The sequence below is a fragment of the Podarcis muralis genome, chromosome 17 (assembly GCF_964188315.1).
Source record: "Podarcis muralis chromosome 17, rPodMur119.hap1.1, whole genome shotgun sequence".
NCBI lineage: Eukaryota > Metazoa > Chordata > Lepidosauria > Squamata > Lacertidae > Podarcis > Podarcis muralis.
The window spans coordinates 204,435-276,029 of record NC_135671.1 but is presented as its reverse complement, the minus strand read 5'-3'; the positions used below and the strand labels follow the sequence as shown (position 1 = coordinate 276,029).

At 44.7% G+C, this 71,595-nt stretch overlaps 2 protein-coding genes across 6 annotated transcripts in view; both read right to left on the bottom strand.

The window, feature by feature from the left end:
* Positions 1–13,398, bottom strand: part of MAB21L3 (mab-21 like 3) — a 15,202-nt gene extending 1,804 nt beyond the window's left edge. Inside the window, exons 1-8 of one of the 4 annotated variants that reach the window (XM_077921093.1) lie at positions 13,278–13,398; positions 12,833–13,036; positions 12,128–12,314; positions 9,864–10,004; positions 6,469–6,540; positions 4,911–5,202; positions 3,979–4,160; positions 1,287–1,481 (exon numbers count right to left, since the gene is read on the bottom strand). In XM_077921093.1, coding sequence (XP_077777219.1) covers positions 1,287–1,481; positions 3,979–4,160; positions 4,911–5,202; positions 6,469–6,540; positions 9,864–10,004; positions 12,128–12,175 — 930 coding nt within the window. In that variant the 5' untranslated portion in view covers positions 12,176–12,314; positions 12,833–13,036; positions 13,278–13,398. Of the gene's footprint in view, positions 1–1,286; positions 1,482–3,978; positions 4,161–4,910; positions 5,203–6,468; positions 6,541–9,863; positions 10,005–12,127; positions 12,698–12,726; positions 12,747–12,832; positions 13,037–13,277 lie in introns of those variants that run through there. The other 3 variants (XM_077921094.1, XM_077921091.1, XM_077921095.1) reach the window with 3 other exon arrangements.
* Positions 13,399–22,175: 8,777 nt separating this feature from the next.
* On the bottom strand, positions 22,176–47,832 carry SLC22A15 (solute carrier family 22 member 15). Of its 2 annotated transcripts, XM_028711943.2 has the most exons (12): positions 47,603–47,831; positions 44,523–44,735; positions 42,354–42,486; positions 40,827–40,991; positions 39,972–40,101; positions 36,249–36,464; positions 34,561–34,701; positions 33,552–33,637; positions 32,598–32,718; positions 30,290–30,362; positions 28,629–28,817; positions 22,176–27,561 (listed from the first exon to the last, which is right to left on the bottom strand). In XM_028711943.2, exons 1-12 carry the CDS (start codon positions 47,687–47,689, stop codon positions 27,478–27,480), a joined length of 1,638 nt encoding a protein of 545 aa, XP_028567776.2. In that variant the 5' UTR covers positions 47,690–47,831; the 3' UTR covers positions 22,176–27,477. The 2 variants fall into 2 exon arrangements, with proteins under 2 accessions (XP_028567776.2, XP_028567777.2); XM_028711944.2 differs by lacking the exon at positions 40,827–40,991 and having other exon boundaries at positions 47,603–47,832.
* Positions 47,833–71,595: the final 23,763 nt, after the last annotated feature.

The following is a 71,595-nucleotide window of genomic DNA, read 5'->3' as shown; positions in this document are numbered from 1 at the left end:
CGAGTTCTGTCTGTTTTTGCTATTTATTTTGCGGTTTTGATTTTGCGGCTCTTTATGTTTTGTTTTTGTGACTATATGGAACCCAGTTCAGCTACTGATTGACTGACTGTGTGGCTGCAGTACATTGTTTATTGTTTTCATTTTATGGGTCAATGGTCTCGTTAGATAGTAAAATTCATGTTAAATTGCTGTTTTAGGGGTTGTTTTTTAAAGTCTGGAACGGATTAATCCGTTCTGCATTACTTTCTAAGGGAAAGCGCACCTTGGTTTCGGAACGCTTTGGTTTTGGAATGGACTTCTGGAATGGATTAAGTTTGGGAACCAAGGTGCCACTGTAGTTTAGAAATGCTCCAGCTTTCTCAGTGCAGCTCCCTGTTGCTCTGGAATGAAAAGTAAGTTGCCAGCTGCATCTTCTTCTGCCGGCTGCACTTGTTGCTGAAGTTGGACCCCTGATACCCAGGAGAATTTGGGGTTTCTAGTATACCGGGGGGGGGACACAACAACAGCCTGGGGGGGTTGACTTGGGCCTGGTTGCCAGAAAAACAAAGGGCAAGACCAGGCTTCCTCAACCTCGGCCCTCCAGATGTTTTTGGCCGACACCTCCCATGATCCCTAGCTAGCAGGACCAGTGGTCAGGGATGATGGGAATTGTAGTCTCAAAACATCTGGAGGGCCGAGATTGAGGAAGCCTGGGCAAGACCATTTCCCACCCCCCAAATATCACAAACACAACATCTTGGCCAAAAATGATTTCCCTGAAACTCACTAGCAGGTCTCTGGCAAGTGCTAGTGTCTGGCCTACATAGTAAATCTTCGTTTATATGGAGTTGTTTCCATAACTGAAAGCCTAGAAACATACCAGAACGTTTAGAAGCACCACACCTGGTGTCTCCATCACACAAGCCTATCGTGTAATGTCAGGCCCTGTGTGCGTCTGCAGAAAGTGTCCCATCTAGGAGAGAGAAGATGGGGGCTTGCTAGCACAAGTGAATTAGACGGCCTTCTTAATAATGGCATCCAGTCAGAGTAATGACCCGGCTCAAGGGTGGAAACCCCTTTTTCTGTCAAGTGTCAGATTCCGTTGGGACTACTCTGTCAGAGGTCGACGGTGGATGGAGCCAGAGGTGTGGGGAAGAGAGGGTCAGCTGCCTTCTGCTCTGTCCATCCCTTAGCAAACCACAGGCAATGAAGAAGCGTTAAGTAGCCAGTCTTCCAAAACATCTCCTCTTGTTTTGGGGTACAGATCTCTCCCCCCTTCCCAATGCCTCACTGGCTGGCGCACACACCTGCAGGTGGAAGGCGGTGAGGACTGGCTTGTTTCCTGCACACCAGACATCTTCCTTCATCTGCCTCATAACCCGGAAGCACATCATGCGGCAACCGCCGTCCTCGTCGAGTCCCTGCATCAGGATGTGCTCAGCTCTCGCGAAGCTCAGGTACCAGTGGTAGTTGGAAGAGGCCAAGAGGTCAAAGCCAAAAGACTGCAGAAAAGAAGCAGAGCAAGTTGGGGAAGGAAAAGACGGGGGGGGGGGGGAAGAAGGCAGAGGGCGCCCCCCCCAGCTGAGAGATTCATTGAGCAGCTCCATAGGAGCAGCCTTTGCACTCTTTCAATCCATCAACTTATCCCAAGGGTCCAGGATGCTTACTAATACTCTGAAACAGATTGAAAGGCACAGAATTATGCAAATAAAACATATTAAAATGTGCTAAATTAAAAGCAAGTAGGACGCGGGTGGTGCTGTGGGTAAAACCTCAGTGCCTAGGACTTGCCGATCATATGGTCGGCAGTTCGAATCCCCGTGGTGGGGTGAGCTCCCGTTGTTTGGTCCCAGCTCCTGCCCACCTAGCAGTTCGAAAGCACACCAAAGTGCAAGTAGACAAATAGGGACCGCTTACTAGCGGGAAGGTAAACGGCGTTTCCGTGTGCGGCTCTGGCTCGCCAGAGCAGCGATGTCACACTGGCCACGTGACCCGGAAGTGTCTCCGGACAGCGCTGGCCCCCGGCCTCTTAAGCAAGATGGGCGTGCAACCCCAGAGTCGGTCACGACTGGCCCGTACGGGCAGGGGTACCTTTACCTTTACCTTTAAATTAAAAGCAACGTTTACATGCTTATCCCATTGCCTTCAATGGGATACCTACCTACGGGACCGCCTCTCCTGGTATGCCCCGCAGAGGACCTTAAGGCCCACAAATGACAACACTTTTGAGGTCCCAAGTTGCAAGGTGGTTAGATTGGTCTCAACTAGGGCCAGGGCCTTTTCAGTACTGGCCCCGACTTGGTGGAACGCTCTGTCACAAGAGACCAGGGCCCTGCGGGACTTGACATCTTTCCGCAGGGCCTGAAAGACAGAGCTGTTCCACCTGGCCTTTGGTGTGGACTCATTCTGACCCTTGTTTCCCTCCCCTTATGGTTTTGATTTATGGGCTACTTTTAAAATGAGGCTGCATTTTAAACTGCTTTTTAACCTGTATTTTAAATTGGTCCCCCCCCCCCCCCATTATGCTTTTATTGTAATTTTACTGAGCCTGGCTCTGGCTGGGGTATAAATAAATTTTATTTTTATTATTATTAACAGGCTATCTAGAAGCTGTGTTAAGGCTTGTGCTTTGGGGACTCTCCAGCGAGAGGAGGCTGGATGCATATCTGGAGAAGAGAACGTAAACGGCCTTTCACGTGCCACCACAGTTTTTAACTGGTCCAGATTAACAAAACATGAGGCATCTTTTAGCAGTCGAAAGGGAAAATATGGGAGAAGACACTGTCTAGACTGGTGTTTCCCAAACTTGGGTCTCCAGCTGTTTTTGGACTACAATTCCCACCATCCCTGACCACTGGTCCTGCCAGCTAGGGATGATGGGAGGGTCTTAAAAGCAACTGGTCAAGAGGGACCTGGAAGTTACACTCTTCCCCCAGCCTAGTGGCATTAAATAGAAATGGTGCCCTCTTCATACTTTTGTGGGTTGTTTTACATTGGCCACCGCTCCCTAGTAAGCAGAGGATTGGCAAATGACTCCTGTTTTTCTTCCCTTGCTTACAGGGATGTGCTGCAAGTCTCCACTGCCAGTTGGCACCAGCCTCCTGTCTCCAGGCCTGGCACACAGAAAGAGGACAGAGAAAAGTCTGTCTCCCCATCTTAACACGAGAGCTTGTGGGAATCCAATGAAGTGAGAAGTTCGAAGGTTCGGGACAAATAAGAGAAAACACTTCTTCACACAGCGCACAGTTAAAGTATGGAACTCACTCCATAGTAGTGATGGCCACCAACCCATACCCTCCAACCTTTCTCCGATGAAAATAGGGATGTCCCATTCCAGAAGGATAATTTTACTATTTATACCCCACACATCTTGTTGTGTTGCCCCAGCCACTCTGGGCAGCTTCCAAAATATATAAAAACATAAGAAAACATTAAAAAAAAATTAACCCTTCCCTATATAGGATTACCTTCAGACACCTTGGGGGCTGGATAACGCCATACCCTCCAACATTTCTCCAATGAAAATAGGGCCATCCTAAGGAAAAGCGGGACATTCTGGGATCAAATCAGAAACCAGGAGGGCTTCTCTAAATCCAGAATGGCCCTGGGAAATAGGGACCCTTGATGGGTCTGCCCACCTAGATATATTTCATGAAGGAGGGGGCTATAGAAGGCTACTGGCCATAGTGGCTATGCTCCGTCTCCATGGCTGGGGCAGCATTACTTCCGAACCCCAGAGCAGAATATTAGTTTTAACTGTTCAAATCATTATGGCCTAAATCATTGGTTCTCATTTATTTTATTTTACTGTGGGCCACACTTTCAGAACAAAAATTTCCTCGTGCCACACCGACTATTTTAGTGATGAGAAATACACCCTCTCCTGTCACACCAGGGTGGCGCACCGCACTCTGGGATCACCCCTGGCCTAACTCCTGCTCTCTTTACCCCTCCACATGCCCCTCTTTGCAAGATCACGGTCGCATCCTGGCCTGGTACCTTGACGCATTGCACTTTCTCCTGGCTAGGCCAGCGCTTGAAACATCGGGGCCACTTGATTTTCCGAGGCCAACAAGTTGGGATCTCAATCGCTGGAACCAGCTCAACCTCAACCTGGACGTCGGATGTCTCCACAGCAACATGGACCACCGAGCTGAAGCCTTCCAAAATGCTGACTCGCTCTGGGGGGGGCATCCAAAGGGGATTAGTCAGCAGAAACCGGACTGCAGCAGATTCCTCCCCTGGCACAATTCTGCAGCTGGCATTTCCTCTTCCTATGCCCAATATTAGCTGGATTCTGACATTCATTAATTTCTTGGGTTTAGCAGCGCTCACCCCCCCAAAAAAAAATCCCTTAGGACAGTATGCTTCTGCCAGTCTGTATCTATAGTCACAAAGGCAGTTCAATTTCATTTCGCTTTTAATTTCTATACCGCCTTTTTATATTTACTTGCACAAAGTGGTTTACAGCAACAAAATAAACAATCAAGAACACGCCCCTTACAATAATCTGGGCCAATACAGAAAGGCAAAACAAAATATAACTTTTAAACAGAATGGCTTATATAAAAGAAATTAATATTCAACAATCTATTAGAATATAATAGTACGCAATAAAATTAACTCTGAAAACATCAGCAAATAATAATTAAACAGAAATTCACTCTTAATTACAATAAATATGATCTAAACTATGATCATTAAAAATCACTGCAAGTCACAATGCAGATGATGATGATGGTGGTGGTGACGATGATGATGATGATTTGTGGTATGGTCTGTCATTTAGGCCAGGACCACACTGCTGGTGTGGGTGGGTGGGTGTAGACCTGGCAGAAGTACCTGTTAGAGGTTTGGGGAGGCCACGAGTGGGAAAGTGCTACCAAAAACCCCTGAGCCACTTCCTCTTGCACCTGCCCCAGTGAACTCACCTGTGAGATTGAGAGATACGACCGCTTTCTCCACAAGTTCTCGGAAGACGGCCAGGACCTTGGCAGGCACGAGGTCGCCCTCGATGTTCACATCTGCCTCGTGCCACTGCTGGAGGCTCTTGGAGAACTGCTCCACTTCCAACCACTGCTGCAGCTCCTCCGGGTCCCTGACAGGGGACAGGAGCTTGGCTCCATGCGTCGTGTAGTAGCGCCAATGCCGTACTTGGCCTTCTTTGTACCCAGACAGGCCAAGCAAGGGGACGGTGATGAGGAACTGGCCGGGTGTTAAGACCTAGACAGATTCAGAAAGGTTGGAACAGGAAATGGCTAGGATGGCCAGGAAACTAGAACAGACTTTGGGCTTGTCCACACTTCCATGGGTCAGATCTGAATTAGAGGCTTCCTGATTCACAGCTGAATGCAACCCTAAGCATGCTTACTCAGAAGTATATATGTTTAGTACTGGAGCCTTGGTTACTTCACTACATCTGCTAACAGTGAGGAAATGATCTCTCTCTCTCTATAATAATAATGTAAGAATGCCATCAAGCAATCCTCACTGGAAAATTGGTAGTGCCGTATCACTATCCTGGATTTGCATGACGTCAGGTTGGGATACGGAAGCAAAAGTGAAGGCAGGTTGCACAACAGCAATGGCCCCGGCGGAGGAGTGAGGAGCAGGCAACACTGAGAGGGGAAAAGAGGCAGTCTAAAACAACAGAAGAGTTTTAATTAAAGCAGGGATTGAGTGAACTGAGAGGGAAATTGTTAAGTTGTGGGTGAACATATCAGACGACACAGCGATTCTTCAAACAGCTCTTGCTTATTCACAGGCCAGAACAGGACTGAACTGAAGGGTTCAGCCAGCCTGCTTATACAGAGCTCCACTACAACACAACTGTAACCACTTTCTGTAACTACCCAATCACTGAACGTCACTTTCAGTCCCTTATTTGCATATGTGGACCTGAGTGAAAACTATCGACAGTATCCCCCTGCTGGCCCAGGGTGAGAACTTCAGTACATAACAGAAATGGTGGTTTGAAACAACAGAAGGTGTTTGAGTAAAGTACTATGGAATATTTGAGGGCTTAACATCCTTGGGGAAGTCTGAGCACAGTGAAAAGGGAGGGACACTGAAAAGGAAGAAAAGCGGCCATTTTAAACAACAGCAGAGGTCTGAATAAAACAAGGATGGGGTTCCTCAGAAAGGAATTACAAGGCATAAGTACAGATGGAATGTATTGTTCATGTGCCATTGCAAAGAAGTCCCACGTGGCTTTAGTGGGGATGACAAATTCTGTGGTACGTAAAGCCCAGGGACTATAACATGTCAAGCAAAATGTGCAGGCCCACAAAATGTGAAGCCCCCTTCTTCAGGTGAGACTTCTCAGGCAGCAGGTGACTTAAAAGCATGACTTTGTGCTTTCATACATTTTGGGAGGGCTTGGCTAGGGAAGAGGTGAGTTAGGGTAGTTGGTGGAGTGAGCGTGGTGGTGATCAAGGGAGGAAGCAGACATGAGGGGACCTGGAGGGAACCTCTGCAAGGTGTTTGTACCTGGATAGACGGGTGGAAAGGGCTCTTCCCCTGAAGCAGAGCTGACCACTTGGCCAGTAAGGCTGGCTGATCCTGAGAGGCAGCAAGGAAAGAAGTAGACAGAAGAAAGGCAGTAAAAGGCGGTTAGTTGGCTAACTAAAAACGCAGCTGGTGTTAATGCAAATCACTAGGCAGGGTGAAATCCAAAGAGATGCCCACTTTGCAGCCTGGAGATGGAACTTCTTCAAAACACTCTGAAGCACACCTTGTCCAATCCTTCGGGAAACAAGGGAAACACGGCATTGAGCTACTTTCTTCCCTTGTGTGGTCTCTGCTTGCTATGTCAGTTCGGTCTCTTTCTACCTTATCTGCCTGCAAGAGAGGTGAGTGGGAGACCCAGGGCAGAGAGAGCGAGAGAGCAGGAACTGCAGTCATCTCCGCAGGCTTTGCAATGCTGAAAAACAGCTTGTGGTGGCAGCCTCACAACCTTCTCCAGTCTACTAAAATGCGGTGTCCCCTTGCTGAAAGTGCCGTTTCTGAAAACAGGTATCTGCCTCCGAGAACTGGAATGAGGAAAAAGTGAGGGAGAAATGGTGCCACCATTCGTTGGCTTCCCCCTCACCTTGCCACAGGGTCTGGAGACTTGTGGGGACATTTCGTTCCCTCTCTCTCCCCCCGCCCCACAGCTTGCCACCTAGCCAAGACCTGATGAGTTTCCCAATTTCCACAAGTCATCTCAAGGGTGACCCTGCCAGCGACCTCTAAGGCTGCTGGTTAATGTCAAACTAGCCTAGCCCCAAGCCAGGAATGTAGAAAGGGCAGTTCAAAGGAGAACTATGGTCCCTGGGATTTTCGGCTTCCCATATTGATCCCTGGGGCTGGGAATGATGATCATCAGTACTCACATGTTGCTAGGGTTTCAGTAGTCTGAACCAGCCTGCCTGATGTCTAATAAGCCCGAACCCCCACCATTCTGAGTCTGCAGGTTCAGCCCCTTCTCACGGGTGCATGTCAATTAAAGTGTTACCTGGATATCACCATTTGCTGCACCCTCCCGCTAAGCATTCACCTGGAGTTAACTTAGCTGTAAGGTTACTAAGGGACGCGGGTGGCGCTGTGGGTTAAACCACAGAGCCTAGGGCTTGCCGATCAGAAGGTTGGCGGTTCGAATCCCCACGACGGAGTGAGCTCCCGTTGCTCGGTCTCTGCTCCTGCCAACCTAGCAGTTCGAAAGCACATCAAAGTGCAAGTAGATAAGTAGGTACCGCTCCAGCGGGAAGGTAAACGGCGTTTCCGTGCGCTGCTCTGGTTCGCCAGAAGTGGCTTAGTCCTGCTGCCCACATGACCCGGAAGCTGTACGCCGGCTCCCTTGGCCAATAAAGCGAGATGAGCGCCGCAACCCCAGTCGGCCACGACCGGACCTAATGGTGAGAGGTCCCTTTACCTTTACCTAAGGTTACTAATGGTAAGAACTATGTACACCGCTTTGAGCATTTTGGGGGGAAAGTGGGATTCAAATACATTAAATTTTAAAAAATACGAAGGCAAGTTTCTCTCAAAAAAAGTTTAGCTCTTCAGCTATAGCTATTTAGTCAGTTGACAAGAACCATTGCTGATTTGCAGAAATGAAACATTTTCTCCCTACAGCCTGCCTTCCAATCATTAAATATGAAACTGTGCCTTTCTGCGGATGCTTGCAAGAGTTATTAAAAAACTTCCTTTACAAAGGGTTGATGTTTTAGGGGTTTTACTTACTAAATAGAATGAGAACCTTTATCAAATCATGGAATTGCCAAGGTAGAAGGAATATTGAAGACCACCCTCTCCACATCTCCCGACCTTGCACAAAAGCTTGCCATGCTCCACAACATCCCTTAGAAGAAAATGACCAGCCTAGAATCACATCACTGCTATGCAGTGGCAGAAACTGACAAAACACGGATGTTTTTGTGCACTCCCCAGCATCTGGACATGGGAGACGGGGGAGGTCGTATTTTATTACAGCCTCTGAAATAGCGAGACCTGGAAGGGTCTGGACAACAAATAACCAACATGCAAGGAGGCTCCCAGGTAGCATCTGTTGTGAGCAGCAGACTCCTGACCATATCTGCTCCTACTGACCTTATCTGCTCCGTCTTACTGAATTCATACACCCAGCTAAGGAGGACTGCAGCCTCAGACCTAAGTTACCATCACCTGTAGTCTATCTCCTTCACTCTTTTCAGAAGCTCATACTTTCTCACCTGTGTATCACCAGTGGTACCATCCATTCTCTTCAATCAGTTTCCACTGGCATTATGGTACACCCAGGGCAGATCTACGCTCACGGTTTATAACATTAAGGAAGGGTTAAGGAATGATTTTCCTAACGTAGATAGATGGGCATGTTACGTTTTGCTTGTAACGTTAATAATGCGTCGTTGAAATGTGACACCAGAGGGCGCTGCAGAGCAACCAGGAAGTGGCAGCCGGGAAACTGGATTTTGACAGGCAAAAACAAGGGAAGGAATGTTTGAAATTAACAGTCTGCCCTGTGACGTTTTAGAACGATCTATCTAATGCCGTTCTAATAACGTTAAAAAGGTCTGCATAATTTTAATAATTGCAAGGAAGTATGCCTCTGATTGTAACTGATGGCTGAATACGAGTGGTAATAGAAGCCCATTCAGGGGGTATTGAGGTTATGAACCGGAAACAATGAAATCACCCTGAGTTCCAGCCTCTTCCTGCATCTTTTGGTTGTGCATCAGTCCTGCCTTCTGGCTTGCCCTTTGGTTCTGAATTACGCCTTCATTCCACGACTCCTGGTTGCCCACAAACTGCTTCCCACACAACCCAGACCTTACACTGTCCTTTAAAGGTTGCAGAACTGTAGTTCAGAGCAAGGAGCCAGAGGCACCAGCTGTGGCTTTAATCCTGCAGTCTATAATGGACAGATGGTGCTCCCATGAGGAGGAGGGTCCAGAACCGCTTGTGGACTCAGTGCACTACTACTACTACTACTACTAATAATAATAATAATAAATAAATAAATTATTTATTACCCACCCATCTGGCTGCGTTTCCCCAGCCACTCAGGGCAGCTTCCAACAAAATATTAAAAATACATTAAAACAACTACAGATAGGTAGCTGTGTTGGTCTGCCATAGTCAAAACAAAAAAAATTCCTTCCAGTAGCACCTTAAAGACCAACTAAGTTAGTTCTTGGTATGAGCTTTCGTGTGCATGCACACTTCTTCAGATACACACATTAAAACAACTGTCATTAAAAACTTCCCTAAACAGGGCTGCCTTCAGATTTCTTCTAAGTCAGATAGTTGTTTATTTCCTTGGCATCTGATGGGAGGGCTTTCCACAGGGCAGGCGGCACAACAGAGAAGGCCTGGTTCAAGCCAAAGACCCCATGCACGCTTACCTTCATGTTTTCGTTGTGAATCCCAGAGTTAGAAATCGCCTGGAAACGAGAATCCTTGTTGCTAATTTCGTTGGTAAGCCGTTGTATGATTTTTTGCACTTCATCCACAGTTTTGGCCACTGCTCGGTGCCTCAGGTCCACCTGCAGACAAAACCCAACATTCCTACTATATTATTTCGGACTCCAGACTGTATAGAATCAGAGAATTGTAGACCCGGAAGGCAGTGGTGGAGGAAGGGGGTGGGGAGGGCGGTCTGCTCCGGGTGCCAGCCGGGGGGGGGGGGTGACGTCGCTGCGGGCAGGCGCCTCCCCCTTGGGATGCTTGCTCGGGCTGGCGCCACTCCATTGGGATGCCCCCAGGTACCAAAGCCCCTTCCTCCGCGACTGCCGGAAGGGACCCCCAAGGGGCATCTAGTCCACAGCTTAACCAAACAAAGCTCCTGAACCACAGACCTTCTAGAAAGCATATCATTGACATGAACCTTGCTGTGTGTGCAGGTACACATGTATGTGAGTCTGGACGCAAATGGCACGGGAATTCCAGTTCAGAGGAAGGTGTCCAGTTCAGTAGTTCTGCTAGTGGAAGGATTCTGTTTGTAGAACGGAACTTGCCTCCCCTCCCCAAATCTTCTGGGTTGGGGAAATATCTAAAGGGTTGTCCCCCTTTAGGTATTATTTACAGGGTGGAGCTTCCTATGCTTAATTCTGAGTTGTTGTTTAGTCGTGTCCGACTCTTCCTGACCCCTGGACCAGAGCACACCAGGCACTCCTGTCTTCAGTTATGAGTACTTACACCCAAATTTACTGGATCTTACATTTACTTGGCTGGATCTTTGAATTCATTTGTGTTCTTCATTGTACTGTGAAGCATCTAAAGCTATCACTTGAACTGCTTGGCCTTTTGTAAAAAGGAAACCAAAAATTGACACCCCCCCTTTCCCCTCAAGGTTTATACACTTAGGTTACGCTTCATGCACCTGAGAAAGCAGACTTTTGCCCATGAAAGTGTCAGCTGCAATGAGATTATTATTATTATTATTATTATTATTATTATTATTATTATTATTATTATTTTGAATTTGTATACCACCCTTCATCTGTAGATCTCACGGCAGTTCACATCAATTTTTAGGCATTAAGATGCTTCACAACTTTATTGCCCTATATATCAAATTTCTCTTTATTGCCCTATATATCAAATTTTTGGCATCTATGAACTGTAGGATAATCTGTGCTTTTCAGACCTGTTTTTAATATACTCTAGTTGGCTGCTGCCCTCCAATTCAGGGTGGGGATTTTTGTAAAAAACCCAACAAGAACCATGTTCCTTCCTTCTCAAGAGGTGTCTTCTCACTGGGGCGAAGTTTTGTTTGTTGATAATCCCTTATTACATTGTGTTGACTATACTTAATTATATCATGGGTAGGGTCAAAGTCAATTAGATTTATTGTGTGACTATATAAAAAACAAGAAGAACAAGGTGTGCATCAAGAAATCAAGAAATCAGAAGGTGGGGGAAAACACAAACGAAAACATGAGAAAGAATGGGAGGCAGCTGAGTAGTCACTGAAAAAATCAGGGCCAAATTAGACACGACAGCACAATATTTCCCACGTGTTTTGAAAAAGTAAGTGCAGCTGTGGACGGAAGGTGTCTTGGATCTGCAGGGCTTCTGGAAGGGGCCGAACCCTTTTCACTCTGCCTTTTTCCACGTTAAAATCCTGCCTCTGCAGGCAAGTTAATGAAGAAAGGCTTCCCACAGTTAAGAAAATTTGAAGGAACCCCCCACCAAATTATTCTAACCATTCGTATCTCTCCATAGAGAGCATCTGCCCTGTTTGGCTCCAGCAGACAGACTAAAAACTACCACAGATCCTCTTGCATTTGTTCATAATGGTTTTACTGCAGATCCAAGATTGGGTACTTCAGAGCAGGAGACATTCCCAGGTTAGAGTTTGTTGATCCTTCCCAAAATTTCATTCAGTTGGTACTTTACCTGGAGAGTTCTACCCAGTGCCTTTTCTCCCCTATTAAAAAATGTTTAGGGGTCCTCTAATTTTCCTACTCATATTGAAATACTGCCCCTCAATGAGGCCAAACTTAGATTCACAAAATGTTTAGGGGTGTGTGTACCCCTGCATGCCCCCCGCTGAAAAAAACACACTGGTTGTGCCTCATAAACATGAAAACAGAATGCCGAACCTTTCCAAAACAGAAGAGCCACAGGGTGAGAACTTCAATACATCACACACAATGTCCCTTACCTTATTCTGAATGTATTGCTCTACAGCTTCTTCTGCGAGTGGCTTCATGGCAAGGACTTGTCTTCAACGGATCTCCAAGGAAAATCCTCTGTGCCTGCAGGGCTTTCTTGACACTGACGCGGGGCAACAATCCCGGGGTTTTCACATGCGCTTTTCCTTGACTATTTCATTAAAAACCTTGTTTTTCCTGCATATGGAGAAGGAAAGCAAACCTTCTTTTTGTCCCGCATTACAGCACCCATGCGCAGCTTAGCACTTAAGGACATTCCCAATCCGACCCCCTCCAAAAAGAAAACGAGTTCAATTGTTTCCATTTTTAAAAATGCAAACAATCTTAACATGTGCAGAGTTTCAGAAAAGGCTAATCTTTTATGAAAAAGCAGCGCACTTTCTCAGCCATTGCTGGCTGCCACAATACACTTCCTTGCTCAGTCAAGCTCTCTTGCCCATATCCTTTGCCAAATAAATCATCTTCCACCTCCCCCCCCCCTCTCTGCAACGGAGCCGTTGGTTTTATACACTTTGGCGTTGCAGTGCAAGGCCTCTGCTCCTTATCTCTCCTTTCTGCCTCCTGTGAGTATTGACTGTAAATGCCACACCACTTGGGCCTTGCCTGCCAGCGCGCTCGCCTTTCTTGACTGTAAACACAGACTAAGCTGCCTCTCGTTAGCTGCCAGCGGCCCAAACGAACAGAAGCGCACCCACCACAAATTGCTCAGGAAGGGAAAACAATTGATCGGGCTCTTTATCAATCGAAGCGGTTGTTTGTTTTTGCAAAAGCTTGCGTCAGAGGCGTGTGGTGCACAAGGCCAGAGATTCACTCCAAACAGTTGGGCTTGGCTTGGCAGCTTGCAGTATCTTCACTGGATAGTCTTGCAGGGTCACAAGGGATTGGGAAGACCCAAACATCTGCAAATAAAAAAGTATTAGCACACAGGGAGTTCCTGAAGCTTCCATGCCTCAACCACCCAAGACATTTGGACTGGAGTTGGCCGTTCTTGTCCCTAGCTCACTTCTGATGTTTTGGTCACGAGACAGATTGATGTGGGTTGCAAGACTAGAGGAAGAGTGATATGCAGAGAATCCCCCTTAGGGCTGAAAGTCAGATGCCTATCTTTCCAGCCTCTAAGACTAAGTCCTTCTGCCTCACCTGTGGTCTTTTCCTCCCACTGCTGAAAGCCACACACCCAAACCTTTGCCTGTCCGGACAAGATACATTTCTAGAGATACACTGCCAACCAGTGTCGACAATATTGAGCTAGATGGGTCAATTATCTGACTTGGTATAGGGGTGCTTCCTATGGAAAAGGGACGCCGATGGCACTGTGGTCCAAACCACTGAGCCTCTTGGGCTTGCTGATCAGAAGGTTGGTTGTTTGAATCCCTGCAACAGAGTGAGCTCCTGTTGCTCTGTCCCAGCTCCTGCCAACCTAGCAGTACCGCTGCGGTAGGAAGGTAAACGGCGTTTCTGTGTGCTCTGGTTTCCGTCATAGTGTCCCGTTGCGCCAGAAGCGGCTTGGTCATGCTGGCCACATGACCTGGAAAGCTGTCTGTGGACCAACGCCGGCTCCCTCGGCCTGAGAGATGAGCGTTGTGACCCCAGAGTCGCCTTTGACTGGACTTAACCTTCCAGAGGTCCTTTACCTTTGGAAAAGACAGTCTACCTGGCAAAAATGTGCAACAAAGGGGGGAAATGTATGGACTGTTATGGAATACCACGAAAGCCCAGGCAACTCCCAACCATTTCCTGCAACTTTGAAAAGATAACATTTGGATTACTTCCAAGGCACCTTTGATGCCAGAGATCTAGGAACAGGATCACCACGATTTGCTAAACTGTAAAGTGTCAATAGCACCTGTGTATAGAGGGGGGACTTGCATTGGGATCTTAGCATGGGGCGGGGGGGGGTTAATTCTTTCATGCTGTTTTCCTTATTAAAACGCCTTCCTCAAGCTGTCCCCCCCCCCAAAGCTGGACAAGACATTACAGCTATTGTTGCCCTTAACATTTAAAACAAAGCAAAACCCCAGTAGATTCTGTTCACTGATGTTGCGTCTACTTTGGCTTTAAGACATGAGAAAATGTAAGGAAGGGATTTCTGTAAGTCAAGCTCTTAGCATGGTGGTATTTTGCCCTCTCTCCAGCATAGATATAGCATTCTCACAACTTTTCAGGGTAGGCTGGAGACAGAATAGATGTCAAATTTTTTTATTCCCCCCCCCCCCCCGAAAGTGAGACGTGTTCCCGACAACAGAACCATATTGGAACACTTATCACCCCCTTTCTCACCCCCACTGTACTACTTAGCTTCTTTTAATTGTTAGGGGACTGAATTTTAAAGCCTCACAGGCTATTTTAATAACTTGAATTTTGGAGCTCTGCCCACCCCTTACCAAAGACCGAGTTCTGTAAGCGAAGGTCCTGTTCTTCAGTTTTACTACACTGTGGAGTCTTCCGTCACGGAGTATGCACTTCATTCTATAAATAGCAAAGGAGCATGTTTGACCTGGCTATTTTGAGGATGTTCCGCACATCATTTTTTCTTTTTAATGATTGGATGAGTCACGGGATGGAGGCTTGCAAACAGAGAGAGCTTTACAATGTTGTCGCTAATTCGTTGTGACAGCAGCAAAGTCATGTACCAAGGCCTTCTTCATTGCTGCCGACCACGGTAGATCAATATTTGTCAGCTCCATCAACTGGGCCTCCAGTGCTTGCTTGTTTGTTTGTTTGTTTAAACAACACACCTCAATCTGCCCTATAGATTGTTACTGCTATGTCAGTCACAAGCGCCGTAAAAATGTGATTTCTTCTTTGGAGTAAGACTTCTCCTGGGAGCCCTGCAAAGATTTTGGAGGTTGCAAAATTTAACTTCGGGCAGAACGATAAAGCTAAATGGGAAAGCAAGCTTAGATATAAAATAAAATGAGTTCATCCTAAATCTGTATTCAGAGAGAGAGCATGATTTCTTGCCGCCGAGATGTAGACAAATGAAACTAGAACTGGAGTGTTGTTGCTGTTGTTAATAATAATAATAATAATAATAATAATAATAATAATAATAATAATAATTTATTACTTATACCCCACCCATCTGGCTGGGTTTCCCTAGCCACTCTGGGCGGCTTCCAACAGAATATTAAAAACGCGATCAAACATCAAACTTTAAAAGCTTCCCTAAACAGGGCTGCCTTCAGATGTCTTCTATTTCCTTGACATCTGGTGGGAGGGCATTCCACAGGGCGGGAGCCACTACCGAAAAGGCCCTCTGCCTGGTTCCCTGTAACTTTGCTTCTCGCAATGAGGGAACCGCCAGAAGGCCCTCGGAGCTGGACCTCAGTGTCCGGGTAGAACGATGGGGGTGGAGACGCTCCTTCAGGTATACTGGACCGAGGCTGTTTAGGGCTTTCAAGCTCAGCACCAACACTTTGAATTGTGCTCGGAAACGTCCTGGGAGCCACTGTAGGTCTTTCAGGACCAGTGTTATATGGTCTCTTGTTATTTATTACCGTAAATTTGTATATTGCCCTTCATCAGAAGATCTCAGGGCGTTCCACAGCATAAAAGAACAAAATACATAATAAAAACAAGAACAAACCAAAACAAACAAATAACTTCCTCTCAGAAACACCTTGAAAAGGACATAGAATTTGAACATTTGAATGCTGCATGTTCAGAATGCAATTGCAGGGAGAGAACTTCTTTAGAGTTTTGTGACTGATCTCAGGCCACTAAGCAATCCACATCATTAAGGAGAGTTAACTGAGTCCTGCATAGGGCTGCCATAAGTCCGGGAATTGGGAAGGAACATTGCGCCCGGGAAGATTATTGGTTTCTGGTTTGTCCAGGAAAACCATTCTGCTTCTTTTGCTATCCCTCAAAATTTAGAAACATAGGGAACCATATCATGGTTAGATTCATTTTTAAAGATTGTCCTCAGGGCCACCTTAGAGGCTTGGAGGGAAATGGCTTGCCTTCTCCCTTGTGGGCATCATCAGAAGGGCATCTCCCTTGTGGGCATCATCAGAAGGGCATCTCTCAGTGGGCCAACAACTTGGTTTTGGGGGGAGATGTTCCCCCAAAAGTTTTTGGGAATATGGCAACCCTAGATGACCAGCTAGTATTTGGAATCAAAGACAACAGCATCAAGAGAAGTTTGCTAGAAGATTGTGAGCTCACCTTGGAAAAGGTCCTTGGAATTTTCAAAACAGCTGAGTCAACAGAGCGGAGTATGCAAATATTACACAGCAGTATGCAAATATTACCCAATAGAAACCCAAGGAATTCTTTAAGCACCAGCTCACAAAGACAATGCAAAAACCAAACAAAAACTTACCAAGCTCACAAATGCAACAGGGCAAGAGCTGGGAGAAAGCAGAAAATTGTGCAATAAACCCGGCTGCTTTCATGAACTCATGCAATGGCCACACTATGGAAAATGTTTGCAAGAGACCACACTACTTGGCAAGGGTCTGCAAGTGCAACTTGCTGTGCATGAATTACTGCAGCAGAGAGGTTGTTCAGGAATGCCTGAGCGCCAGTTGGATCTAGCCAGGACCCCAACTTTTATTGCCAATGAATCCTCCAGGTACTCTGCCTCCCTGATGGCATATCTAGCTAAACTCGAAGTGCCTAAGCACCAGAGGACTTGGGCTCGATGTCATGCCCTCCCCTCACCCTGTCCTTGAAGGCCGATACAGGAAGATTGCCTATCTGGAGAGGCAATGCCCCTGGGACTCTGGGCAAATAGGAACAAGAGAGCATGTGCTTCCCCCGTGTCTTTTATTATAGAGACATTCATACCTGTGGCTTGTTGTTCGTTTTTTGTTTGTTTGTTTGTTTGTTTGTTTGTTTGATTGACTGTGGAAATGGATACCCCCCCCCCAATGACTATCATCAGTGCAGGTAGGAAATTGTTTTAATTTTTATTTTTATCATATACAATACTGTCTTATTTCATAGTACAGAACATTGTCTATGGCTTTCATTTTATGGATCAACGGTCTTGTTAGATAGTAAAATTCATGTTAAATTGCTGTTTTAGGGGTTGTTTTTAAAAGTCTGGAACGGATTAATCCGTTTTGCATTACTTTCTATGGGAAAGTGCACCTTTGTTTTGGAACACCTTGGTTTTGGAACAGACTTCCGGAATCAATTAAGTTTGAGAACTAAGGTACCACTGTATAATGAGCACTCGTATTAGAGTGCTCTGGAGACTAATAGCTGTGGTCTTATATATACTAGCCTTTTGTGCTCTTCCACTCGTCTGATGTTCCTAACCCTTCTTTTAGACTTAGCTTTTTTTTTTTGGATTCTTATGGACTATATATATATATATATATATATATGCTTTCGTAGATTTTCACGGGTACAGGAATGCAGGTTTTGGTGTCCTCGGGTGTCTTCCCGTGTAAAAGTTGGGGTGTCTAGGCGACGTTTCGACGAGGTCTCACTTGTCATCTTCAGGCTGGTGCTTTCGGCTTCTTGTTACTGGAACAGAGCAGGATCTCAGTGTTTGAGTTCCTATAAATACTGTTGAGGAGGTGTGGTGTATAGCCTCCAATGTTCTGGGCAGAGAGGAAGTTCCCAGGCTAGTGTGCCTTTTCTTCTTTTGTTCCTTAATTACTTGAGGGATATCTTGAGTGATTTCTTGAGTGATATCCTGAGTACCACTTAGGTGGGTCATTAGGTGTGGATTAGTTGCTAAAGCCTTAGTGTCTTGACCTCTTGAACTTTGTGAAGAGTTTTTCTGAGAAGATGGCTGTACTGCACTTAGTTGTGCTCTGGCTTGGCTTCGTGTATAGGGGCGAGTTGTGGTTTTGTGGTCTGTGTCAGTCAGATCTGTGTAGGGATTGCAGGGGGGTGCAGCATCCGGAGGTGCCACCATGGTTTGGCTACTGGATGGTGTCTGTAATTTATCTGTGGAGAGGGTCTGGGTTTGGGTCTGGTGTGGTTGATTGGTGATGGCGTTCTGTGTGCCTCTGGATCTGGTGTCAGTTTTTGTGGGGAGGGCTAATTTCCAGATGTCTGGCAAGCGGGATGTGTCGTCACGCTTGTTCATGTTGTGAGGGTGTTTCTCTATCTCGATGGCTTCCATGATTATTCTCTTGTGGTGATGTTCCATGTTAAAGAGCAATTTGGAATCTGCAAAATTAATTTCGTGTCCTGTTTCTTTCATGTGTTGGAAAAGAGAGGAAGTTTTTTCTTCTTTTTTGACGGCATTCTTGTGTTCTGCGATACGTGCATTTATTCGTCTGTTTGTTTGTCCAATGTACGTGGCTGGGCAGACTTTGCAGGGTATTTCATAGACCCCTTGGTTTTCCAACTGGATTTTATCCTTGGGGTTTCTGAGGATATTGGCTATTTTTTGGTTGGTGCAAAAGGCTGTTTTGATATTGTGTTTATGGAGGACTTTGCTAATTTTATCTGTAGTGCCCTTGATATAAGGAAGGAGGGCCATGCCATTGTTTTCTTCTGTGTCTTGGTTTTTGGGGGGTGTTTCTTTTTGGATTAGCTTCGTAACCCTGTTTTGCTGGTATCCATTGGCAATTAACACATTTGAGAGATTCTGTAACTCAGTTGTCAAGTGGTCTTTGTCAGCCAGGCGTTTGGTTCTGGAGATGAGAGTCTTGGCTACGGAGTTTATTTGTGCAGGGTGGTGGTGTGATTGTGCATGTAAGTAGCGGTTGGTGTGTGTTTTTTTCCGGTAGATAGTGTGTCCTAGGGAGCCATCAGGTTTTTTGTAGATTAGGACGTCAAGGAAGGGAAGTTGGTTGTTGGCTTCTATTTCCATAGTGAATTGTATTTTGGGGTGTAGGCTGTTGAGATGTGTGAGGAAGCTATCCAGTTTTTCCTTCCCGTGTGGCCTAACCAACACGTACTTCATCCACAATGGACAAAGATACAAACAGATAGAAGGAGCACCTATGGGATCACCCCTCTCACCGGTCATCGCAAACCTGTACATGGAACACTTTGAAACCAATGCTTTAGACAAGTCAGAACACAAACCCAAACTTTGGCTCAGATATGTTGACGACACCTTCGTAATTTGGCCACACGGGAAGGAAAAACTGGATAGCTTCCTCACACATCTCAACAGCCTACACCCCAAAATACAATTCACTATGGAAATAGAAGCCAACAACCAACTTCCCTTCCTTGACGTCCTAATCTACAAAAAACCTGATGGCTCCCTAGGACACACTATCTACCGGAAAAAAACACACACCAACCGCTACTTACATGCACAATCACACCACCACCCTGCACAAATAAACTCCGTAGCCAAGACTCTCATCTCCAGAACCAAACGCCTGGCTGACAAAGACCACTTGACAACTGAGTTACAGAATCTCTCAAATGTGTTAATTGCCAATGGATACCAGCAAAACAGGGTTACGAAGCTAATCCAAAAAGAAACACCCCCCAAAAACCAAGACACAGAAGAAAACAATGGCATGGCCCTCCTTCTTTATATCAAGGGCACTACAGATAAAATTAGCAAAGTCCTCCATAAACACAATATCAAAACAGCCTTTTGCACCAACCAAAAAATAGCCAATATCCTCAGAAACCCCAAGGATAAAATCCAGTTGGAAAACCAAGGGGTCTATGAAATACCCTGCAAAGTCTGCCCAGCCACGTACATTGGACAAACAAACAGACGAATAAATGCACGTATCGCAGAACACAAGAATGCCGTCAAAAAAGAAGAAAAAACTTCCTCTCTTTTCCAACACATGAAAGAAACAGGACACGAAATTAATTTTGCAGATTCCAAATTGCTCTTTAACATGGAACATCACCACAAGAGAATAATCATGGAAGCCATCGAGATAGAGAAACACCCTCACAACATGAACAAGCGTGACGACACATCCCGCTTGCCAGACATCTGGAAATTAGCCCTCCCCACAAAAACTGACACCAGATCCAGAGGCACACAGAACGCCATCACCAATCAACCACACCAGACCCAAACCCAGACCCTCTCCACAGATAAATTACAGACACCATCCAGTAGCCAAACCATGGTGGCACCTCCGGATGCTGCACCCCCCTGCAATCCCTACACAGATCTGACTGACACAGACCACAAAACCACAACTCGCCCCTATACACGAAGCCAAGCCAGAGCACAACTAAGTGCAGTACAGCCATCTTCTCAGAAAAACTCTTCACAAAGTTCAAGAGGTCAAGACACTAAGGCTTTAGCAACTAATCCACACCTAATGACCCACCTAAGTGGTACTCAGGATATCACTCAAGAAATCACTCAAGATATCCCTCAAGTAATTAAGGAACAAAAGAAGAAAAGGCACACTAGCCTGGGAACTTCCTCTCTGCCCAGAACATTGGAGGCTATACACCACACCTCCTCAACAGTATTTATAGGAACTCAAACACTGAGATCCTGCTCTGTTCCAGTAACAAGAAGCCGAAAGCACCAGCCTGAAGATGACGAGTGAGACCTCGTCGAAACGTCGCCTAGACACCCCAACTTTTACACGGGAAGACACCCGAGGACACCAAAACCTGCATATATATATATATATATATATATATATTCTGTTTCAATTCCTTTTAGGGTTTTTAAAAACTTTTTTTGGTTAGATTTTAAATGATTTTTAAACTTGTTGCCTTGGAACTAGAAGGGAAAACACACTATAGGTCCTGCCACTTGCCAAGGGACCCCGGACCACTGGGACTGAACACACACATCCTGCCTCCCAGGAATAACTTTAAGACAAGGAGACTCATCTGGTCTCACCCATCTGAGAAATGGGTGTCTAAAACGACAGTCTGCTCCAATTGTCTGCTGTCCTTGGACTCCACAAGCAACGGGAATACCCTGGAACCATCCATTGGCCAAAGGAACAAGAGCTATAAGCTGCCATGTAAACAAGGAAAGGGCAGACTGGCCTGAACCAAATATAAATGCTCTCCTATAACCTAGCGCTTGTGTACTGGCCTTGAAGAACTGATCTCCTTCCTTTCCCATATAAGTATAACTTGCTTTTTGAGAACCATTCTTTCCTTGTGTGTCTTTTGTAAGCCTGATGGCAGGGCTTCTCTTACACTGATGGGAACCGCTTTGGGAGAAAATAATACACACATACATACAATAAAATTGTAAGGATGTTGTCACTGCAGGACACATGGCCGCCAGAGGTGGTCTTGCAAACTACCATGAGACAACCAAGTGGGCTCTCAGAGATTTTGGGTCATCAAAACAGTGTCAGATCCTGAGAAAGACAACGATGGAGATGGGCGAGCACAGCTTCAGTCAGGCTTATTCTTCTATATGCTTAGTTGTTTTATCGTTAACAATACTCTCCACCTGCTTTCCTAGGACAGAAGTTAAACTAACCAGCCTATAATATACAGGATCCTCTCAGGCAGATCCCATCTGAAAAAACTGTGTTACATTGGTGACTCTCCAGTCCACAGGTATGGAGGCTGATCTGACACACAAGCTCAGCAATTTCGCATTTGAGTTCTTTGAGAACTCTCAGGTGGCAATTTATTGGTTTTTATTTTGTCTATTAGTACTGATTCCCCCCCCCCCCCCCTTATCAATCCCTATTCTGCTTATGGCAGAATTTGTGCCTTACCTGACAATCAGTTAACATTAGCCACATTCAGATTCTTACGATTTCAGAGTTTTAGTACATTTTTTAATCCTGCAGTCAAGCTCCATCTTCTCTCTATAATATCTAAATTCTAAAGTATGCCAGCAAGTTCCTAGCTGTAGTTCTAGCCCTGCTCACCCTCACTCCAGCTGTGATGCTAAGCCAATCTTCTCATTTCAGGGGCTCCGGGCTGTTGCTAGCAGCAGTTTGCAGCATGTCGAGGGGAAGGTATTGATTCACACTGACAGTTCTAGCTTCCCAAGCCCTTTGGGATGGTGTCACTCTAAATGGAACTGCTTTCTACCTTGTCATTCCTTGCAGGGATGGGTATAAATATCTGGTCTCAAAGAAATCACTCCTTGTGCTAGCAGCAGGCAGGTGGATAAATCAGCATAAAACTGGGTAGGCAATATTGCAGATGGCCTTGTTTTTATTGAGGTTTTGGAAGTGGGAAAAGAGGGAAAAGGCACAAAGTAAGTCAAACACACGTTACACAGATTGTGCAAATCAAAGGCAGTTTTACAGCTTTCCAATACAGGAAAATATCTTAAACCCTCAGGCTACAAGCCAAATCCTACACAAGTAAAATTGTCCTAATGAGTTTACATAGGTATGTAAAATTATAATCATACAGTTTTCAAAGATCATTAACATTTCCAGTGGGGCAAAGGTTTCCCTAGTGAATTTCTGTTTTAATTCTACTATATACTGTTATTCTATGGGGCTGAAGCCAAATGATGCGAATAAATATTTTCAGGCAAGAGTGTTGCCTTTCTGAGAGATCAGAAGCTGACTTGAAAACAGGGTTGCTGCTCATGGTGTTAATTTTTGTCTCTGGGTCAAAAACGTGTTGAATGCAATGGAATAATGTATGTAAAGTTCTTTGGAAACAAAGCTCCCACAGATTGCATTCAACTTTCTTAAACTTTGTCTACACCCTAGCCTGCCTCTTAGTTTTTAAAATTCAGCAATTAATCTGGCAAATGTGAGGATGGGGAGATGGGGAAACAAAACAAAAACACATCTGAACCAAGAGCATCCTCAACTGCGACACAAACATATTTAAAAGGACAGGACTGGCATGTATAGGAATGGAGTACATAGGAAGTTACACCTTTCCCAGTATAGAACAAGACGATGATTTTAGCAACACACAAAATACATTTGATAGCAAGAGTCTCTTTTCACATGTGTTAAGAAGTGTACATGCCCATATGTTTCCTGTATTCAGAGTGCCCCAAATTCTGTATTAAGAAACATAACAGCATTTACGGTTCATAAAAGCACCTTCAGGATAAAATCTCTGCACTGGCTCCACAGACATCTTTGAATGAGTTACAATTAACATTTCTGAAGTGGAAAGAAGCAGAAGTTCCAACAAAAGAAGAATGGATGCTGAGATGGCGAAGTTGACAGCAAAAATAAAGAGATCGAAAAGATGAAATTTTTGTCAAAGAGCGGAGATTCTTTTTGGACTATTTAAGAAAAATTACAGTCAAATGAAATCGCGAGCAGGATTAGAATTCTAGGCAAGGGAAGGAGAAGAAATAAATTATTGTAATACAAGTTACAATATAACGGAAAATAAATGGTAGATATGGCAGCAGATAAAGGATTACAATAGGAGGACGTAAGGATGGGAAGTCAAAATGTAAGAAATTATTATATTGAATGTGAACTGAACAATGTCAAATTTTGTATAAAAAAAACTAATAAAACATTATTTTAAAAAAACAATTAACATTTAGGGTTAAGAATGGCAAGATCTGGCGAAGTACAGGAGCTGCAGACTGAATCTGATCCCACCAGTCAATCTGATCCCACCCAGTCAAGCCCTTTCATCTGTTGGCAAGGGGTCTTGTTTTGCTTTTTAAGTGCAGTACCATTTGTGTGACAAAACAGCAACTGATAGCATTTAAGGCATCAAGTTCCTTAAATTGGTCCCTAAAATATATATATATATTTGGGGTAACTTGAAGAAGCTGTGAGCTCCCAAATGAGTTTGCCCTTTAGCCCCGTACTGAACATGCCCCCAAAGGAGCAAATTTATCAGTGACCGATTAAAGCAGACATTCCAGGGACTGATTTGGCTGTAGCCAGTTTGAGCTTCCCCTCAAGAGCCAGCTCTGCACCTTGCTCTTCCAGTCAACTATCCTGCTCCAGATTTGGCTAACATTAAGCCGTGCCTATATTAGATATCCACACAATAAAAATGTACCTTTTTCGAGATCTCGACATTTATTTCTTTGGCTAGGTGCTATCTGCAAAGTAATAAATCCTTCCAGAGACATTAAAGTGCTTATGAGAAAAAACAAACCTTCTCATTCCTCCCAGAGATTTCTCACCTTGAGGACTGGTTCATATATACAGTGGGACTGCAGTCATCAGAATTCCATTCAATGGGACTCCACAACAGTTTACCTATATCAGGGATTATGAAGTCCTAAACATTGTGTACAGTTTCATTTTTTAAGCAAGAGAAACCAAAGTTCATTTTCTTATGTTAGATTTAATGAATTGGAACAGCCGTCTAAAAATAGTTAGGCTAGGAGAAGACACAGGTGAAAAGGCTTAGGAAGTGGTCCTCCCTGGATCTCCCATTCAGATGATGAAAGCAGCTGTGTTCCAGTAAGTTTCTCATATACAGTACTTTATTGCTTTGTAACAATGCCTCCAATGAAAAGGTCTAATGTCATCCAAAAGTGCTCCTCTCAAGACACACAAAGCGAGGAAAGTGAGCACATACTCTTGTTTGGCCTGAGTGTGCTCCTTTCTACTAAGGCTCTCCTTCCTGGGCTTCGAAAAACTAAGAGAAAATTATCCACCTGCAAGTGGCCTGCCTTCTTCCGTCAAGACATTCCTTCCTGGCTTCCAGGCAAGGCATTCCATTTCCACTGTGCCAGATCATTTACTAATCCAGGTGTGTATGTGTGTGTACACACACATGAATTTAGTATTTAAATATGTATTATACGGCAACGCGAGCATTATCTTCAACAACTAATTGAAGCAAAAAAAACGATCATTTGAGGATTTCAAAGTGCTCAATAGTAGCATCACTACATCACTGATCACGATTTACCCATTTTAAAGGGTTTTTATATATTGGACCTGTTTCAGGCTCCCAATAACTTCTTTAAGCAGACTGTCTGTTTGAACTGATGAGGAAAGGTCAAAGGACAAACCAGTTAAAAGAGGACCTGCACACAAGAAGGAAAACCTACGAATCCAGATTTTTATTTGAATCTGCAAAAGCATTTTCCCTTACAGTGCAATTCTACACACACTGACCAAGGTGTGTCCCTCTAATTTCAACAGGATTTTATCCCTAGTAAGCATGCAGGCTTCCAAGTTCTCTCCTTTCTGGTGTAGTCTGACCCTAGCACTCACTGCACTCTTAATGCCGCTTATCTTAATGAAAAGACAAAAGGATAGCACCACTTTTCAATTTCAGGAGGAGGGATTTTCTGAAACCTCATAGCTCTGACTGAGCTTCTGTCCCTGAAAAAAAGGGACAACTTTCATAAGCCTTTCTACTTTTCCAACAACATTTCCCCCCCGTCTCCCCTGCCCTCCTGCATTTGTTAGGAGCAAATGGTTTTGAACGAACCAAAGCCCATCAGCTACAGAAGGGGGGGGGGAGGGAGGGAGGAGAGCTGTGTTGTGCCGACTGCCTGCTCCTTCTCCCTTTCCTTACAGTGTGTTTGCATATTGGGAGGAATATAAAGCTCAGAAATAGACCTCCCCACTAAAATGAAACTATGATGAAAAATGCTGATGTATAAAATATTGTGAGCAGGGAAAGTGGAATGTGTTGCTGCTGTTCACTTGTCAATAGGTGTCCATGAAACACATACAAGCTCAGCCTGGCCTTCCTAACTGGAGCTAAGTCCTAGGCAAAAGCATTGCTTTCTCAACAGATGCCAGGAAAATGTGCTTCTCCCGAAACCAAAAGGCTACCTGGGAAAAACAAAATGCTATCAGATCTTCTGCAACTTGAGTCAAAAGTGAAACAACCAAACATCAAGTCCCTGCCCAGGAACATGAATATCTTTAGACACAAAATGTAGGAGAAAAATGCCTTCTAGTCTGTGAGTCTGGATTGATTAAAAAGAAGTTGATCCTGTGAAGATTGGTCCCTTTATAAAGTGGAGCATGAGCTTCCGTTAGTCTTGTAGAAACCTGCCAGCACAGATAGGCCTCCTACTGCTGTTTTAGTTTTGGTAAAAACAATTTGGAGCAACTACCGTGGTTGGAAAAGATCTCCTAACCTAGACCATGTCTTCCAGTTTTCTGCCTCAAGACAGGAAACCAAAGAAGTATCTAAAGCACCAAGAACTGCTGGCCCAGATGCCATTGACCATTGTTCCCTAGTTAGTGTTAGGCACATCTCTGTTTCAAATGTGGAGCTGGGTTCAAAACGGAAGCTATCAGATCTTCACCAAGTTGAGAGAGGCAACGATACATGCTTCGTATCTAGGTGTAATCTTGAATCCGTCAAGACTGAACCCACTGAACACGATGACTGCATGAGCAGTAGGAAACCTTTCAATGGACACACAACCACCCTTGCCTTGCAATCACAGGTGGTGATTGGAAAAGCTTTCAGGAGCTCCCATCTCAGGCCTCAAGTCTCTTCTCTCCCATTAAATACAGGAGGGGAAAGGGAGCCGATGTAAGTATCAATATGCTTGAAGCACGGAGGAGATGGCACTGGGTAGATTATTGTGCAGCTCAAATTGCTCCTTTCTAAAGGGGAGGAAGAAATGTCTAGCGCTACACACAGCCGCACACTTCTGAAAAAGGAAAAGCTTCCTTGTAAACATGAAGCTGTAGTCCCTTGACAAGTAGAAACCAAACACAGATTGAATCCAAATTAGCAACACCTGCTAGACTTCCCTTCCATTTAACCAGCAAGACGCAATTGCTCCTACTGTTTTTGTAAGGCAAGGGTAAGGCCAAAGCAGAATGAGTTATCTCACCTTGATGACTCCTTCACCAAAGGCGTACATGACAAATGGCACTGAAATATCCAAAAGAGGCAATGTAACAGGTCAACAAAGGCAAGTTAAAATAAAAACTTTTAAAACGAAGTTGTGAATCCACCATTACTGTGATTCAGTCGCCTTTTAAATCAGTTGGTCTGTTTTATAGGTCTCTGCAGACTTGCTCTATTATATAGAACCATGCCTGATCCCCTTTCTGCATTACCCCAAGATTAAAATCACACACAATGCAGAACCACCAGGAATTGCATTGACAGCAAAAAATGCCACATCTTGCAGTACTTCACATTTCCCCCACTAAATAGTTAACAATGCCTCTCCACAATCAAGTTTCACCAGGGTAGCATAAAATCCAAGCTTAACAAACAGACCACTTCCAAGAAGTCAAGGGAAAAACCTGCAATAGATGCAGAAGAGAGCTGGCTAAACGTTGAGCCGAGGATTCACAAGTGCTGTCAGACAATGTGTATCCTGCAAATGCCTTGCTTGTCTATAAATCAGGAGCAGTCTACATCTGCCAGAGCTGTGACTGACAAGCAGTCATCCTATTTGCAAGAGCTGTCAACGGTGTCCTACTTTTCTCCTAAAAGCAGACACAATAGTACGGTTCTTCTGCTCACTGATTGCTCCTGGCTTTTAGGTTTGTTCAGATAAAGCTGGCTGGATAATTCATAAAGGACACAGCATTTAGCGGAAGTGTTTTATCCATCACTTGATCATTTGAGTCTCTTCATCAGCATCATAGAACTCTTCATCTTCACTTCCACTCCCAGCCGAACTATCGTGGTCAGACTAGAAGGAAAATGAGATTCTGATATCAGAGCTATCCTTCAGCAAGTTTCGAGTAAAATGTTTCAGATGATTAATCTCAGCCTTGCAAGACTATTCACTAGGTCATTTTCAGTTTCCACCAGGCCTTTCTAACCCAGCTTCAACCCAAACCTCCATATGGGATAATACTAAAGTGGATCATTCTCTTTATCAACTGTTTTGAAGCTGTCCCCCCACCCCCAAATCAAGGAGTGTACAAATCTTATGAAATAAAGAAATAAAGCATAGTGAGTGTTTTCAGCACTCTATAAAGAACATTAAAATGTCATTACTATCGCTACAAACAGGACAACCTGGGCAACACGATTATGGCACCTTTGAGGCTCGCCTCTTACTATCAAGAATAAGAAGCCACTGACTTTTACAAAGCACAGAGCAGGCAAGTGACTGCATTTCTTCCTGAACTGGCTATCACTTTGTACTCTTAATGAGAGAGGCGCTCAACCTATCTGGCACCACTGATTTCCCCTTCCCAAACCTCCACAGCTCTGATCGACAATAAAATGGCAGCCAAACCCTGCTGCCAGTCAATTTTGCTTCCTTCATCGCTGACAGAGGGCTTTGGGCTCGACCTTTCTGTTTCTTGTTGCTGAGTAGGACAGGACATTTGTAGACACAATAAGCATGCCAGAACACTCTTCCTTCATGGTGGCTGCTCCCCTTCCTCTAGGAAATGCTGTCTTCACATGTTCAACAGCATGAGGGCCTCCTGTTGTTTCTCTCCAACTTAATATTCTTTTGTGGGGGGCCAATGAGAAGAATGAATAGGTAACAGTTGCTATCCTTTGAAATAAAGGAGGAAGCAGGCTCTGATCTAAAGCTGGCAACCAGAGAGAAAGTGGCTATTTGTCTGGGATGTAGTCAGTTGCCTGGCAGTTAACATATCTAAAAGGCACAACTAAATATTTAATATCTTCTTCTTGGAGCCCATCTGCAGTGGCAGACACTACATAACCCTAAAGAAGCTGGGACTTCCTATTCAACTTGACAGCTTTTGTAACAGGAGGGGAACTGGCAAAGGTTCATACCCGTGAGCTTTCCATTGTTTGCAGCGAAACAGCTTCATCTCCTAGCCGCCGATATGAGCAAACCTGTAGATCAGATATCGTCTCCAGCAGGGGGCTATTTAGGGTTTCTGGCAATAACAGACTCAGAAGACCAGCGAACAAGCCCGCCACACCAAACACAATATATGGCAGAGACCCTTGCACAGATTTCTGTAAAAAAAGAAAAGAAAGAACAAATATAACAAACAGCAGCAGTAGTAGCTAGGGCTCAAATATGTTCATGTTAATCGTGAAATGATGGTGCAAGGACCTAACAGCTATTCAACCTTCTTTCAGCTGTTCTGCATTGGCAAAGCACACGTTGGGCCAGTTACAGGCTGCAACTGTGGCGAAACAACCACACACAACAGCATGAGAATTTGCAGCGACCCACTAGAGGAGTCACATCTTCAACACATCTACTGGTCATGTGAAAAAGGTAAAGGTAAAGGACCCCTGACAGTTAAGTCCAGTCGCAGACGACTCTGGGGTTGCAGCGCTCATCTCGCTTTACAGGCTGAGGGAGCCGGCGTTTGTCCGCAGACAATTTTTCCGGGTCATGTGGTTAGCATGACTAAGCCGCTTCTGGTGCAATGGAGCACCGACATCAGAGCAGCGCACAGAAACACCATTTACCTTCCCGCCGGAGCAGTACCTATTTATCTACTTGCATTTTTGGGTGTGCTTTCGAACTGCTAGGTTGGCAGGAGTTGGGACAGAGCAACGGGAGCTCACCCTGTCGCGGGGATTCAAACCGCCAACCTTCTGATCGGCAAGCCCAAAAGGCTCAGTGGTTTAGCCCACAGCGCCACCCGCGTCCCTATTGGTCATGTGAACTGACCCCAAATTATGCATGCAGAGACAACAAAAATTGGGTAGTGCAAGAGCACAGTTACAAAAACGGAGTCTGGAGAGAGGGATAGTATGGAAGAGAGGGAAGAACCAGACTCAGACATCTATGCCCTAGACACACCTGTCAGGGTCAAGGGTGGAAGGAACAGAACAACTCTCATGACAGACTATTACAAAAACTCACTGAAGGAGCTCTGGCTCCCACTCTACTCTCACAAATATGAACAGGGAGAGCTGCCAAAGAGAGGCAGTAGAACAGTCAATGAAGCAGCCACATTGGGGAGGGTGCGGGGCTCAACTGAGAGAGCACACACTCTCATCAATATTTCCGGTTTTAAAAGATCTCAGATGGCAACATTCTTGAAGAGCTGCTGGCAAGCACAGCAGTGAGAACTTGACTAAATAGGCCGATGGACTGAGCCTTTACAAGGTGGCTTTGTTCATCTATTTTCAACAGGTCCACCAGCTGCAGGTGGTCCACCTGAATGCTTAGGCACCTCTGCATTGCCTTTTCCCTCCCCTATCCCTTTCTCTCACACACCTCTTTATTCACAGGAAGCTATCACTACAGCTTTATCATGTGCAAGGGGAGTTTAGGACTCTTCAAAGTTGCATCAGCCAGCAAAAGTCATGTCTACCCCAAAGCCAACTGTCCCACGCACCTGGCAATTTTCAAGAATTCTGAACGTCAGAGTCAAAGCCAAACTGAACCCACGCAAAATGTACTTTGCATTTTGCTACTGTCCAGTTGGGGGAAGGCGTGGGTAAGAGAAGGAAAAATTGGTACAAACCAAAGACGGAACAAAAGGAGCGATGATCCCACCAATTCGGGAGAACATGGAGCAGGCTCCCATTCCAACATTCCTGCGGGAAATAAAACAGTTACATTTACATGAAGCATTTTTCCTTAAGTAATGTAGGCTTAGGACTAAGCTTTCAAGTCCTGAAGAGTACCTGCAGATTGCTGAAAATATCTATTTAATAAGCCTGACGATGCTCCGCAATGTGGCCTCAGGTGGTTCTCTGTGAGGCTCCATAGCCCTCCTCACCCCTATGATTGTGGTATATTTCAATGGTGAGGGCTTTAGGCAACTTGTAAAGACATTACTTAGTCAAGCATTTGCTTAACTGACTGGAGGCAATGGTCTGTCACTCTTGTGGTGCTATGATGTACTTTTGATTTATTGCTGTGGTTTAGTTTTTTTATATTGTATTATTATGTATTACCAATTTTTACATCCTGCTCTGGGATAATTTTAATGAAGACTGGGCTATAAATCACCTAAATAAATATATATATTATTGACTGAGGTGGATTCAAGGGAGGCTGAAGGAGAAATAGAATGAATTATTTTGTGCAGGGGTAGAATGTTGCCTGTTTTCTAATGAAAAATCTGCTTTGGATGGCTGTTCAACCTCCTGGCAGAGAAATTCTGCTCTGCCTGAATCCTTTGCCTCTGGAGACGGTGCCTAGCACAGAAAATGGTGCACAGAATGCCTCCCCCGTCCACATCAGTTACTCCCGAGTCTCCACATATGGGAGATAAGCATCATTCTCCTTTGAATGCTGCTGAGCTCTCCAGAAGTTTTGCATGAGTTCTGCTCGTTCCCTGGCATGGAAGGACTCAAAAGTAGACTTGATAAGAGATACACCCCTGATGGCAGCAGGAATTGGCTTCCCAGTACAGTGGAAGCTGAAGCAGCTCCACCTGGTCTGGAGCAGAATGAATGAGTTTGCAGTGGGAGCTGCCAGTGGAGGGCTCAGCCACAGAACTGGAAGGCGGCTTTTTTGCTGAAGGCTGTTTGACGCTGTGTCCTCCCCTTCTTTTTTTAACAGCTCCTGCTTCTTGTGTGACCAACTGAGCCACAAGCAAAAAAGAAGCCATTTTTTAAAAAAAGGGAGAAGGCAGTAAAACAGAAGGAGAAAGTAGTTTGTCACATTTTAAGGAAGAACAGCCAATGTTAAAATGAGGAGGGAAACTGAGTTCTAAGAGAGGTTGAACAGAAGCTCAGTCCCAGGCAAAGGCAAAGGAACATACTTGGGAGAAGCCTAGAGGATAGGATGCAGCACAGAGAGTTAGTCACATGTTCCTTGCCTTCCTGGGTAGCAGAAGGGCTTAACACATCCTTTCTGAATGCCTTCTTAATCCCAGAGAAACAACAAACTCCTTTAGTATTTCTGTATGGACTCCTCGGACTAAATAATAAAGGTGTGGGATGTATCATAACTGAAGCAGTCAAATACAACATTTCCTGTTGCCTAGAGTGGACACACAGGAGAATGTTGCTCCAGAAGGGAGGACTTCCTGCCATACCTGCTCTGGAGCCTCCTCCCCCTGTGTGTGACCAGGTAGATGGGCGTGACCCTAGCAGACCCTACAAGAGGGCTAGTGACGCAGCCATCTTCCTCTTTTCACCATTTACCATTTTCTACTTTCGGATTCCTCTGCTGGCTCTCAGCCAGCAGCACAAGGCTCATCCGTACAGAGGATGGAAGTCACAAGGTAGAAAGTCTGAGGCCTAGCTCAGACTTCTTTACTCTACAGATGTAACTGTAACTACAAGATAAAGCCTGCCTTCAGGATACTACCGTGAACTGAAAGTACCATTACTTTTAAAGAAGACTGTCGTGTTATTATTCTTTTTAAGAGGGAAATAAAGGGGAAATTTACCAGGAACAATCCAGACTGGATTGCTTAACTTAAATGATTCTCGCGAATCCATCAACTTGCTTCCAGCAATGTGCAAGGGAAGGTGCTCTGCTCCTTGCTCACTAGCATGAGTGAGGAGGGATAATATTCAATCAGTATAACCTCTCCTACTTTCCACAACATTCCCACAAAAGGAAGCTAACATTCAAGTGAACTTCTTTGGCTAAACAGGGGTGTTCACATTTAAATTTTGCATTTGGGAATGGGGAGAAGTCGAATTCTCGTCTGCAAGCCCCTCAGGGAAAGGACCTGCAGTTATAGAGAGATACTGCAACCCATCCTAAAAACAAGGACCTATGAATTTAAACTGAACGGTGCCTCCCAAGAAGAAGAAAAGTCAGGTGGTCTCATATAGACAACAGAAGCCGCCAAACTGAACCTGTCTTACCTGATCACTGTAGGATAAAGTTCTGATGTGTAGATGTAGACAATGTTAAATGCTGCACTGATGGTCAGTTTTCCCAGTAAAGACAATGAGCGGCTGTTTACAATGGCAAACACTCCTGTAGCTGTTGGGGGAGAAATGCAAAGCTTGTAAAGATGCTGTAGTAAGCAAGGATGGCCTTTTGGCTTTAGGCTGAAAGTTGACCCCCCCCCCCCGCCGCCCCCTTGCTAGGCAACAGGAAAACCAGCCTGTTCCCATTTTATCAAAGGAGGAGTAGTTTCAGGGAGCCTGTTTGACAGAAAGCACACTCTGGTCAAACGGCCACCTGGCCTTGTACTGGGGAACTGAAGAGAAGCGCCATTTAATGTTGTGTTCACAGAAGAGGAACGGTTCCCTTCATGGTGTCCAACTGAGATTTACTCAGAAGAGACCCAGTGAACATGACCAAGTCTTCTGCTGCGGGCTCAAAAGGAGACACTCTTAGAGAGGCTGGACTTGGGAATTAGATGGGGTACATTTTTAACTACTTCTCAAGCTTCTAAGATCAGTTATTTATTGTGTGTCTGGTTCCAGCTGCTCAAGGCAAAACTCCCCATATAAGCAGCTGGAGATTGCTGCTCCCCTACAGATTTGAGAAAGGCTTCACTGCAAGATGTTGGGCTCCTGCAGTCTGCTCCATAGTTAAAAGAACAAGAAGAAGAAGAAGAAGAAGAGTTTGGATTTGATATCCCGCCTTTCACTCCCTTTAAGGAGTCTCAAAGCGGCTAACATTCTCCTTTCCCTTCCTCCCCCACAACAAACACTCTGTGAGGTGAGTGGGGCTGAGAGACTTCAGAGAAGTGTGACTGGCCCAAGGTCACCCAGCAGCTGCAAGTGGAGGAGCGGAGACGCGAACCCGGTTCCCCAGATTAGGAGACTACCGCTCTTAACCACTACACCACACTGGCTCACTTTTACCTTTCTTTTGTGGAAGAAACATGACGATAAGAGAGGCCAGTCCTCCCAGGAACAAAAATGCTGCAAGCGTCCGTTTACGGCCAAACCTGAAGAACCGGAAAGAGAGAGAACAATGAAAATGCAAAGCAAATAGAAAACAAGCTCCCTTTACAAGCAGGACTTCAGTGCAGGAAGTGTATTACTCTTCAGTCAACAAAGTTATTCCAGATTTTTGAAGAGAAGCAGAGATAAAGATAAGTATCTCTTAGAATGTCAAAATCATCTCAGGCACCTATTACCCAAATTCCTAATTACCACTTGTCACCATCATCATCAACAACAAAAACTTTAAAAGGAGTCACCAGGAAAGAAAATTGAACTAGGATTTCTTATTAGGTTTTGTTTTGTTTCGGTCTTAACTTGAAACACCCACTACGGGTGTTAAATTAGGAGAGCAAACCTAGGAAGACTTGTGCTGTCACCAATTACTATCGTTGGGAGTCATCATAAACCTACTAGATCTTCTATATTCCGTTCCCTTTGGGGCCCATTTATAGTAATTCCTCTATACCTGTGCATGAATGCTTCATGAGATATACTACTTCATGCACCATCATGTCAGGTTGTCACATCATGTGCCACTTAATGCCAAGTGATGTGAAACACCATGTCATGTCACATCGTGAGATTCGTCATGTGCCAGGTCTTGCAATATACCCCATGTGACGAGACACACCACAACACCACCTCAAGAGAGATATGCATGCCACATTCACAATATTTCAGTCTTTAAAGTGCTACAAAACTCTTTGTAGTGTTTCCTGCAATGGACTAACAAGGCTACCCCTCCGGAGCATGACAAAAAAAGTTTTTCATGCACGTTGCATTCCCACATGTATTGGGAGGTAGCCACAACCTCACCCACTGCTGCTGCCACTCAAAAGAAAGAAAGAAAGAAAGAAAGAAAGAAAGAAAGAAAGAAAGAAAGAAAGAGGTAAAAAAGAAATTTATCTAGCATTCCAACACTCACCATTTTCGGCCAATCAAGTAGATGCAGAGAGGGTATGCTGGAATCTCTATTAGCCCAGAAAGAGCCAGGTTGGCATAGACACTGCCACCCAGGTCACCCACATTGAGAGTAAGACCGTAATAAACCAAGCTGCATACGAACCTGTAGCGAGTAAAAAGGAAGAGATGTAAAATGCAAAGTTGCTTCTTCTAGTTTTCTGCCTATAGAGTAGCTGTAACCTTGAACTCAGAGAAGGATGTTATGCTTTAGGCATGGAACTTATTGACTGGGGCTTCTCGATATTTATTTTTATTTATTTAATTTTATTTATATCCTGCCCTCCCCGGCCAAGACCGGGCTCAGGGAGGCTAACATCAGGTATGAAAACAATTGATTAAAATACAACTTAAAAACAAGATTAAAACACTACTTAAAATGCAGCCTCATTTCAGTGGAAGCCCAGATCAAAAACTGTTTGGGGGGAGAAAACGTCAAATCTTCACCAAGGCCAACTATCCAGACTGGTCCTCCATGGGCCAGAAAAGCCAGGGAAGTCCCAAGATAGGGGTCTATTCCTTTTCACAGAAGGAAAAGGAAAGAGGGGGAGGGGATGAGGCTGGCTCCAAGCCAAAGGCCAGGCGGAACAACTCTGTCTCACAGGCCCTGCAGAAAGAAATCAGATCCTGCAGGGCCCTGGTCTCATGAGGCAGAGCGTTGCACCAGGCCGGAGCCAGTGCTGAAAAGGCCCTGCCTCTGGTTGAGGCTAATCTGACTTCCTTAGGGCCCGGGACCTCTAGGGTGTTGCTATTTATGGACCTTAAGGTCCTCCGCGGGGCATACCAGGAGAGGCAGTCCCGTAGGTATGAGAGTCCTAGGCCGCAAAGGGCTTTTAAGGTCAAGTACAATATCAGCATAACAAATGCATGATCAAGGCAATATAAATACGAATTACATTTTGGCATTGGGTATCTAAAGCATTTCCAGGCAGGGTATTTTATTATTATTTTTTTTAGATTATCAGGTCCACTGAATCAGCACCCGGGGACCCTTGAGCGATCCTTGCTAGTCTAAATGACAGGCTTGAAAATAGCAGACCATTGAAGCTAAAAGTCGAGAAAAAGCACACTAAACATCCACACCCCCTGGCACCTCCCTCCTTCGGTGTTCTCCATTTGCCTTCCATGGGAGAAACTGCTTTCTTTACAAGCACCTAAAGCCAACCTTTCCATTCAGATCACTGAACCTCCATGTCTTATTTCTTTCATTAAACAAAACAAAACAAAAAGGTTCTGCTTTGATCCAGACAACATAAACCACATTTGCACATGTCAGGGGTCTTTCAGCTATTTAACAAAGAGACATTACTCAAACTGTCTTGTAAGATTCGTATTAAAATGTCAAGCCACATGGAAAATGTGCTCACAAAATGATTTTTACTCTACCATTCAAGGACCACTTGGTCTTTGTGTAATTATGTACTAAATAATCCCACAGGCTCTGATCTTCGATATTCTACAGTTTTTTTTTGTTCTTGTAAAAAATATTTAAAAGCATAAAACTCCAAATGGGTTTTGCAGCCTGTTTTTTTAAAAAAGAGTTTGGGGCTGTAACATATTTCCCCCCAGAAAGACAGAACATGCCTATCTTGTTGTATTTGAACAGTACAGTAGTAGCAATTTCAAAATCAGATCAAAAGATAGCGTAAGTACCAGATGAACATCATGATCAGAGTACGTCCCAAAAGGATCTTGTACCGGAACAGGTCCAGGATGCTACTGGTCTCTTTATAACTCCGCTCAGTAGGGAGTTTAAGGGAAAAAGTGCACTTTGGTTTGCGGTTCCTCTTTGCAATGAGGTAGAGGGAATCTTCCGCTTCACTCAGCCGTCCTTGGGAATACAACCACCGAGGTGATTCAGGAATGAATCTACAAAGGACAAAAAGAGAGAAAACATTCCCCAGATGGCGTTAAGAGTCGTTTTACTACTCAATATTGGCACTTCTGGTAAAAAAGAAAAAAGCACAATCATTAACAAGTTTTATACTGCAAATAGACTTCAATCTTTGCCGCTTTGCACAGGGATAAACAAGACCAGTTTTGTAGGACTGCAGCTCACAACCATGCACTGAATGCAGCCATGTTAAGCTAATTTAGGAAAATTCTGACTGTGCAAACGTAAACTTAATACAGAACTTGAAAAAGTAGTGTGAAAGCAGTGGTATGGAAAAGTATTGAGAATAGCACTTGACACTGACACAGTTCATCTCCCTACTATTCAAAATACGCATATTCTGTAATAACAATACAAATAATAAATTATCATTGTCATAATATTCTGTAATGAACATGTATTTTTATTTAAAAATTGTAGATCACATATATCATCAACATTCTCAGTCAGATGCTAAGATTCCTTGCTTCACTTTTATTATCAGTGGTATTTGGCCATAGATAGACTGAACAAAATATATCCTTCAGTTCAGGACAAGAGTTGGAGATATAGTATGTCACAAGTGAATTTTTCATATATTTTGGAGTTGCACAACAATTCAGGTATATTGGAACACAATTTTAATGTCATTTCAGAAGTATTAGAATATCAGATAACAATAAAGTTTTTGGATTATTAGGTAAGTTATTTAAAGGATGTAATTCTTGAAGACAATATGGAAGTAACAGTAAATTTATTATTTGCAGCAAAGATAAATATTGCAAAAGTCGGGGGGGGGGGGGGGGGGCTCAGTTCCTTCCATTTCAGAATGTGTCAAAAATATCTGGGATGTTTTGGTGTTATCTGTCAGCATTCTACATAAGAGAGGCAACACTATATAGATTTTTTAGAGTGCTAGGTAATGGTGATTGTGTTTTAGAACAAGTTTCAGTAGAATATGCATATGTACAATTTATTTACCTTATTGTAAAACGATTATTATTTTATTATACTTTTAGATTTAAAAGAGTTTACTTCTTTCCTTTTTCAAGTATTTCTTTATTTCATAACCTATTATGACTATTTTGACCTACTTAAAGTATTTATGAATTAAACTATGCTTGTAATTACTTATATCTGCAGTAGAGCCTGAGCCTCTTTAATCCCAGGGTCAGGGGTTCGAGCCCCACATTGGGTGAAAGATTCCTGCACTGCAGGGGGTTGGACTAGATGACCCCCATTGCCCCTCCCAACTCTACAATTCTATTCTTTAATTCAGTCTGCAACCCTCTGCACACTTACCTTGGAGGAAACCCTGTTGAACATAGTAGAATTAATTTTATAATGAATGATTTTAGAGTGTTGTTTATGCTGTACTTTTGTACTGTTTTATTGTTGTTAGCCGCCCTGAGCCCGGCTTCGGCTGGGGAGGGCGGGATATAAATAAAATTTATTATTATTATTATTTATTATTAGAACTTATTTCTGAGTAAGTGTGTACAAAATTGCACTGTATTGAAAACCTTAAAACTAGTAGTATGGTCTTCGAAATGATTAATCACATAATTATTTGGGAAATACATTCTCCCTGAACCTTTAATTTGTCAAGCTACTCTGCACCCAATAAGACTAGAAACATTTTTGAAGAAGAAATTAGGACATTTCAGATAGAGTCTGGATTGCACAGATGTATCTTGGGAAAGGCCTTCACATTATTTGCGTTTAGCAATCAGGCTGCTGCTAATTTTTGAAGATTATAGGTGCCTGTGGACTTCTATCCACTGTGGTAGCAAGGGAGCAACTTCAATTCACCAGGTATGAATTGCCTAAAGCCTCCTGCAATCAACCAAATAATGCTATGCAAAATAAAGGAAAACCACAATGGGCAAATGTAAAACCTGGGTCTTGTACTAGGAACCACATTGCGCTCAAAGATTATGCATTGCTTGACCATGCTCTATCCTGCCACCAGCGTATGACTGAATGGCAGATGTGCACTAGCACTCCCCCAAAACAGACTTGGGCTTCTCCAAATAAAGTCACTGCAGCCTTATTGAAACCATCCATTTTTCATTGCTGCTTGAAGTTTTCAATTTGCACAAGACAAGCATGGGAAACACTTCTAGCCCGTAGGGCAAATTAGGCTGATGGAGGTCCTAATTTGGCCCACGAAGCCATTTCCCCCAAGCCACGCCCACATGTCATCAGGTGTGGGGCAGCCACAGGTAAAGATGCCTTTGCAAAGGAACAGTGAGGGGCCTTCAAGTGCACTCCCTGTGCCTTTTAAATTTGGTGTCAAATGCAAACCCAACTGGAATCAGCCTCCCACATCCATCATCATGGCCCATGGAGGAACTTCCCCACCTGGTCAGGTAATTTCATATGTAACACCGAGGCAACCAAGACCGTTTGCTAAATACATCCAGTCACTCACTCTCTGTCTCCCTCACACATGTGCCCTTTCAACTGAACTCTAAAAAAAAAAAAAAAGGAATTTACTTTCAACAAGGAAAAGTCAGTTTTGGTGGACATGTACGTCCTACATCAATCAAGCACCTTCCCTACCACCCAAAATTCCAGAGCAGTTTTGCAACTGATTTTCAAACTTTTTCTCCTCATTTGAATGAATAAGCAAATTTATATGCATCATCAAAAAAAGGGAAAGAAATAAGCAACTTGCTAGAAGCACGAGAGAAGCAAGACTGAAGGCTGATGCAGTGCTCAACTTAATGTGTGTCTGTATATTACAGATGTCAATGCCAGTTTATAATGTAGATGAAATGCCTCTTGCAAACGCTCTTCAAATCCTACGTCTGTCTTCATCCTAACAGGTGTCCGCCTCTATGTAACTGAAAGCCTACCTCTAAAGCAGTGGCTACTGATGACATTAAGGGAAAGAAGTCTGAAGCTTACAGCTTATGAAATCTTGGGACAGTTGGCAACTAACTTGGATGATCAGAACTTGGCAGAGTTTATCAGAACATAAAGGAAGGAAGACCAAGCAGGAAAAAACCACACAATGGCACTTCAAATGGTTGGAATCTGGCAAGGCAGCAACACTTCAAAGACAGATTTAAGGGAGCAGAGGGGATAAAACTAACAAGACAAAAGGTGATGCTGTCGCACAAGGCCAAGGTCAACCCTATGCTGTGTGAACAGGAGCAGTGTTGGCACAATTCTGTGGTATTCCTTTTCCCTTTAGCACTGCTAAAACCACATCCTGAATCTTTGTGTTCAGTTCTGGGGAGCACACGTCAAGACAGACACTGAAAAGGATTCTAAGGACTGTTAAGATGAAAGAGTCTAGAAATATCCTATGAGAAGAGGCTAAATCTATGTCCAGGCTTAGAGAAAGTAGGTTCAGGGAAAGTAGAAATCAAACAGCTTAAAATACTTTAAAGGGGTGCAAGAAAGAGAGATAACTACTACTTCTATTCAGCGATAAGTGATTTTCACACCTTTTCATGAACACCACCAGAACAATTTTAAGGTAGGTAACTTACAGAGACAGGAGGAAGACTACTGTTCCCTCCAGGTTAACCACAACTGCTAGTATTCTCCAGGAGCGAATGAGATATCCTAACAAAGCATACTGGGCAATTCCCACAGCAAAGAAGAGGCCACCAACTGATCCTAACATAAGGCAGACAGGGAAAAAAGAGTTATTGACCATTTAATGATGTTTGCTAACACAAAACAGACAGGCAAAGAAGGCTACCTGAAGAAAGATGCAAAGATAAAGATAATTTAAGATGGAAAGAGAAGACAAATTATGCTACAACCTGTTCTTAAAATCACTATTTGTGAGGTCTTCCTAAAAACAAAAACAAAAAAAAGGTCAACAACTTTGCGGGTGAAATGGCATGAGCAGAACTGGACTGAGAATTTTAGGCAGTGTGACACGTGATATATTAGGTATGTTATCCTCATCCTACAGAGGCTGAAGTTTGTGCTAGTATTTTAAATGTGTAAGAATCAGAATGCTTAGCATTTTACAACAGAAAGTTTGCAGAGCTTTGTGGCTGAAGGATCAATCGTATGCATACAGGGAACATAAACTACTTCACACGTTACAGTTGGAGGATACACCATGACCATAACATGCAAGCTATTTTTTTTTTTTACCCTGTCTACAAACTGATGGAAGCAAGAGCAAGTCTCAGCTTCCAACAAAAGCATGTGTGCACATGGTAATCAATCAATCAATTAATCAATGGCTGGATGCATACAGATTACCTGGATGTGCCTGTCAATCTCATAATGTATAAAGCAGTTCTCAAACATGAATTAAAATTTGGATTTGCTGCCAGAATTTTTTTTAAGCTTTTAATATCAAGATCAGTAATTAAATGTTGTACCTGCCAAAGCCCAATAAGCAGTGCCCACACATTCGTTCAGGAGGACAAAAGCCACTAATGACATCCCGCCATTCATTACTCCCACCAAGAAGCGAGAGACTGCAAAGAACTCGTACGAAGGGGAGAATCCATTAGCAACAGCAAACAAAATGTCAAGGGCAAAACCTGGAAGGCAAACAAAAATTTCCTTCAGAACATCTCCCAAGAAGAAAATGGTGGTTGTTGTTTTTTCCCCTTTTTCCAAAGTTAGCCACTGTGGACACAGTCCAATATTTTAATGCAGTTCTGCTTGGTTGCTCAAGAAAGCACATGTAGTGTTTGTTCATGAAAAATATAGCTGACCGTATCTTACACAAAAGTTCTCTCTACATATGATGGGATACGCTGTCTGGTCGCTTTATGGATAAGACACACCCGATGGAGGGAATCATGTTTTACAATTATCCTCTCTCTTTTTAAAAATCAGCAGCTCCCATATCTTTAAATGGATTCTAATTCTGCAATGAATAGTGCACATGATTATCCCATTTTAATAGCCAGCTGCTATCAGGCTTTCCTAGTGGCCATTTTAAAGGCAATTATTTACCTTGGGCTTGCCAGGGCTTTAGGAGCTGGCAGCAACAGCCAAAATATCTGAGCCAGGGTGAGGAATGTTGCCATCTTGTCCCCACAGCCCTTTTTGCTGCTTGGGGGCTGCTAAGGAGAGAAAGATGGAGCAGCTGAGGCAACACTTAAGATCAGCAGCCCAGGCAAAGGCAAACCTTGCCTCTTGTAACTGTCATCTGTTGTTAGATGTTCCTGGTGCCAGGGTGTGTGTTATACCAAAAGTGAACTGGTAACTATGTTTGTGAGCCTTCAGTTAGAGAGGGTGAACTAATCCCATGTTATCGTTTAAATTTCTTGGATCCATGTGTGAGTAAGAAGGCAAGCTACAAATATTTCGGATAACAAATAAATATCCAGAATATTTGAGTAACAGGAATTTAGCTGTTTTATTTGCTTCCGACAAGTAGGTTAGAACTATAGGGCTGCAAGTTTCTCTTCACAATGCAGATCAGACTGAGCCACAAAAGAAACTGCAACAAAATCCTGCAGATCACCACGACCATCTGGAGTTCTTGAAGTAAGAAGCACACATTGCTGGAAGAGAAAAGCAGCACAGTGCAAAGCACCACAAGGTCACTAGCCAATTTGACACAAGGGAGAATTCCCCAAAATCCAAATGGGACAACTGGGCCCCAATTAAAACCCATTCATGGATTCTTTTCACAAGAAATTGAAAAAACTCTTATTATCAGCCCATACTCCCTGCTCTCTCTACAACAGTCTCCAATGTCCCAGAAGGTGACTAAACCCTACAAATTGTGGAAAGAGAAAGCTATGATGAGATTCCCAATATCTGAAGTGTAGTCTATAGAGTACTCAAATTCACGGCTTTCCTTTAAAATACCTGGACAGAGCAGAGAATACAACTATGCTAAGAAAGACGGAGGGTTTTTCCTTCATCTTTTTCTGATGACAGCTTACCTACAAGGTAGACTTTCTTCCGTCCAAAACGATCGGAGAGCTGTCCAAAAGTAATCACTCCAACAAACACACCACTGAAGAAAAACGAACTGGCAGCACTGATCTTGTATGATGTGTTGCCAATTAAAAACCACTAGGGGGAGAAAAAAGCAGAGTTAGGCAGAATCCCACAGAAGGGAAGAGCTTCTTTTTGAAATCCATAAGTTATCCTTAACATTATCATGCACCTAACAACTAGCACCCGACAAAAAGTTCTTTCCTAGTGTAAATAAAAAGTACTTTTCTCTCCTTACTGATTTATATCTATAGGTAACATTGCATATTTATTGTCCATGTACCACATACAGAAGCTAAACAGGAGTGGCAAAACTTCCAAAGAAAGGCCAATATTGAGATGCTTCAAGTTTAAAATGCATCTCTTAAAAGATCACAGGAGTACAGATTAGGTGTATTTCTGTACAATGGATAAACACTCTGGGGTAGTTGGCAAAAGCATTTCCTGAAGGCATACTCATTATTCTGTTGACTTGTTACTGGCTAATATGACAATTCCAGTGTAGGAACTTAATCCATTAAGGTGGGGGCTTTGCAATCTTGTTAATAGGACACGTCTTTTGAGAATGAGTATGTTTAGCACCTCCATTGCCAAAACCTGCAAACAGACATACACTTCATAATTTAGCTTCAGTGCTAATCTTCTCAGAAACAGTGATATGTTTCAGCCACAGTTCTTATTAGAAATTAATACTTCACAAATGCTACAAACCATATCCTTTGAAGTATGGAATGAACTTATGCAATGCTTGTTGTGAAACAGACTTCGTGAGGAAGTAGATTGTGCTACACTCAAGTTGCCATTCAAGTATAGCACTGTTCATGAACCCAGTAAAGAAATGATCTTATTCTTCTTTATGGAGTCATAAACTAGTTCCTCCCCCTTAAGCACACACACACACACACACGATTTCCAGAGAGGTAGTCACGCTAGGTGTTTTTGTAGGAACAACCTTAAAGGCTAGCACATTTATTACGGTATAAGCTTATATGAATTAATCTGGTGGTTTTTAGAAAAGTCTCAGATGCCAATATCCACAGGACTGGGTATGTTCATCTGATCACATCTAGACAAAATGTTTATGAAAGGATCATAACACTTATTTTTGAAAAATTATAAGAGCTACATTTGGGTAAGGCTTTACTTTGAACCAACTAGAATGTGACAAAAATAGCGAGCAAACCTTTAACTCTTCTTTTCCCTGGACCCTAAGCAAAATGGCAGGGCAGTGGGAGAGGAAGAGATTAATAATGCAGTCCAAAAGGCTGTGGTCTGTAGCAATCTCAATTTGGGAATGCAGGAAATTCATTTGTTTATCACATTTATATCCCACCTTTCCCAAAGAACTCAGTGTTGTATACATAGTTCTATCCACCCATATTTTATCCTCACGACAACCCTGTGAGGTAGGCTAGGCTGACAGTGGCTGACCAAAGGTCACCCAGGGAACTTACTACTTGGCTAAGTAGGATTTGAGCCCAGGTTCACAGACTTAATTAGTCTCTGCTAGGTGCAAGACTATAGGGTGGCGCTGTGGGTTAAACCTCAGAGCCTAGGACTTGCCGATCAGGTCGGCGGTTCAAATCCCCGTGACGGGGTGAGCTCCCGTTGTTCGGTCCCTGCTCCTGCCAACCTAGCAGTTCGAAAGCACGTCAAAGTGCAAGTAGATAAGTAGGTACCGCTCCAGCGGGAAGGTAAACGGCGTTTCCGTGCGCTGCTCTGGTTCGCCAGAAGCGGCTTAGTCATGCTGGCCACATGACCCGGAAGCTGTACGCCGGCTCCCTTGGCCAGTAAAGCGAGATGAGCACCGCAACCCCAGAGTCAGTCACGACTAGACCTAATGGTCAGGTGTCCCTTGACCTTTACCAGGTGCAAGACAGAATTTTGGTTGTACCATATTCTCTGACCTCTTCCTTCCCATTTTGCTTGTGTTGCTCAGCCTGATTAAGAGAGCTGTAGAAAAGCTTGTTCACTGTTTTTGGACATCTTACTTGGTGCATCTTACATTACTGTAGAATTTGGATTTTCTCTCTCTAATGGATCACCTACAATTTTGTAGCAATAATTTAGAAGGTTAAGTGCCAAGATCCCCACAACAATCCTGGCTCAATTACCTCAGAGGCTATTGATGTAAAGTTGCTGCTAAAGTGTATGTGTTTCTGAACTTCACTCCCATTGGCCGTCAGGAGCCACTTCCCAAAAGCTCTTTCTTCGCTAGCCGACTCATTGCTATGGCTTTTATTTGCAGAGGTCCCTTCAAGGTCCCAGTGGTAAGGAGGTGTGGCCCCCACTAGGGCAATGAGAATTGCTTCACTGGCCACATAGAGCTGAAACAATGAGAAGTAGAATCAGAATCAATGCCAGAACAAACAAAAACTTCCTGACATTTAAATAACAAATATCCTTGATCATATCTACACAATAGCTCAGAGGTTATTTGCTTTTCAGAATGAGAATTGTCAGTATTTCAGGTTTATCTGCTTTGGAAATGTTTCTCCCACCTTGTCAATTCACAGCAATCCTATGAATACTCTTTTTGCTTGGCTATATAACCCCTTTGCAATAAGCATAATTCCAGGGTCCACCTACACTTCCATTTGTCCTGTGATTTCAAGTCACAGGGCCAAGAGGGGTTTTTATTTGTTCTGCTGCCTTTCTCAGGAAAACCTGCTGTTTAGATCATGCCACCTGAAGAACCAATTTAGATCATGCCACCTGAAGAACCAATAGTCCCGTTTGCTTATAAGGATTTCTCTAACACTACAACATAATTCCAAGTTCTTTCATACAAAATAAGTTTTCTCCAAGAAAAACACACACACGTCGAGATGAGTTATAAGCTAAACAAACTTGTTTCTAGTCAACAAAGATTTTTGTGAGTACACTGAAATAGTACAGACCAGACATAAACTTACAACCTGAATGCGAATTAGGCCTTCTCAGTCATGAGTATCCATGTGGTCTTGGAGAAAGCCAAGATCAGAGTGGAACAATTTCCAGGGAGCCATATTTTTGGGCTGGCTAAAACTGTGCTTGCCAGAATGATTCCTCCTCAGGGAAACATCTCCAGGTCCAACTTTAGGACTGAGAAGGGTGTTGAAGGCTTGCTGACATGGCCGTGAGTGGCCGAGCTGCTCCAGGGCACCTACGGCAGCCACCACCTCACTTCCCAGCTCCAGAGCTAGCACAGCTGGCAGTGTTTTATTGGTTTGGCTGCTTAGCTGCAGAGCTTAGCTCCACACTCAGTATATGGAGGCTTCCTGGGTCCGGCTGTTGGGTTTGGCAAAGCTCAGCCTACAATAGCCACAGCATCTTCAGCTTTCCTCACCCAGGGGAGGCAGGGAGAAAGGAGAGAGAGAAGGGATCTCTGCACTGCTGGCCAAACCCAATTCTGCAGCTGCAAGGTTGGAGAAAGGCTTGCCATGGCCAGCAAAAAAATGGAGGTGCCTGTCTGTTTCCAATTACAGTTTTGAAGGGTAGTTTTCAATTCACCTTTGGGCTTTGTGTGACAGCCACGAACTACACAGGAACACTCACCCAGTGGCAGAGGAAGGGGAGTGCGGGGGGAGCACACCGCCCCTGGCAGTGCAATATCGGTGGGGTGCCATCGCGGCTGCCCCCCCCCACGCTGGGCGCCACGCCCCCACAGGCGATGTGCCATGTCCCCGGGACGTGCGCCAGCCCCACCCCCGCCTGCTCTCCGCCCCCCCCCCCCGGTGCCGGAGCATGAAGCTCTGCCACTGCACTCACCACCACCAAAGTGGCTCTCCTTGAGGCGATACTGTCCAAGCGATTGTCACCCTTAGGGCTACCCATCTACTTGGTGCCGGGGCCAGCCCAATACATTTTGGCACCACAGGCAAACCACAAAATAGGACTCACCCCCCCACACACACACACACACCAGGGAAGAAGGGGTGAGTGAAGATCTACATTAGAGAGAAAGAGGGGGGATCAAATCAACCTCCCCTGAAGGCTGAAATGGGAATCAAAGGCCATTGTTGGAAGGGGGTGCGCTGAATCCTGCCAGGTAGGTGCAAAGCCCAGGAGACCCCAGAGAGCAGCCCCCACTATTTATTCCTTACATTTATATACCCCCTTTTCCTCCAAGGAGCTGAAGGTGCTGCACATGGCTCTCCTCCTCCCTGTTTCACCCTCACAACAAACAGTCCCGTGAGGGAGGTTAGGCTGAGACATGGTGACCGGCCCAAGGCCACCCAGCGAGCTTCATGGCGGAACGGGAGATTTGAACCCCGGTCTCCAAGGTCGTAGCCAACACTCTAACCATTTTGGGCTCAGGGGTGGGAGGAGACCAGCAGCACCTCCTTTTCACCATGAGGCCACGGCAGAGGTGGGCGTTATTGTTGTTATTAATCCTTACTAAATTTGCACACCGCCCTTCCTCCAAAGATCACAAGGCGGTTCACAACATAAAAAGACAAAACGAAAACACAGGACACATAATAAAACACAGGCAAAAGCAAGACAAACTAATCACCACCACCACCACCCCAGAGGCACATTTAAAAGGCCACAGCAGTCCAATGTCTGGTTGAAGAGAAACATTTCCACCTGGTGCCTAAAGGTAGGCAAGGAAGGTGCCAGGTCAGCCTCCCTGGGGAAAGCATTCGGTGGGGGGCCACCAAGCAGCAGGCAGATCCTGGAGGAGCATCTGCACCATCATCGTCCAGCCTGGACACTGAGCTCCAGCGCCGAGGGCCTTCTGGTGGTTCCTTCACTGCAAGAAGTGAGGTGACATGGAACCAGGCAGAGGGCCTTCTCGGTGGTGGCACCCGCCCATCAGATGGCAAGGAAATACCTGACTTTTAGAAGACATCCGAAGGCAGCCCTGCATAGGGAAGCTTTTAATCTTTAATAGGTTATTGTATTTTAATATTCCGTTGGAGGCCGCCCAGAGTGGCTGGAGAGGCCCAGCCGGATGGGCGGGGTATAAATATTATTATTATTATTATTATTATTATTATTATTATTACTATTACTACTACTCCTACTACGCTGCAACCGTGGCGAATCCCTGCGTTGCCGGGGGTTGGACTAGATGCCTCTGGAGGTCCCTTTCCCTTCTCGGCCTCTCCGGTTTCCGCTTCCTCGGGGGCCTCCCCTTGCCTCACGGCTGGGCCGCCTCCTCCCTGCCTCCCTCCCTCCGTCCCTGGGCCCCGTCCGGCTTCCTCACCTGGAGCAGCGCGGCCAGCAAGACGCAGAGCCAGACCTGGAAGGGCCCCATCTGGCCCACCTGAGCGAAGGCCTCCTCCACGTCCATGACCGGGGCGGCGGCGGCTTGCGAGGCGGCGGCGGCGGCGGGTCTCCGGGCGGCGAGAAGCGCATCCCGCTGGCCGGCGCCGCGCTGCTTCCCTGCGGAGACTCGCCGGCCGCGCTGACAGGAGAAGCGCCGCCCGAGTGCGCATGCCCGAGGAAGGGAGCGCGACGTCCGCCTGGAGACCGCACTTCCTGGTTACGGCCGGCGCCACCTCCCATTTGGACATCCGGGGCTTTCAGGCGGAGCTGTGATTGGGCAAGGCCGCGAGATGCTCCCGCCCTCCTCCCAAAGTCCCGCCCTCGAGAATCCGGTTGCGTCGCGGCGTCTTCAGGCGGAGTTGAGCGGAAGTTGTAACTGGACCCGGAAGAGGCGGCAGGCGGGGCCCGCGGAGGCGGAGGCGAAACCGGGCGGGCAACAAAATTCGCGGCGAACCTGCGGACTCATTTTAATTCCGTATCTCCAGATGTGTGTCTGTGTGTGCATTCTTTAAAATAATAAATAAAATACTCGTTTCTCGCCCGCCTTTTTCTCAGACAGGGACTCAAGGCGGCTTACAATAAAATGACACAGAGATCAAATTCATCCCTTTTGTCTCCTTCCTGGTTTCATTAACCATTAAAAAGCAAACCATTAAAAATGCTATCCATTCTAATATAATAATAATAATAATAACAACAACAACAACAACAACAACAACAACAATAATAAATAAATAAATAATGCTGTAAATCAGTATGGGAATTCATGCTTTCAGCGTAGCTGTGGGTTGGGCAGCAGAGTTTCCCTCCCCTGCAAACAAACCAACGTAGCCCCCAAGAAAGGAGTTTGTAACTGGCTGGATTTATTTAGAACCGGGCTGGGCAAGACTTCAGGACTGTCAGATGATCAACATCATGTTTTCCTGGCATCTCCCAAGATAAGTTGCTCCTGCCAGCCAGAGCCAGATGCACAAGGCCTGCAGCTGGAAATAAAGACGGGGGCTCATTTCTCACCTCGTTCTGAGACTACGAATCTCTTTTCTGTTTTAGAACTGAAGTGGACTTCCAGTCTCTCCCCCCCCCCACACACACCCAGGTCCATTCCGGATAGGTTTGTTTTTGTTTTTCATTTCAGCAGACTGATTTAGCGGTGCGCCTCAGATGAATGTTTATTGTGGGATCAGTGCTGGCATCAAAATGTCAGCCTGTATTCCTCAGCATCCCCTAAATCCAGATTTACTTTTTCCACAGGAAAACCCGACTGTGCGCACGTTCATTTAAAGTGCATTAGAAGCACATCCTTTCCCTCAAAGATTTCTGAGTGCTGTAGTTTCCCCTTTGCAGACACACAGTTCCCCGTAACCCTCACAGACAACAAAGCCTCTTATGAGGGAAGGAATGTGTTTTAAAGGTATACTACGTGGACACCTGCCACCAATAACCTTTTTGTGATATCTGAAAGACCCACTAACCCCCCATCTGGAAACAGCTACAGGTCACATTCAGACGATACATTTGAAGTAATGCACTCCATTTTGACAGTACCGTGGTACCTCGGGTTACAGACGCTTCAGGTTAAATCCGCTTCAGGTTACAGACTCCGCTAACCCAGAAATAGTGCTTCAGGTTAAGAACTTTGCTTCAGGGTGAGAACAGAAATTGTGCTCCGGCGGCGCAGCAACAGCGGGAGGCCCCATTAGCTAAAGTGGTGCTTCAGGTTAAGAACGGACCTCCAGAACGAATTAAGTTCTTAACCCGAGGTACCACTGTAATGCGACCTTCCCCCAAATAATCCTTAGTTTCTTAAGGGCGCTTGGAACTGTAGCTCTGTGTGGGGACTCTGTATTTTTAGCTAATATCACATATTTGTAGAACTTAGAAAGTGGCGGCTTTTTGGTGATGTTATAGCACGCAGCATCACTTGGAATTAACAGCATAAGAAGGATCATACCAAAGGCTCATCTAGTGAAACATCCTATTTTTAAAAAAAATAAAAATATATATATACTTTTCAAGTTTATCCATTTTACTAATTTTACAATCATTTTGACATTTCAAAACTTGACTTCCTTTCCCCTCTTTCTGCAGTTCCTTAAATTTATTTTTAATATCTTCTGCATATCCAAATCAATTTAATTTGCTCATTTATTCATCTTCTTTAAATATGTACTCTTATGAAACTTAAGATTATTGCAATTATCCTGCCAATGTTTTTTATCTGTTTACAATTTATGTGTAAATAGTCAATAAACCATTTCTATTCTTTTATATATAAAAAATAGTTATCTTGATTTCTTATTCTTCTGGTAAGTTTTGCCATATCTGCATATTCCATAAGTTTTTGTATCCATTCTTTCTATACTGGGACTTCTACTACCTCTCTCTTGACACTTTATCCACACTTTGCACAATTGTTTAACATGTCTCCTCTTACTCACCTTTTTTTTTCTAAACTAAAAAGCCCCAAATGTACCCTTTCCTCAAAGGAGATTTGCTCCAGTCCCTTGACCATTTTGGCTGTCCTTTTCTGAACCTTTTCCGGTTCTACAATATCTCTTGTTGAGGCGCAGGCCAGCTATTAGTACAACAAAATGGATTTTGAATTCATTTCTTATCACATCATTCGCAGGTAGCGATCGTGACATTTTCAAGGCAAATGGCGCTTCCCGCATGGTAGGCTAGGTTTCAGTTAATATATGTACATGAACAGCAGTTCTTGTCAATAGATTGGGGGGGTTGGGGGGGATGCAGGGAGCCCAGTCCATATTCAGGGAACCAGCCCCAGGAAATCCTAGGATCATAGAATTGTAGAGTTGGAAGGGACACTAGGGATCATCTAGTCTAACCCCTGTAATGCAGGAATATGCAGCTGTCCCATCTGGGGATAAAACCTGCAACCTTGACATTATCAGCACCACAACCAATGGAGCTATCCAGGCTGATTATCCTCTTGGCATCTCTGGTTCCAACCCTTGTATCTGTCCTCTTTGGGGTCCTTCTGCCAGGCAGACTGATTGCTGATGTGACGTCTACCCACCAGGCAGTCCTTGGGCTAGCAGATGGGTTTAAACTGTGAGGGGTTTCTTCTTCTTCTTCTTCTTCTTCTTCTTCTTCTTCTTCTTTGCAAATCTCCGGCATATTGGAGGTTTGGATTGTACTGATAGCTCATTTCCATATGGCCAGTGGGGGTTGCTTTTTCAGACTCCACCTGCCCCCAGACAAATACTTAATACGCCACCCCTCTTTCTCCTCCACTGTAAGACCATACCTCATATTAGGGATGCTTTGCTTTTTTGCTTTCTAAATTCATCAGACTCACCTTCAAACGTAGAGTGTTTTATGTGATGAACAGCATTCGGCACACCGGCTCCTAGACACTAGTTTAGGCCAATCCACTGATTTAATATGGGGCACAGAACAGCCATCAAGTCGAGTTTCATGAGCGAAGTAAACCTGCATGCTTCAATAATATTAACATGCCCTACTCCTGACTATGTCATAAATTTGCTGTAGGATATAAATTCAGCGCCTGACATTCTAAAAGGATTTGGCATTTGTAACTGGTTCATTGGGCTCGGCACCTGAGGCTCGGCGAAAGCAGGAGTTTCAGAGAGTGCATCTCCGATGCCTTTAACGATTGTATTTATTAGGCTGAATTGTGTTGATGAGGCAAAAGATGCTTCAGGAGAGACGAGGGAAGCAGAGGTGTGAAGAGATGCAGCTGAGTTCCCTTGAGCCTCCTGGTAACTAACACATGCAGCGTGGCCTTTGGGTGATTGCAGGGGCAAGACGGGCAAAAATAATTCTCAGAGTGACAAAAGGGTAATGATTAAGGCTTGCATGGCTATGAACATTCCCCAGGGCCATTGCTGTGGTCCTACCATGCTCTTATAAAAATAACTCCACCATCACTAGTTTTGAGAATGTGTCTCGTATGCTCTCAAGCACAGGGCAGGGCTGCCGTTCAGGGGTGCCGAGGTTACAATGGATCAAAAATCAAGGCCCTGGAATTAATTGAGGTTAGTAAACACAACTGGACACAGCTGGATGAACCTTCGGAGGGGGAGTTTAATGTTGCATGACAGGCTGAAGTTGGCTGCAGTACTGCGGCACTGATAAATGGTCTCTCCCTATGGATTCCTGGATGGAGAGGCATCCTTTTGTCAGAAAAGCACCCCACAATTGGGAGGTTTTTAGTGAGTGAGGGTAGGGGAAGAGAAATAAAACTATTCATTTGCTGGCTGGGGACCCTACTACTAGGGACGTGGGTGACGCTGTGGTCTAAACCACTGAGCCTCTTGGGCTTGCTGATTGGAAGGTTGGTGGTTTGAATCCCTGCGACAGGGTGAGCTCCCGTTGTTCTGTCCCAGCTCATGCCAACCTAGCAGTTTGAAAGCACGCCAGTGCAAGTAGATAAATAGGTACCGCTGTGGCGAGAAGGTAAACAGCGTTTCTGTGCGCTCTGGTTTCCGTCACAGTGTCCCGTTGCACCAGAAGCAGTTTAGTCATGCTGGTCACATGACCCGGAAAGCTGTCTGTGGACAAACGCCGGCTCCCTCGGCATGAAAGCGAGATGAGCGCCGCAACCCCATAGTTGCCTTTGACTGGACTTAACTGTCCAGTGGTCCTTTACATTTACCCTTACTAATACAGTGGTACCTCGGGTTACAGACGCTTCAGGTTACAGACTGCGCTAACCCGGAAGTAGTACCTTAGGTTAAGAACTTTGCTTCAGGATGAGAACAGAAATCGCATGGCAGCAGCGGGAGGCCCCATTAGCTAAAGTGGTACCTCAGGTTAAGAACAGTTTCAGGTTAAGAACAGACCTCCAGAACAAATTAAGTTCTTAACCAGAGGTACCACTGTATTCAGTAGGGCCAAAGAAGTCTTCAAAGCAGCTGCTATATCAGAAGAATTTATTGGAAGTGATAGTGGATGGGCAGATAAACAGCTAGAAAGAGAGCTGGCTAAACCCATGTAAATTTCCTTCACTTAGCACAAGTTCTAGTACATTTTTTATCCACATAAAAGGAGGTAGTGTTATGTTACCACATTTCCCTGGGTAATCGTGTGGTAGCTCTTCCCTTCAACACCAGTACAGATGTTGGTTGCACCAGCTGGTCAGCTATGGATGAGGGATACGTTCAATTCACACTTAAAGGCAAACTTACCTAATCCACACTTTACAGAACAATATGCGAACCGAAACACAGCTACCCTTTCAAATTCACTCTTTGAATTTCCAGTGCAATTCCCCAACCAGCTAATGCGTACAAAACTGCACCAGCGAAAATCACACACAGAATACATTATATCAGCAAGAATCACTTTGCAAAAGAAAGTGTATATTGAGCAAAATTGCATACATAAATGTGTGTTTATTAGGACAAAGTTGTACTAAAATGCTTGCGAATTTTCATGAGTTTTTTATTTAAACCACATCGCAAGCTGATGTGAAAATGTGAAGAACTCAGCATAAGACTGGGTGGGGTGGGAAGGTAGCCTGACTGGTCCAGCGCCCAAGGAGTCTTCTGCTTCCAAGCCTGGATGTGTCAGGGACTGGCCAGAGGAGGAGGACCCTGGAGAGGGGGCTGATGTCGGGTACAGGGGGAGTGGGGGAGACGCCTCCCCAACCGGACCCTTCCAGGGAGGAGGAAGAGGGAGAAAGGAGGGGTGGAGATTCACTCAGGGCGGCGCCATTATCCAAGAGGCTGGGTTCTTGAGCCTCTCTGTAAAGTTTGAAATAAAAAAGGACTGCAAGAAACTTTTCCTTGCCTTTATTCTTTCCTGGGCAACCAGCTGGGAGCCACTGACAGGATGCAATTTTCAGGCATGTCACACAAAGCAACATTCTGAAAAAGACACCCTCTCTCCAATTCAATTTCTGAAGTTTAACATAATTAATATGGAGGAAAAGAGAATCTTTCAGAAGCCATTACACGAGAACAGAAAGTCTTTGGAGAAGAAGAATTATGGACATCTCTCCAGCTCCGTTTTCTGCTAGTACTTGGCAAGAATGTCACTAGGCCACTCGTATATGTTTCTCACATGACATGAATAGCAGAAATAAGCACTCCTTGGTTGTTCACTGCTTTGGCGTTCTAATTGCTGTCCCAAATTAAGCGAGTTTTGCTTTCCAATTATCTGTAAACAAAGTCGAACAACAGTTACAGAACTCTTTGGGGACAGTAAGGCAGAAACAGGAATATTAGTTTAGTCAAAGGAAATTGCTTTAATTGGAATAATTATAATTTGGCCTTTAACGACCCTTTCCAAAATAACTTTTGCTATTTGGGGGGGTTCTTATATTGCATTTGGGAAGAAGGACATACTTCATAAAGTCAGCTATACATGTGAACTGCTAGGGGGAAAGACAACAAAGGAACAAGGAAGTGAAGGAACTTTGCCCAGGGTGTAACCAGGCCCACAGCTCTATGCTTCTCACTTGCCTGTTTAAATACCCACCCACTATCACTTCCAATAAATTTTTCTGATATAGGATATCTGCGAAATGATTAATGTAGCTTTGCTGGTGTTCATTGCAGAATGAATAAATATTTAATACATTCAGGGGGGGGATTAAAATCAGAGTTTTAAACATTCATTTTTTAATTTCATCATATTACTTAGAACAGTTATTTAAAATGATGTCTGAATGTTCCTACAAATATATTAAAGAGTGCATATTCTTGAACTGAATTCATGGCCCCTTAGCAATTTATTAAAGACTGCTTTTCTGGGAAAGAACGAACTAGAGTATCCTTTTTTGTTTTAATTGCATTCTGTACATTACCTTGACTTGAAGCATGTGCAAAGGTGACATACAAATAAACAAAGTATTGTTTTAGTGTTGTGCAATTATGAATATTAAGGCTGCAATCTTACCCACACTTACCTTGGAGTAAGCCCCATTGACCTCCATGGGTCGACAAATAAGATTACTCCAATCTCTTCTCAGTGCAATATCTGCAACAGCAGCATCCCTAAGAAATGATTGCCCAGCCTCTGTTTTAAGAGCCCACTACTTCCTGAGACATCCTGCTCCACTATCAGAGAGCTCTTACTGTTAGGAAGTTTCTCCTAATACTTCGATGAAATCTGCTTCCCTGACATTCCTGCTGTTGGCTCTAGCCTTGTCCCTGGGACCAACACAGAACAAGTCAACTCGATCTTCTGCACGTGACAGCCCTTAAAATATCTGAGGACTGCCATCCACAAGTGGGAAGGTGTTGTCTTGGGGGCCTGCAGAGTAATATTGGCAGCACCTTCTCAGTAGCAAGTGGTAAGAGAGAGTTTGTGAACAGAATCAAGGCAGGCCCAGCCAGTGGCGTAACGTGGGTTGCCAGTGCTCGGGACAGCATGGAGGGGGAGGGAGGGAAACGGACAGAGCACTTCCTAATGGCATCCATGTCACCCAGGAGATGGCAGCCACAGAGATAAGAGTTGTTCCGTTGTCTGGAGAGGTCACTTCCTGGTTCAGATGGAGAAGCTGTTTTCTACAGAGCCCAGCGATGGAAGCTCCCAACTGTATTGAAGCAGCACCTGGTGCTGAAATTTTGCGCCCCTAACAATTTTGCGCCCGGGACAACTGCCCCTTTGGACCCCTCCATGCTATGTCACTGGGCACAGCCCATTCAAAGAAGGGTGGACCTGCTCACAATAGTGCCAACATTCTTGCTCCATTTCTTATGACACTTGTAATCTTGAGTTTCATTAGGTATGAATAAAACAAGTTCCCATCATCAGGGGACATAGTACTGAGATATTCCCCGCTGGTCCTGTCTTCTTCAAGAGGAGGGACTGCTCTTCTGCTTGCTGACTGAGAAGGCTAGGCTCCTATTAGTCATACCAGGCCTGGTCTCATACCACCAGGTCATCTCTCCACAGCTGGTGTTGTGCAACCCTATGCACATATGCAGCTGAAGGCTTCAGCATGCGCAGTCCCAGGTAGTTTGCCAAGCTTGGGACCACGAGACTCTTGGCTTGAGTTCTGTAGTCCCTGATATTAATAATTCTGTGCAAAATTGTGTGGCATTTTGTTTTGTGTGCATGTGGGTAAGTGACTGGGAGCCTGTCTTGTGTCAGCAGGAGTATTCTTGTTTTCTTTGCAAGGAGTTTAATTACAAACCGATCCGTCTTTTCAAAATATTAACAACCTGGCATAGTGCAGTGAAAGCAGATGCATGGGGCTGAGAAGAGAGAAGCTAAATCCCAAATCCACCAGGCAAGCTGTGACCTGGGATTTTGGACATGGAAAGGCAGGACAGATGGAAAGTTAGCACGGAAAGGTTCTCCCAGTAGCCTAGTGCCCATCAAACTCTGTGGAGTGAGTGCAAAGATGCTCTTGGCCTCCTATAAAGGCTTGGGCCTGGAACAGGCCAGCTGGTGGGCTAAGTGAAGAACAGCGCTCTGTGCCAAGCAGGTGTTCGTTATGGAGATTGGCAGGGAGATGCTGCTGGAGCCCAGAACCACCTGAGCTCTTAACAAGAAGAGAGGAGCCCAGCCAGAAGACGTGGCTGCAAAAGCAAAATCAGGCTTTCCGTTTGTGGAGGGTACTCTCCAACGGTTTGGCTTCGCCCCCAAAGGCACACTCCTCCATTGTCTCCTGAGAACAATGGATGCCAGCAGAAGGGATCTCCTTGTTGAATGGAAGGTGACCTTGAAAGGGAAGAGGGTGGCAGGTGACAGACGGAGAAGCTCTTTGTAGTACTCAAGGTCCATGGAGGACATGGAAATTGCACACTCACCTTGACAGCAGGCTACCAACTGTGGGACAGAAAAGACGCAGATCTGAGAAGACTTGAGCACCAACCTTACAGGACACCAGGCTGAACCTGACAGCAGGCCTTGTTGCCCATTTCTGGAGACAATTATACAATAAGCAAGCCAGATCAGTGGGTAACAAAGGCTTAGGCTGCACACACATTAGTAGTTACTCTGACAGCGGTGTGCTTCCACTGCTGGTGTTTGAAGCTGTTTACACATGACATTAGCCACAGTCCATATTGTGGGAAGGTTGAAGATAGTAGGCGAGGATATATTGATTAAATATTATCCTTCCTCACTCAGGCTAGGGAGTCATGTAGCAGAGCAGATTTCCTTGTACATTGCAGGAAGCTAGTTGATGGAGTCGTGAGAATCATTTGAGTTAAGCAATTCAGTTTGGCTTGTCCAGATTGGATTGTTCCTGGTAAATCCCCTTAAGTGCCCTCTTAAAACAGTTTTCTTTTAAAAGTAATGGTAAAGTTTACTTACATTCAGTTCACAGTATGGTCCTGAAGGCAGGCTTTATCTTGTTGTTATTGTTACAGAGAAAAGTGTGGGTTCATCCTCTGTGAGGGATGAGCCCATGTGCTGCTGGCTGAGAGCCAGCAGACAGCAAAAGGCAAAATGAAGAGAAGGCATCAAGAGAGCAGCATAAGAGCATCAAGAGACTATCAAGAAAATCAAGAGTAAGAAGAAGATGGCTGTATAACTAGCCCCTTTATAGGGTTGGCAGGGTCACCCCCATCTACCTGGTCACATGCAGGGGGAGGATGCTCCAGACCAGGTGTGACAGGAAGCCCTCCTGGCTGGAGCAACATTCCCCTGTGTCTCCACTCTGGGCAAACAGGGAATGTTGTACTTGACTGCTTCAGTGATGTTACATCCTACATATATCTATGCTGCAGTTTATTGAGAACTATGATACAGTCTCATCTTAAGTGGGGGTGCAGTTCCAAGAGTTCCATGTATACACAAAAACATGTATACAGTGGTACCTCGGGTTAAGAACTTAATTCGTTCTGGAGGTCCATTCTTAACCTGAAACTGTTCTTAACCTGAAGCACCACTTTAGCTAATGGGGCTTCCCGCTGCTGCCGCACCACCGGAGCACAATTTCTGTTCTCATCCTGAAGCAAAGTTCTTAACCTGAGGTACTATTTCTGGGTTAGCGGAGTCTGTAACCTGAAGTGTCTGTAACCTGAGGTACCACTGTACTCAAACTGCTCACTTCATACTACCAAGGCAGAGAGCATGAAAGCTCTTAAATATATTTCGGCACATTAAAAAAACCAAAAACCTCAATATATGTGGAAATGATTTCAAGTGAAGGCCAAATTAGACATTGTTTCAAATGCATATTTGAATCCCTGTCATTCATATATATATGGTGTGTGTGTGGAGGGTGCCAGTTTGTAACAGGCCTGGAGAGAAAAGGGAGCGTTTGGCTCTTTTTCTCCCCGTGCCATTTTCCTGTGGAAAATCCCCCCACAAAGCTGCTATTTGCTGCCAATGACACATGACTGGAATTAAAGAGGTTCCTAAGGTTGCAAGACTGGAAAATGGAAATGGGTTTAGCAGCACCTGCTCTCTTTCCCTCCTGACTGGGGGCTTCTCTCCGTCAGCTCGTGACATGGAAGACGCACATTTTATTCAATGAGAATCAACGCTCGAGCTGGGCCTTCCCAAACTTGCCACATTCAGGCTCAATACGATGACATTGACAGCAGCGCCTGTTTGCTTCCTTCAAATAAATTGCCTATCTCATTCTCCTGATGGGGTGAAAGGAGGACGGCTGAAACGCAGGGATGCACGCTTGGAAGGTGAAATGAGAGCAGCTGAATTATCAAATGTATTTGAGTTTACTGAGTAGATTAACTCTTCTGCTGTAACTGAATCAACCAACTAATAGATTAATTTTTTCAGCAATTCAGTCCTCTCCTCAGCAGAAAATGGCCCTTTCCCCCTTCCTCTGCTTCTATCTCCTCAACGCATTGCCCATGATCCCTTTGCTCATCTGTTGAGGTATGTAAAGGTGGAAGAGGAGCCACAATCCTGCATTTTCTACTAGATGTGTGTCTTGGCTTACTGGCTGCTACTGTGAAGCAGACTTCATATGCCATACCTAAAAAGGTTTGTGTGCCTCGGACTATGTGTACCAAATTGCAGCTTTTACCGGTTAACAATCCTGGTGAGTCTACACATCTAAACCATAAACCTGACCTCCTTTGTTCTCATTCTTCTGAAGAGTAAATAATACAAAGCTAGCATCCCAGAAGGAGAAACCTTTTGTCTCTCAGGGTCCACGCAAAGGATGGCCACAAAGCTGCCCTGACAATGTTTAACCTTCAACGATTCTTAATATAGTTTTGCTTATTCATATCAATCTAGCGAGAGGGAGGCCAGAAGCGCCTTCCTTTCCTTTGTTAGTGTCTTTATGAATGCAATTAGCTCTTCATTCATGCTCCTTTGTTTCTTGATCCCATCATGAGGTGGCTTACTAGTGTGCTTCTCCCAGGAGAGGCAAAAGCATCATGTAGCATTTTGTCTGTCTCTGTGGCTGAGCACTGACAAACTCAATTTGCAAGAGGCACAATGAGCACAATGAGCTGGTGCAGTTGGTCCATGGCTGTGACATGGACAAATAGCTTTGGGTTCATGTACCTTGGGTTAACACACCTGCTACATAACGGAAAGAAGACTGAGGAGGAAATTAGCCTGATTTGCATGTAATGCCACATGTTCACCCCCCCAAAAAAAGTGTGAATGAATACAATGAGCAATATGTTGGGTCAAGGAAAAAATAAGTACAAAAAGAGCATTCCTAGATGCCAAGCTCCAAGTTTGGAGCAAGTACTCTTTGGGGAGAGAACCCCAGTAGAGATTTAAAGTCACAAAATATGCAGCAAAGCACAGGATGGAAAAAGACCTTTAAAATATGCTCTTCCAAGTTCCTTCCAAAGTTTCCCTCTTCCCCAGCATAGAAAATGACCACACATTTAGTAAGCTAAAAATGGTTTACTTACAAACTCTTCAAAGGTCAGATTCATGCACTTTTCCATACAGCATTCACAAAAAGTTGCACAGGCAGTAAAACTTTGATACAGGATGGCTTGCGGTCTGAGCTGGAGCAATCAGCTCAAGCCTCTTCACACCTTGAGCTCAGGTGGTCTGGGAAAGAACAATAGGACTGATTACCTCGTTCCTCCCAAGGTGAGGTAAAGTGGACAAAGCTCAGCCTGGCAGAACATCATACTCTATGGCAGGCATCCCCAAACTCGGCCCTCCAGCTGTTTTGGGACTACAATTCCCATCATCCTTGACCACTGGTCCTGTTAGCTAGGGGTGATGGGAGTTGTAGTCCCAAAACAACTGGAGGGCTGAGTTTGGGGATGCCTGCTCTATGGTATTAACCTCTTCATTAATTAATTAGATTTAAGCATTTTGTTTATATGAGGTTGGTTTCCCCACACAACATATTCATTATTTTAGGTTCCTGTTCCTTTGCATATAATAGTTCTATGTTCGTTTTCCAAACAGAATATAATTTTTAAAAAGAGAATGTTCTAGTATCTGCTGAACAAAGTGACACCGAAGAAAAATTTCCTCTGATCCCTTTTCTACTCTTTCTGTACAATTCACTGGCTTCAGCAGAATCATTCGTTCATCTCTAGACCTCAGCAAGGAGTAAAATGTCCCTTTTATTGCTTTTATAAATACGGTAGCTCCCAGCTCCTTCACTTTGCCACACTCTTTTATGTCCAGGAAATAGAACACAAGGTGAGGCTTTGTAGTTGAAGGGGGCAAAGCTCTGCAGAAAGAGGCAGAGTTTGATCCGGATGGTTTCCATTGTATTGGAGAAGGTGAATGGGCTGCAATCTGGGACAGAGTCGAGGGGGCAAACCAGCCCTTTGCCTCCAGGCACTGATGCCAGGAGTTTGTGCAAAATACAGTCCCATCCCCATTTTCACTAGTCACAAGTCAGGGAAGAAGGCCTCAGGGAATATTTACATCAGGAACAAGGTGTGTGGAGAGAGAAGAAACACTGACATAGGGATCTGCTGCCCTGGGTGGACCCTGCCGCCTGAGGCAGTTGCCTCAACTTACCTCGTGTGTGTGCCGGCCCTGCTGACCTGTGTCTCCATTTCCCCAGCAACATAAAAGGCAATGCATAACATGATATCATTGCATTTGGTGTTTCCTCTGAAACTGCTCCAATTTATTTGGCAACTCCTTTGAGAGGGCAGATAAACAGAGCACGCCATGACATTGTGTCATGTGTTTCTTTTACCAGGGAGATGGACGGAGGTGCCGTCAGGTAGAATGCAGGTTGTTCGTCATCAGGTGGTTTTGATAACACCTTGTAGTTAGCTCCCAAGTTAGACAGATGATTTGTTTTTGAACATATTTGTTGATTAGTCATTTAGTCTTGTCCGCCTCTTCGTGACCCCCTGGACCAGAGCACGCCAGGCACTCCTGTCTTCCACTGCCTCCTGCAGTTTGGTCAAACTCATGCTGGTCGCTTCGAGAACACTGTCCCACCATCTCGTCCTCTGTCATCCCCTTCTCCTTGTGCCCTCCATCTTTCCCAACATTAGGGTCTTTTCCAGGGAGTCTTCTCTTCTCATGAGGTGGCCAAAGTCTTTTAGCCTCAGCTTCAGGATCTGTCCTTCCAGTGAGCACTCAGGGCTGATTTCCTTCAGAATGGAGAGGTTGGATCTTCTTGCAGTCCATGGGACTCTCAAGAGTCTCCTCCAGCACCAGAATTCAAAAGCATCCATTCTTTGGCAATCAGCCTTCTTGATGGTCCAGCTCTCACTTCCATACATCACTACTGGGAAAACCATGGCTTTTACTATACGGACCTTTGTTGGCAAGGTGATGTCTCTGCTATTTAAGATGCTGTCTAGGTTTGTCATCGTTTTTCTCCCAAGAAGCAGGCATCTTTTAATTTCGTGACTGCTGTCACCACCTACACACCTAGTAAACAGTGGAAGGGAGGTTTGGAGATTGGGAGCTCAGTAAGTGCCTGTTGAAGAAAAGGGCTGCTCTTGGTGTCAGAGAGCAAGGACTCAGCTGGACTGATAAAGAAAAAGTTATTTATATCAGGCCTAGGCAAACTCGCCCCTCCAGATGTTTTGGCTACAACTCCCCTCATCCCTGAATACTGGTCCTGTTAGCTAGGGATGATGGGAGTTGTAGTCCCAAAACATCTGGAGGGCCATGTTTGCCTATGCCTGATTTATATGCATTGTATGTGTGATATATCATTGTGCCACCAGATGGCGACAAGGAGTCCTGTTTTCCTCTACCAGTTTTCCCTGTTTAAATTTACAACACTTTAAACTGAAACGCTTCTTTGCTGTGTCTCGATCCAGCCCAAATATCTCTTACTCACTTGCATCCAGTGCAAGAACATTGCTCTTTCCCCCTTAACATTCTCAATATCTTTTATTCTTTATCCCTGAGGTCTGCTCCTCTTTCCTCCAGCAAAAATATACCTAATGCAATGAGAACTTTTGCTGGGAAAGGTGGGTGATTTTGAGCACTGGCATAAGCGAGAAGGCTGAGAGGAAAACAAGACTGCCCCCGTTGGCTTCTAGCTTCTCATCTTGAGATTTAATTCCTTCTCCTGAAAAGCACAAGGAAGCGAAATCTTTGAAACGTCGGGTCAAGCAGCGAGCTTTCCTAAGAGATGCAATTGCAGTTGCAATCTTGTCAAGCTGCTGTTGTACGGATGTCAGAGCGCACAAATTAGCAGAGGAATCCTTTCATTGTGTGGTCTAGTCATTCTCTTGCCTTCAGGCTCCCACCTGAGAAGCTGGGGTTGGGTGGTAGGGGCGGGGGGGGGGCAGTGTTGAAAAATGGCCCCCTCCTTCTGATCTGTCCCATGGACAATTTGCTAGTAGTTAATGAAGGGCAATAGGAAGTGCTAGGTTTATTTCCCCCTTCCCAATGTTGATAATTTCCCTCTAACATCTAAAATTTCTAGGATTCTGCTCTCTTAATATGGAGGCATGAAAATGATTACTGCAAAAACCTTCCACCATGTCAGGAAAATACGGTAGATTATTCTCTTGTCCTGAGGGCTCTGTGTCCCTTGTGTCTCCATTTTCGTACATCTCCTGGAGCCACGACAATGGCAAAGGATGTGGAACATCGGTAGAAGCGTGCGTTTCAAACCCTTGGCCATTGTCACAGCTCCACGCCTGTGATTTTGAGGAAGACATTAATGGGTAAAAATGTGATGGCAGAGGTTTGATTTCTCTTCATTCCTCCCAGGAACCGTCTGACAGCCCCAGGCCTGAGCATGTGTCTCTCTTCCCAACTACTCTGTCACCCTGGTAACCATGGAGACCATGACGATCGATTAGATGCCATCTGATCTCGGCCTCGTAAAAAAACAACAAGACAAGCCACATGCACACACAAAACAGGCAGCAGATGGCAGCCAGGCCACTAGGCCCATCTCCAGAGACGGAGGAGGGAGGGGGAGATGGGGAGAAGCAAAGATCGTGAGCCTGTGGCAGGGAGAAGGGGAGAGGAGGAGGAGAAGGAAGGAGCAGAGAACAAACAAAGAGAAGGGTGGAGGGGAGGGAGAAGAAGCAACCACAAAGGAAGATTAGGATAGAAGAGGGCAGCATCTGGGTCTCAGGCCAGCCTTGGTCTGCCAGGGTGCCCAATTTGGCCTGCAAAGCTGGTTTATCCACACACACAACCACACCCACCTGTCAATCAGCTGGCATCACTGGGTGATGTCAGCTGAAGGGTGGCGGGAAGAGGGTGCAACCACATAACACCGGTCCTGAGAGATCTGCGTTGGCTCCCAGGACGTTTCCGAGCACAATTCAAAGTGTTGGTGCTGACCTTTAAAGCCCTAAACGGCCTTGGTCCAGTATCCCTGAAGGAGGGTCTCCATCCCCATTGTTCAGCCCGGACACTGAGGTCCAGTACTGAGGGCCTTCTGGCGGTTCCCTCCCTGCGAGAAGTGAGGTTACAGGGAACCAGGCAGAGGGCCTTCTCGGTGGTGGCGCCTGCCCTGTGGAATGCCCTCCCATCAGATATCAAGGAAATAAACAACTACCTGACTTTTAGAAGACATCTGAAGGCAGCCCTCTTTAGGGAAGTTTTTAATATTTAATGCTGTATTGTTTTTAACACTCGATTGGAAGCCCAGAGTGGCTGGGGGAAACTCAGCCAGATGGGTGGGGTACAAATAATTTATTATTATTATTATTATTATTATTATTATTATTATTATTATTACCTCATATCTCCAAATACAGGAAACACCCTTTGCTTTTAAAGGAAACCTAGGAATCAGGCGGCTATGGGAATGGCAGCTGTCCTCCTCGCTCCCTCCCCATCCCTGTTGCCAGACCCCTGCCACTCCTGGTCACCACCATCCACATGAGACTGGTATAGGAGGGAGATCTGAAAATCGGAGCTTGCTGTACACCTCTCACCCCAAGTCATTGAGAACCCTGCAGCCCAATGTCACAGGGTCATCGGAGCATGTGGTGGAGAGAGAGGGGGGCCTGTGAGCAGCGCCCTATCCATCCCATCATGAGAGGAGCACTTAAATGTCGTGAAGTGTGACAGAAGTCCTCTGGAGACACATTCACTGCATTCTGATACATCTGATTTCAGTAGAGAGCATGTGTTTGAACCACTTCCACCACATCTGGAATGTGTGCCTTTACTCTTAGTGAGCTTTCTTTCATTTGGGGGCCAAAGTGGACATCATCTCGAGGCTTTTCTGTTAGGAATTCTAGGTGTGGATATTCCAAGGGAGCAGAAAATACTTTTGATGTGTGTGACGACAGCCTCACGGATGCTATTAGCCCAGAGATGGAAAGAAGACAAAGTCCCTACCAGAGACGAATGGCAAATTAAACTGTTGGACTCTGCCGAGATGGCAAAACTGAACGGAAAGCTCGGGAACCAAGAAGAACAAAACTTTAACAAAGAATGGGAAAAATTTATAACTTATCTTGGAGACCACTGTAAGCAGATGAAAACATTAGCAGGATTGCAGTAACACTTGTAATGTACCAAATATTATGGAGAAAATGGAGTGACATGAAATATGGACTATTGAATAATATGCAGTTGAAAAGGTTAATAACAGGACCCCTGGAAAGGAAGGCGGGAAGTCCAGAGATTCGGAGGAATCTTAAAATATGGATGTGTATGGTTGTATTGTTATAATTTTACAAATAAAAATTATTTTTTTAAAAAACACAAAGTAGACATCATCTTTCTTTCCATTGCAGATAACAGATGTCACCCCACCCCCCACCCTCCTGCGATCTGAATCAAGATGGCTGTAGATGCCAGATAATTCTCCACTTCTCCTCTCTAAGGTTCCATGTCTGCTATGTACTCTAATAATACTTTTTAAAAGCACAAATGCTAATTGTGTGAGTAGTGTCCTGTCCAGCTGTGTCCAGAGGAAGAAAACAACTCACCACCCCACATCTCAAGATCCTCATGCTTCATGGGGTTACAAGCAAAATGCCTAACGAAACTTGACAGTTTTGCAGAATTCAGGTTAACTCCCCTCCCTTTGAGGCACAAATCATTTCAGAAAAAGAATGTTTCTATACAGTTTTTTTAAATGCATGCAGGGTACTTTTGCCGTTTTATTATTTTCTTTCTAAAACACCTGCTGGGTTCAGTTTAGGTGCATAATAATACTAACGGCAGCAATGTTCCTTTTTGGTTACTTGGTTAAAAACGACAGTATTTAGATTTAACATTTTCAAAGGTACCCCAATTAATCAGACAGCAGACAAATGATTTTCTGTTAAACTAATTACAAAAACTGTAGGAAACAGGTGAGATCGTGGAAGAGGCCTTGCTCCTTCTCTTGCCCCTAGTGGGGAACGCCTGTTCTAAGATGGTGCTTGCTATCATATTTACAACAGATGAAATAATGTTTTTTCTCGCTTTAGAACTTTTGTATTCAAAAGAACATGCATGCAGATGCCATCTATTTATTAACGAAAACTGATACAATTAGTAGTAAGATTTCTTTACTCAGTTGGCAGCCATTATTATTATTATACCATAGAGTACTATGTCTTTTATTTTTTACTCATATAGAAGCATAAATGTACATGATGCTAAACCGGATAATGTGAGCGTAAGGAGATCTCCGGCTCCATCTCCTCCTCCTTGTCGTCATTCAGCCAACGGCACATTCACAAACACCCTTTCCCTGATCACCTACTTGTTTTCCTGTCTTCCAAGGAAAGTTTCGAATAATTGGTTTTAAACCCTTTGCCCTGTTAAACTCCTTTACAGATTCCGTTCAAGATATTTAATACGTAAGCTAGCTCCCTTTTCGATATAATAATTTTTCTGGATCTCTGGGTATGTTGATCCTTGGGGAGGCCAACTTCTGGAGTGCACCCAGCTCTCGGCATCAAAAGTTCCCCAGAAGAGTGTCTGGGAATTGCATGTGAGAATGCCAGGCTTGCATGCAAGCGACACACGTCGTCGTCATGACACTTCCTGAGTGGAAAACTTGCTCCGGGAGGGAAGAGAGAGGCAGCTTCCTGACATTACGTCGATGCTGGAACCAATTTCCCCAGAGCCCAAACCAACCTGAAGAGAATGTTGTGCAACTGGCCAAATGAGGTGTGTGCATTTGCACCGGAGTCCCACTGCTCAGATTATATACATTGGGATGCATCCGCTGATAAACACAGCGCGTATTTCCCACGGGCAAGAGGAAGAGAATGCATGCAGAGCTACAACGGTGCATTTTTTCCCAGCTGGAAAGAAGAGTGGCTGGTGGCTCTCTTAGCTGCCAGTCCCAAGTTTATAAAGCCAAGGGAGGCACTTGGAAAAGCTCGGTGGGCAGCAGGCAGCAGGAGAAGGGTGGCGAGAGCGGAGCCCTTGCAAGAGAGGAGTGGGCTAAGCATGGATACGATGGATACTTGCAAACACTGGTGCTTGGCAAGAACATCTGGAATGCAGATGTCATTATGGCATAAAACAGCTGTTCCTTTTCCTTCCAGCACGTTTTTAATTCTTAATGTAATTATTTTATTCCATTTCAAGTGGATTTTCAGTTACAGCAATTCGGAACTTTGTTCAAGAGGGTCCAATCAATAGCATTTCCAAAACAAGCCGGATTGCTGCCATGAGACTTGTGATCATTTGGGTCATTTTTCTTTGGGCAAAAGTCATTCTTCTCATGATTCCTCTCATTTATTATTTGTTTGTTTAACAGGTTTATAGGCTGCCTTTCATAAGTCAGAATAAACAACAGGACCCAAAATAGAAAGGTAAGACATGTCAGGAGGTATAGATTATCAAGAAGGATCTAGGCTTCCAAGATCTGGCATAGCCTTAAGATTTCAATTTAAATAAAAAATATATTGCTCAGCATCCCATATCAAAAGCACATGGAGGAAAAGCATAGTTGGGGGAAAAGGTGGACCAGAAGCAGGGCCGGCTCACCCATGAGGCAAGCTGAGGCAAGTGTCTCAGGTGGCAGGATCCACAGGGGCAGCAGATCTGGCTTTCAAGGGAAGCCTCATCTGCACTGCAGTAGTGGTACCATTGACAGCTGCGTCATTCTGCTGGGAGGCTGGATCCGTCCCCTCCTTGGCAGTCCCCCAATACTGCCTGTGTGCAAGGGAGGGTTGATAAAAGTAAGGAAGATGGGGGAAAGGAGTGAGATGAAAATGGGGGTGCAAATGAGGCTGCAAAGATGGAGAGAGTAGGAGGCATGGGAATGAGGGTGAAGATGAAAGCAGGGGCCTGAAAGGATCTGAAGAATAAAAGGGGTGGCTTCATAGTTGGGCAAAAGGTGAAAAGGGTGCTGACGAGGCCAGGGCAGTGCTGGATTTATGTATAAGCTAAAAAAACTCTAGCTTAGGGCCCCAGTCTCTTGGGGCCCCCCAAAATTTAAAGGAATAATAATAATAATAATAATAATAATAATAATAATAATAAATTTTGATTTATACCCCGCCCTCCCTGGCCAGAGCTGGGCTCAGAGTGGCTAACACCAGTAAAATTACATTTTTTTAAAAAAAACCAATTTAAAATACAGGTTAAAATATAATTTAAAATGCAGCCCCATAGATCAAAACCATAAGGGGAGGGAAGCATAAGGGTCAGACTGAGTCCAAACCAAAGGCCAGGCGGAACAGCTCTGTCTTGCAGGCCCTGCGGAAAGATGTCAAGTCCCACAGGGCCCTGGTCTCTTGGGACAGAGTGTTCCACCAAGTCAGGGCCAGTACTGAAAAGGCCCTGGCCCTAGCTGAGACCAATCTAACCACCTTGCAATGTACATTTCCAAAATATAAGATAAAAAGCAAATAGAATAAAACCTACATACAGCAACAGTGTTTTGTGTTGTGTTGGCTCCTATGATGTATATAATGGGCCCCGCCTGCTCCCTCAAATATCACTGGTTTGCTCATTTCTATATATAGGGTGCCTACATTCTGCATGGACTGGTTGCAGGGCAACATGTGCAAAGGGCTTTAGATACCTATTAGGTCCATAAATTACCTTATAGCATATATTCAACACAAAAAACAGTGACAATTTGTTGTTGACAAAGGACAGCTGGACATAGAAAGGGCCCCATTACCTTCAGCAGCTTAGGGCCTCATCAAACCTAAATCCGGCCCTGGGGCTGGGCAATATATTGATATATTGTCCGAAATCACTTTGAAGTCCATTTTGTGATATAGGTTTCATAATTTGTCACCTAGCAATATATTGCGAATCATGATGTGTGTGTGCTATGCAAAAATCACAATGCAGGAAAAACTGTGACGCCACATAGCTCCAACCTTATTTCAGATATCGGGAAGATATCGCGATGTTGAAAACCAGATACTGTATTGCCCAGCCCTAGCGCGGAGCAGCTGCACTGCGTGGGAGGAGGAAGATTCAGCAAGTTGCCATGGGGGGTTGTTTGTGTGCAAGGGGGAATTGCACAAAAGGAGGAGGGGGGCATGAACACAGGGTGGAGGTGAAAACGGGTGCAAAGTGGGCTGCAGAATAGAAGAGAGGGGGCTTCAGAAATGGGGCTGGCTAGGTGAAAAGCGAGCTCAGTACAGAGGACGCTCTGGTTGTGAACGTGATCCGTGTGGGATGCACGTTCGCAACCCGCAGTGTTCGCAACCCGCAGCGGGGCATCTGCGCACACACGGGTTGCGATTTGGCACTTCTGCGCACACACAAAGGGCGATTTAACGCTTCTGCACATGCGCAACCACCAAAACCCGGAAGTAACCCGTTCCGGTCCTGGGTTTTGGCAGTCCGTAACCCAAAAAAGCGCAACCTGAAGCGTCTGTAACCCGAGGTATGACTGTAGTTGCATGGGGTGGGAATGGGAATGGGAAACTATGGGGCAAATGGCTGGGGGCTCGACAGGCAGATGCACTGCCCCTAGTTGTTGTTGTTCTTATATTTCCAGCTCAATTATACTGTCTTTAGGAATTAAACAGATGCCGATGCTTTGCAAAATATCTCATTCCATTTCATAGCTAAGCAAACAGATACGTCAACCAAGTTTTCACCAGTCTAATGAAGAGGCAAAGCAAACTAGCACAAAATGAAAATAGAAACCCCGCAGGGACAAAAGGATTAGTTCTGGTAACATTTTATTTTAACAGGGCGCCTCCATTTCACATTAGCCATGCGGTAATATATTCAGATGACAGGGGAGAAGTGTCATGAAACACTGGAAAGCTTTGGTGTCAGAAGCTATTACAATCCTCCCGGAAGCCTGTCTGCAACTGTGTCAAAAATGTCACTAGTGGTAGATGCTGGACTAGGGATGCAGCCCAAACTGGTAGGGGCCTCTAGAGAGGAACAGCTCCTAGCGCTCTCCAGTCTTCATTTCCCCAATTGCTGTTGACTTCCCACACTGTTGGGCAACAATGCCATTTATCTCTGTGTACATCTTGCTATGTTCTCTCCATGTCGGGTGCGGCAGGAATGGGATGTAAGCCTGGGATGAGCTTGGTTGTCCCTGTTAGCAGTCCTGCTCCATGACTGCAGTCATGGGATTGTTGTCTATCGCATGACGGTGTCTGTTTTGACTCCACAGAGTGGGAAGTGACGGAGACAGGATGTTTGTGTTACTGTGTTCCGTGAAGTGGGACTATTGTCCTTTGTTCTTTTTCTCTTTGCTGTCTGATGCTAGAGAGAGAGGGAGCCATGTTGCAGTGCTCCGTGTGTGTTTATATGTAAATAAAATAGATTAGCCAAAATGCTGAGTTGCTGTTATGCAACTGTGCAAACTCTGCGGATCCCTAAGTGTTCTGGTGTCTGTTGGCATCGGTCGCTGTGATGTTTGGGCTGAAGAAAGCTTTTGAAGCTTCTGAACGAATGACCAGGAGGGAGAGAACATGCCAGTTGGGCATGCGTCTCTGCCAGGGTCCTACTTGAGTGTAGGCTGAACTCCTGACAGTCCCTCCCTCCCTCCCTTGCCTTGCCTGCTGGCTCCTACCACCTTCTTCTCTGCACCCAAGCAATGCGTGCAAGTGCAGACATACACCTATTGGCTCCTTTCCTTACATAACAGCCCACATCCTTGGAGAAATAGGCACTGTGGCTCAGGGATAAACCCAGCCCACTGGGCCAGCCTTCAGGCCACCTCCCCAAGTAATGCAGCCTCCTGGCTTGCAGTCATGCTGTCTTTTTCTCTTTTTTTACCCAGACACCAGGAAATATTTAAGTCACCTACGTTATTATAGTTGTTGTTACAGAATCATAGACTCATAGACTGGTAGAGCTGGAAGGGTCATCTCGACCAACCCCCCTGCAATGCAGGAACCGCAGCTAAACATAAATTATGCCAATGAACACTAATGAGTCTATAATAATAATAATAATTTCTTTATTGTACTGACAGATTATTAAAAACTACACAATTCATCAGACATTAAAAGCTTCCCAAACCAGGGTTGCCTTCAGATGTCTATGGAAGGTTGTATAATTGGTTATCTCTAATCATCATCATCATCATCTGAGTAGGACTAGCATTGGATACATTGTTATTGCAATAACAATTTGGGGGTGGGGAGAGATGAAGATTGCAACCTGCACCCAGAACCTATGCATGTTCCAGATGTGGCTGTGTAAAATGGAATCTCTCAACTTTTTTTAAAAAATAAAAGCAATCCAAATGTAAAAACCAATAGAAATGTGTGTGTGTGTGTAGAAACAATAACAATTCCATATATGTATAAAAACAATAAAAACTATTGCACACATAAAAACAATTGCATACATAAAAACCAGACAACTGCATATGTAAAAGCAATTATAGTTCTTACATGATTTTATTAAATCAGAATTGTGGAAAGGGTGGGGTGGAGAGAACAAGCAAACTGTACATTGAGCAGTTGCAGTTCTGGGGTTGAGGACATCTCTTCTAAAATTAATTAAGTGGCTGATAATAGAGTCAGAAACAGAAGTAGGACAGGGGCTTTTTAAAAAAGCCAAGGCAAACACTTGAGGGGAAAGAGTTGAGTTGCAAGCCCAACACAAAATGGCCCTGCGACTGGAAATGCAAGCTTCATAACAGAGACAGGAAGCATCATCCACTATCTTCAAGGACAGCTCCTCCACTGTTCCTCCGTAGTGCATCTTCCTAGCCTTGCCTGAAAAATGATTGTGCTGCTATTCTGCCCCTTAAATCCTTAGCAGATTTACTGCTGTAAGATAAGAAGATGGAAGAAATAGTTGGAAAATGTCACAAATTGATGCCAATGTATTATGGACCCTTCATACAGTTTCACAAAGGAGGTAAAGGGAGATCACACATTGAAGACTTCATCTGGACATACCTGTGATCTGATTACTCCTTGTCTTTACCGCTGTGTGAAGCATGTGGTTGTGTGAACTGAGAGTCCAGTTGTGCAAATCAATCTCTGCTACAGTTCATGATGCCTTGTGGAAGCAGGCAGAGAAAGGGAAAAGTTATCAATCACGGGATGGTCTGGCTGATCCTAGCTGGACACAAGACAACCTGAGAACTTATTTGCTTCCATTCAGCCATAGGAGCAAACTCCTAGGGGCCGAGGTCCCTTCGGCTCCCCCAACAAAATATTTTGAGGGGGCTGCCCCCCCCAAGTTAATGGGCATTGCCACTCAAATGGTGTGCGTGCGCCGCATTTTGTGATT

What these genes read in the sequence shown, in the direction of transcription:
- SLC22A15 (XM_028711943.2), bottom strand. Translation starts at nt 47,689, where the DNA reads ATGGACGTGGAGGAGGCCTTCGCTCAGGTGGGCCAGATGGGGCCCTTC. An exon ending in GTTTCTTCCACAAAAGAAAG is followed by an intron (nt 32,719 to 33,551) that starts GTAAAAGTGAGC and finishes CTCCCCCAACAG; the next exon opens with CTACAGGAGTGTTTGCCATT. An exon ending in CTTTATCCTACAGTGATCAG is followed by an intron (nt 30,363 to 32,597) that starts GTAAGACAGGTT and finishes TATTTCCCGCAG; the next exon opens with GAATGTTGGAATGGGAGCCT.